The sequence below is a fragment of the Protopterus annectens genome, chromosome 8.part0 (genome assembly GCF_019279795.1).
Source record: "Protopterus annectens isolate FY-2018-M chromosome 8.part0, PAN1.0, whole genome shotgun sequence".
NCBI lineage: Eukaryota > Metazoa > Chordata > Ceratodontiformes > Protopteridae > Protopterus > Protopterus annectens.
Genome location: NC_056741.1, coordinates 1,827,143,578 through 1,827,215,666, shown reverse-complemented (window position 1 = coordinate 1,827,215,666; position 72,089 = coordinate 1,827,143,578).

The following is a 72,089-nucleotide window of genomic DNA, read 5'->3' as shown; positions in this document are numbered from 1 at the left end:
GTTTTAGTACCTCGATTTGTCTTTCTGACATGTTTGTGAGTCGTCGGAGCAGGGATGATCCACTCATGTATATCTTTGCAACTGTAAGTGCCTGCCTCATGGTCTTGAAGAAGTTTTACTCCGGATCCCATTCTGACACCATGTCACTTGTGTATATTCAATAAAACGATGAGACTGGGTGTTCATTTAAGTAGTTTATTACACACAAACATAGGATGGAGAATGGTAACCTTAAACTTAAACGAATGAACTAACTGACTGACTAGTACACTCGTGCATGCTTACACCTTGGCTGCTCACTACAAAATGGCACTCTTGCTTGAACTTGCTCAGTACTCTTTTGCACATGCTCACTGACTGGAATAGCGCTTAAATGAACATACACACTGATCTACGTGGTTATGGAAAGAAAGAAACAAGTAATAGAGATAAGAAAAAAATATGTGAAACTGAATGCAGCATTTTGGAGACAAGCAATGCGGGAAAAGGAGGCAAATTTAAATGAGCAGAGCAAAATGTCAAAGAGAGTACAATAGCAAATATAAAAAGATTTAGTCAGAAAGACTGATGATATTAAAGGTGCCTTCAAGGTAAAAAAAAAATGGGTATGATAAAACAGAAAGATGGGAGTGATGTAGTAAACGTAAATGATGATGATAAGAAATGACAGGCAGAATTACTGTATCTAAAGGACCACAATGTCACTGATGCATATAATTGTATATTATCTGATCTGGATCAGAAGTAATGAAAAGTGAAGCTGAATGGCCACCAGAAAGCCTGGCTAATAACAGTGCTCCAGGAAGTTACAGAATTACAGCAGAATTGTTTAAAAGCCTGCAAAATGATGCTGCCACAGTGTTACTTGGGATGTGACAGCAAATTTGTGAAACACAAAGTGATCATCAGATTGGAAAAGGTAAATTTATATTCCGGCTCCTAAAAAGGGCAATGCTGAAGTGTTCAAATTATTATTGCTCTTATTTCACATTCAAATGGATGCTGTAGAATCCTGTATGATAGATTCTAGCATTATGTTGTCCAAGACCTGTCAGATGTATATTATGACTTTTTAGAAGGGGCAAAGGCAGTAGAGACCAGATTACCAAAGTATGCTAGATAATGGAGAAATCAGGGGAGTTCCAGAAAAATGTGTACTACTGCTTTGTTGGCTACTGTAAAATCTTTGACTTTGTGGATCATAACACAACTGTGACAAGTTCTTAGAGAAGTGAGAATACTGAGTCATCTTTTTTGATTCTTGGTAACTTTTTTGTGTAGAAGCAGCAACAGTTGTAAATGAATATGAAATAATCGGTTGGTTCATAATTGGGAAGGGAATATGACAAGGCTATCATTCTACTTTATTTGCTGAATATATCACATATTGCTAGGAGAAATACTAACAGCCTGAGATATGCAGATGATACCACTCATGGCTGAAAGTGATAGTGTTGAAGAGCCTTTTGAGGAAGGTGAAAACAGAAACCACCAAAATTGGCTTCTTGCTGTAAAAAAATGGAATCAAATTGTAAGCTAGCCCAATTAATTCTTTGCAATAGATGGGGAAGAATTGGAGATGATGACTGATTTTATTTTCATGAGATCAACAGGCTCCGCAAATGGAGATTACACCCATTAAATTAAATGAAAATTGCTATTGTATGGAAAGCTATGGTAAAACTAAAGAAGATTTTAAAGAACAAAGGTATCACATTGTCAGCAAAGGTCCATACAGTCAAAGTTGTGGTTTCCCACTAATAATAAATGTCTGTGAGAGTTGAAGTATAAGTAAGGCTCTGCACTGGAAAGTCAATGTTTTTGAACTGCAGTATTGGAAAAACCTTTGGAGAATTATGTGGACTACAAGATTATCAATTCACTCAATTAAAGAAATACATTCAGATCATCTAGTGGAAGGCCTGACAGTAAAATGGAAACTCCTTTTGCCATATACTGGAAAGGTAGGATTTACTAAAGACATTACTGATGTTGGGCAAAATCAAAGGCAAAATTGAGGGTGACAGAGGTTAAGGTGAATAGACAGCATTAGTGAATTAATGACTGTGTTTACAAGAAATTAGAAACTGTTCTTGACAGAGATATGGCATTCCAAAGTCCTTGAGGTCACAAGGAGTCTGATACAACTAAATGACTAAACAGAAGCAACAAAGCCTTTTCTATGCCTCCCTCCCACTCTCTGGAAAAGCCTTCTACTCTTGAACTTTTTTATTCTGAGGAGAGTAACAAAATGTGTTATGAGTCTGAGAACCTTTTTAGGATTATGGCGTACATGTCACCTTCTCTTTTTGGTATTCCTGAGTTCTGAATTCAGATGACCATCTGAAATGTGTATATTGTTTGGGTGCTGTCCGTCTGGATGAAGACTGTGTTATTTCTACTGCTTTTGGCCAATGAGTCATCATTGAATGGTGCAGTAAACTTGTGTAGAAAGGACTTCTTCCAGCCTCTGTGGGAGAACCATCCAAAGCTATGTCTACTGTACCTGGGGCCTCCCCATCTGCTAAAATGTCATCAGACAGACATAAAGGGGATACATGGTGACAACCTAGGGAAAAGGGCAAGGATTCTAGGAAGCATTCCCTCTAGCTCTTTTCAATAGTGGCTTCTCTGAATCCAACTCCAAAACTGTCTAAAGCATAGAATGACCTGGAAGTGTCAGAACCTATTCTGTGTAGACCTGATAAGTTTATTGTTGCAGACAAAAAAGGGATGTCTAAACAACCACTCGCAAAATACTTCTTTAACGTTTAGAAAATTTATTACAACTCCACACGTTTTCATCAGTCTACTAGAGTAACTTCTTCAGAAACAAACCAACTACAATGTTGCAGTTTATTTAAAAATGGCCGCGCTAGGTTACATGTGATTATGCTGGCCAATTAATAATCTCTAAGTAGTGGAAAACAAGTTCAGGGCTAAAACATAACCTTAGTAAGTTTGTTGAATTATTCAAAAAATCAACTATATAGATCATAACATATTCTAAAAGTAAAATCAGCAGTGTCGAATTATGTCAATACATCATAAAATAAGCTTTGTAAAGGCTAGAAATGTCCATGCATAGAAAGTTTTGCCTACTCACGGACCATGTTATATAGAATGTAATAGACCAAGTTTATTTTTGCACCAAAGGATCACCAGCATTGGAGCAATGGCCCATTGGTGGATGCCATGGTAGTAGTGGCAGCCACCAAAAAAGAACTGGCTGAAGAGAGCTCATTTCTCCCTCCCCCTAATAAAGAGTGTGTGTCATTGGACAGGTTTAGTAGTTTCAGCTACCTTCACTTTGAGAGTGCTGAATTATCTGGCACACAAGACAAGATTTCAGAGAGATTTGATTAAGGAGCTGTCCAAATCTCTATCAGAGTCCGTATTTGTGGAGGACAAGAAAACTGTAGGCTGACAGTTGGCCACCCTGTAGTCCCTGTCAAACACCTGAATGTGTCTGATCTCCAACATGACTGTTTTGAGAGTCAGAGTTACAGACGTTACAATAAGCGGATATACCTAGATGTGCTTGTGTGACTTATGGAGCCTTTCAAGATGTCCTTTGTAAATGCCCTTTTGATGGTTCAACTGACTTCAGAAAACATTTAAGGACACACACTCTAATAGTGAGCAGGACTGAAACTTTTTTCTGCCATAGAGATATGTTTTTTTTTTACCATCAGAGATCCTTCTTTAAAAAAAAATGTAAGGGAGGTAAGAAAATGGTGGACATCATCTAAGGGGCAGAGGAGGCCCATAGAATTGAAACTTCAAGGGTCTCTTCTCCAAGAAGCCTTATCAGTGCTTCTGAATAGTTGCCCAGCTGCCATGCTTGAAGGCAGTTGCGGGGAGCTTGTCTCTGCACCTAGAGTCTGGAACATCCATCACCAATGATGGCTGGGTGCTGAGGATCAAAACCAGAGGCTACTCCATTCCATTACCTTCCTCCTTCACTAAAGAAACTCCCGAATATACCACTTTCCCAAGGAAAAACAGCTGCTATAGAAATAAAAAAAAATCCACTAAGTGAGTGATGATTTTTTTTGGTGCCAAAGAAGAATGGGGGCTTCATACCAGTTTCGGACCTTAGTTATCTCAATCAGTATATCAAACACACAAAGTTCTGGATTGTCACTCTACAGTGTATACTTCCTCCGGAGGTCTTCATTATGAGTACTACTACATTATGATGGACAGGTGATCCAGAATATTTCTCCACTTCTGGCTGGGAACCAATCAGTTTAATTTCAGAGCCCTACCCTTGGGTCTTACTACAGCTCCTGGGTGTTCATCAGTTGTATGGCAGTGGTTGCAGCTCACCTTAGACTGCAAGTGTTCACTTCATAGATGACAGGCTCAATACTGCTACTACCAAGTCTCTTCTCATTTGGGCCAGAGACTATCTGCTCCATATTTGCTCCCAGCTGGGTATCAGAATAAATCTGGACAAATCTCAGTTTTCATGATACAGATTTTGGAATTTGTAGGTGCCTATCTAGATAGTGCAATCCAGATAGCAAGGCTGCTAGAGAATAGATTGCCCACCCTGTGAAACCAGGCACTAATCATTCTGTCCTGTCAATTGCCACCAAGTAGATCGGTTCTCCAGCATCTGAGATCGATGCCAGTCTCCATTACCCTTGTTCCTCTATCCAGATGTTAAATGAGAGTTCTACAGTGAACACTTGCTGTAAAGTGGTCCATCAGGTATCAATCTATGAGTTTTCAGATTTGAGAGAGAAGCATTTGCAGGATGCAGATATGGTGGTGGATTCAGACTCCCAAGGTATCACAAGGTTGTCCATCTGTATTAGACCTCCAAAGCCATAGTGACCATGGACATTTCCCAGCTTGGGTGGGAGGGCATTACATGGGAAAGATGGTCCAAGGTATGTAGTCTTTTTCCAGCCTTCACATCAGTGCTCTAGAGAAGAAGGCAGTTCTCCTAGTGTTGCAGGTCTTCTAGGATGTCCTTCTTCTAGGGATGATTTCTATCCAGTGGAGCCACATGTCAGTAATCTGGTACATTGTCAAACAAGGGGGGGCATATTCCTATCCATTATGTCAAGGAGTGGTGAGTGTGGCAGTAACCAATACTTCTGATTGCTTTATGGTAGCAGTGCATATACCAGGGAAGTTCATTGCTCTGGCATACATGTTTGAGCAGTTCTATTCTTCTGCCTAACAAGTGGTCCTTCAACCTGACATTGGTGGAACTGATTTTTCATAAATGTGGCCAGCTGTGCTAAAATCTTTTTGCCTCTCCCATTAACACCAAGTGCAGTGGGTTCTTTGCACTGATCACCCCAGAGGGGGAGTCAATGAGGGATGTTATGACACATGTTTGCCCCCCATGTTCTTCTCTGTACTTCCCTGATTCCAAAGTTCCCCCAGAATGCATCAGAGAGGAAGATCTAAGTCATTCACATTGTCCCTTTCTGGCCTCGATAAGTGTGGTTTCTCTTTCCCTGGCCTCATTTGGTTCACCCTCCCTGGGTGCAGAATTGCAGCCTAGGCCTACTGTCTTACCCAGACATTCAGGACCTCAAGTTAAACACTTGGTTTCTTCACTTCTAATAATGACTAGTCAATCCAGGCTGTCTTCCTCAGTAATCCGCATTCTTACATCTTCCCAGAGACCATTTGTCAGGAAAATTTACAAAAGTAAGTGGAAAAGATTTTCATTTTTCTATTTGAGCATCCCAAAAAATATGCATCTTTTTTCCTGACCCTGTTCCTGTGGTCTTAGACATTTCTAGCAACTATTTTCCATACTGGGGCTAGCTACTCTACAGTTAAAGTCCAAGTAGTAGCTATTTAAAAATGTCTTGTTAGAGAAAATCAGCATACCTTAGCTTCTCATAGATTGTCCAAAGCTTTCTTGAGGGGCATTTTTCTTCTTACACCCCTCTTATGTCCATTTTGCTTTAAGCTTTAACCAAGCCAATCATTGAACCTGCTGCCAGAGTGGACAACAAATTTTTGTCTTGAAAAACAATTCTTCTAGTGGTAATATCTTCAGCATCGACTATTGGAACTTTAGACCTTGTTCTGCACACCTCCTTTTATCATTTTCCTCAAAGATAGGGTATCCCTGGGAACTGTCCATCCTTTGTCCCTAAGGTAGCTTCTGAGACCCCACTGAACCAATTCATCAATCTGCCAATTTTCCATCCAAATATTTTCCAGCAAAGGATATATATGCTTCACTTGCTGGATATACATCGCCAGCTTCCTTTCTACCTCCATCATTCCAAATCCTTCAGAAAGTCAGATCAGTTATTTGTCAGCTTTTCCAAAGCTAAGATGAGCTAAAGGGTTTTAAAAGTCTCCTTAGCTAGTTGGTTATTCAGTTTGTATTTTTTCATGTTTATAAATAAAAGGGCTTAACCCTGCCTAGACCAGTTAGTCCATTCAGCTAGGTCTGTCTCATCTTCCTCAGCCTTTTTTTCCCAGGGTCTCAACTGATATTTATGCAGCTGCACTTGGTTTAATCTTCACACACTTATTTCTTATTATAAGCTGGATTTACTCTCCATGAATTGGGTGGCTTTGGGTTCAAGATTCCACAATATCCTTCCATTAGACCACCCCAAGGGCTAAGTAGCTGAGGACTCTGTCCCATCCTTTGAGAAATGTAAAGAGGAAACAACATCAGATGCAAAAGTTATGTATTTACTGTAACAATAATTCTGTCTTGTATGCTTTCATCCTTCCTCTATTCCCTGCCCTCCTTTCCCCTTGCATTCTGTGGAATATAATTCCCTTGGTTTCTGGCTTGACAGTATGGTCTATCCCCTAAGCAGTATTCTACACTGTCTTGGCTCCAGAGGACTTCTTTAGAGATCCTTGGTGTATCAGGGTTTGAAATCTATCAGTATGTTTTGCTGTCTCTTGCGGTGCAGGCAAACTTGATCTGTGATAATGTTGCGTATAGTAGGTGATTATGTGCAAGGGGAATTATGGATCCTAAAGTCTACTTTGTTTAATTCTATATTTAATAAATCCTGGTAACTGTATAGCTGCTTTTTGGATTACATTGTAATTTTTTGGCTTGATAATTTGGAACAACTCAATGAATTTTCTTTATTTACATTAATACCTCAGTGTAATTTTTAAAGTTTACTATGGATTTTTAATTTGACAATATAAATTTTTTTCAATGTGTCTGTAACTAAAAATAGAGAGGGTAACAGATTTGAATCCAATATCCTTAGAAAGCCGACCTATTCAAATTCATTGTTACACTTTACTAGTTGGCATCCTGTTTTTGAAAAGAGGGCTTTGGTAAAAGGTCAAGTGATTAGACTGGCAAGGATGGTCTCCCAAGATAGCACTTTTTGATGGATGTGCCAAATTAAGAGTGACGTTGGAGGAAAGAGCGTAACTATCTAAGTTTATTAGGACTATTACTGATGACGATCATTTGAAGAGACAACAAGAGATCTTTTCTCCCCTTTTAGGGAAACATTAGTTTATATTTAACAACAAAGACCATTCCTTTAATAGGTGCAAATTTAGTAAAGCCATGACTCTTGCATACAATTTGGACTTTGCGGATGTTAAAAAGGTGATTAACAAAAATTGGGACTTTTTTACTGTCAATGGGGAACAATTTCAAAGATGTGATTCTTCCACTAGGATTGTATACAAGAAGGATGTTTGTTTAAAGAATATGATAGAAGGTTGTAAGGTGTTTAATGCTTCCCCAAGTATGAGAGTTTGTGGGCCCTGTAAACAGTGCCAGTTTATATTGGAAGGATCAACTTTTTTTAATACTGGGTTTTGGTGAGGTTTGGTTGACACAACATTTTAATTGTCAGAGTTCTAGATTGATGTACATAGCACAATGTAAAATTTATCAACACTTATGACATCAAGAGGATGGACAACAGTAATGCTCTTAACAACCACATTAGATTAATGAATGGTCACAGTTTTTTAAGTTTTATATAGTGGACCATGTGAACCCAGATCTGTGGGGGGGGGGGCCTTGGAAGGAGTGGTTCGAAATGAAAAAACTCGGATGGCAACTAAGATCCAATTTTACCAATAACTATGGGTTGAATGAGACTGTTTCTATCAGTACTTGTCTTAGATTAAAGGCAGCTTTTTTATAATTAAACATCAGTATATGACATGGCTGTTATAATAGTTGTTGGTAGTAGGCAACATGTAGACTTAGATTAAGACTCCATCCCATTTTGTTATTGTCATGAATTTATATATTTCTCATGATTATTCATTATTTGTACATCAGAACTTTTGTACAGATTTTGAGAAACAGTTTTTATGTCAAAATGATGTATTTAACAAAACTTTATACTATGCACTGTTTTTTTTTCTTAATTTAGTAAATGAATCAAATGTATGTATGTTAACATCATTTTATGATGTGCTCATGTGCTCAGGGGAACAATATATATATATATATATATATATATATATATATATATGTTCATAGGTTCAAAGGTAGGTACTAGGTTATTGGCCCAAGGGCCTATGTAAGCCTAGCCAGCAAGGTTCCATGGCTTACGCCACCCAAGAAAGTTATTTTCCTGTGCCACTGTCGAGCAGAGACACAGAAGTGATCCCCGGAGTGTATTTCCTATTTCCCATCCACTTATCAAGATTTTTCTTGAAGAGTGCTAATGAAGAACTTGAGTTGCTTGGCATAGATGGGTAGCTTGTTCCAGAGTATAGGAAGTCTCTGGGACAGGAATCTATCCCTCCAGCATGTCCTGTTTATTGTGGTGACAAGGTTTAGGTCCCTAGAGTGTGTAGCTCAGATGGATTGAGACTTCTTTAGGTGTAGCATGTCCAACAGCTCTGGGTTTGACATAGCTTTATATGTTAGGCAGAGATCACCTCGGAGTACGCAATATGCTACGGAGTAAAGCTGGAGTTTTTTGAGGTGATCCATGTAGGGCATTTGTTTGAGGCCAGTAATCCTCTTTGTGAGGTACTTCTGTGGCCTTTCCAGCTGCTGCAGATGTCTTGTGAGGTACATTCCAAAAGGGGCATTGTACTTTATAATGGGTCTAATGAGTGATGAGTAGAGGGGAACAATGACTTATTTTTTCCTGGATGAGAACCCTTTTATGATGAGGTGTGCCATGTAGAAGGACTTCCTGACTACTGTGGCGATGTGACTATCAAAGGAGAGACTACTGTCCACTTGGGTCACAAGGTCTCTTATCACGCATTCGGTGTTAAGTAGATTGCTGCCTATGTTGTAGTTAATGAGTACAGAGTTTTTACCAAAGGGGATGACACTGCACTTTTTGACATTGAGCTTGAGGCCATGGCTCTGACACCAGGCATCTGTCTCAGTGAGGCCCTTCTGTAGGATGTCCACATCATTTCGGGACTTGACTATGGCTCCTAGTTTGCAGTCATCTGCGAGCTTCATTAGCCAGAGGCCTTCTGTGTTAGCCTGTTCTTCAGAGAAGTAGATACCAAACAGGAGAGGTCCCAGGATGGAACCCTGTGGTACTCCACTTGTCACTGCTTTAAGGTCAGATTTGTAGTCTGCAACTTTTACAGTGTGGGTTCTGTCAGTGAGCCAGTTGGCAACCCATCTTGTGATGTAGGGATTTATACCTAGTTTAGTGAGTTTAGCTATAATTCCAGAATGGGGGATGGTGTCGAAAGCCTTGGCGAGGTCAAGATAGGCTGTGTGAACCACCTTACCCTCATCCACGGCTTTGGTGACTGCCTCAAAGAAGTTGATCAGGTTCAGGAGACATGATCTGCCTTTCACAAACCCGAACTGGGTAGGATCCAGACTTTGGAGGTTACCAATGTCTTTGTTTATGAGTTTCATGATGATACATTCCATGGCCTTGCAGACCAGGCTCGTCAGGCTAATAGGTCGATGTGTGTGTACATTTTTTTTCAGGGCATGGGACTGAACTGTTGGCATTGTCAGTTGTTTAGGTATGTTGCATTTTTATATGCTCAGCATTTTCCTTTGTTTTTTTGCATCATGACTAAGCAATTAACTTGTATACTTTATATTTAAATTCTATTATAACGTGTGTATTTTGTATTTATATTCCATAATGTATGGAATAGAAGAGGGAGCAGTTTGTTGGCTTTTTCAGGTTGTGACCCAGTTAGTGCTCTGATAAAGTCACATTGCATCGGGACATTTACTTTCTATATTTTAGCTTGATTGAATAAACTTTTCATGGTTCAGTTTGCTCCTGGTTGCTATTTTATTGGATTTTTGAGTTAATATAAGTGTTGGCTGATATCTTATGGCCAAGTTTTTAGCATACACTCTATGTGCTCTTTCAGTTAATAAATTGTGCTCTGAAATGCCAGTCCAGTTGCTTATTTTTGCTTTCATAAAATTAATGTTCCCTGCAGTTTCTGGATACAGCAGAAACTTTCAGATTTTATCTACATGCTCTGTAGGGTTACCACCTTTTCAAATGCCCAAAGTGGGACATTTTTGGTACCAACATCAGATTTGCACATGCCAACCCATAGCCGCCAATTACAAAGGACATAACTTCTTTTTTGCCTAAATAAAGCTTCTTGTATTAGTTTAGTTGTCTGTTATAACATTATAAATAACATTAACAGAATAGATACAGAATAACTTAATCACATTGTTACATTATAAAAAATTAATTTAAAATAAATAAACAAAATCCATTCATTTTTTTTTTTTTTTGCATTTTACCTTTTGAGAGGACTGTAGTGGACAAAGGGTAGCTAATGCTCTGTCTTCTATCTCTACTGTTTCTTGAAACATCTCTTTTTGAGAAGCCTCGTACTCGTACAGCATTCTCTTCATTTCAACCTCTGATTTTGCAGTTTTATAGTTCATCTGTATAGCTAGTTAATGCTGCTGCTTCTTTTTTTCCAGCCTTTTGTTATTTCAGTTGATATATCCCTTCGATGTTTTATTTATTTTAATCACCTTGGAATACATTTGAATTATTTTTCCTCTAAATTACTGGAAGCCACCTCTTGAAGCAAAGCTGAATCTTAAACTCCTTTTTGCTGAGTAGCTACAGGATCCTTCCCAGTCAGAGTTTTCGCATCACCTTTTCTGATTCTTTCAGGTTTTCCAAACCTCCTCTTTACTGGCATCCAGGCAGTGTAGTTATTAGCTAGTAACTGAATTTTACCCAAATCACAAATTAAATGGAACTCCTTTTTCTCTTTTTTGTTTTCACAGTGAAATTAAGTTGTTGATCTGTATCCAGCCGTACTATAAATCCTAAAGCAATTAATCTTGAGAGTTGTGAGCACACACTGTGAGAGAAATGCAAGACTTAATGGTATAGTGGCAAGCAGTTCAGTGAAAATAGTCTCAAATTGGAGGAAGTAAATCAGAAATCGTAACCCCTCCAGCAGCCTTAATACTGTAATGCATTTGATAGAATAGTACACAGTTTACCTTTTTTTCCTTAAAGGTAGCCAGTGCACTTTTTTCTTAGGGCTTAAATTTAGTTATCTGAAAGCATCCAAGCAGGTTTTCACATCTGGGGGGTAGAGATAAGAAAGGTACAGACTGCAATCATGCATTTTATCATGGGGTAACCTTAATTTTAGATTAGGCAATACCTTTGGGTGCAGCCATAGATTTGGTGTAGCTGCCTTATTTGGAAAATTAAATTTAATTTTAAAATGTACAGAGTTTTGTGTGTTTGTTCTAACTTAATACAGGATGGAGAGATTGAAATTGTTTAGATTTTTGTTTGAGGGTTTTCATTACAGCAAAACTTCTTGAAAAATTTGACATAAGTTTAAAGGAGATTAAAAAAAACAACTGTATAAAAGAGCAACCTTACAGTGTGTGCATGTAAGACCAAAGCTGGAAATACACATTCCAAAGAAGTGTCAAGTGTGTGCTTCAAACCAGGCCACAAGAAATCAGCCAACACTTATATTAACCAAAAAAAATCAAATAAAATAGCAACCAGGAGCACACCAAAGTGCCAAATGTAAAGGTGAGGGAAGGGGAAGCAACAGCTTTCTATCATAATGGCTACGCTTTCCATATTATCTTGGAATCTGAATGACCCTACAAGTATACACAAAAAGGAAGAGTGTTGGATTACTAATATAGGTATTGAGATTAAGCCAGTTAAGAAATGTAGGGTGCGAATTGCAATATTGCAGGAGATGCACTTCAATATAAATGAGCATATAAATTTTGAAAAGAAGGGAGTTCAGGATATGGACGTTTAACAGAATATCAAAGACAAAGAAAAAGGGGGGTACTAATACAAATTGCTAGAGGGGCTGCACTCGTGATAGAAGAGGGGAAAAAGAGAATAATAAGCTTGTGGTAGTAAGGGGCTATTGGCAAGGGAGGAGGATTACACTGGCATTATTTGTATTCTACTAAAAACTTCTATTATGGAGCTTAAAAAATTTTTGGGAGAAATAATCTACTTTCAGTGGCAAATATTATTTATATGTGGTGACTGGAACTTGATTTGCAATAGTGAAGATGTATCAGGGGGTGCTAGAAGGGAAACTATAACAAAGGAGAGTGTATCAGAGGAACCTAAAAGAGAAAATATAGCAAAATGTGTTAGCTTTCATAAGTAGTTTATGAAAATATTTGGTATGGAAGATGTGGAAATCCTTCTACGTGGCTCATCTCATCACAAAAGGATTCTCATCCAGAAAAAAAGAGGTCATTGTTGCCCTCTACTCATCACTCATTAGACCCATTATAGAGTGCAACGCCCCTTTTGGTATGTACCTCACAAGACATCTACAACAACTGGAAAGACCACAGAAATACCTCACAAAGACGATTACTGGCCTCAAACAGATGCCCTATGCAGACCGTCTCAAAAAGCTACAGCTTTACTCCATCGCATATCGCCTACTCAGGGGCGATCTCTGCCTAACATACAAAGCTATGTCAAACCCCGAGCTGTTGGACATGCTCCACTTAAAGAAATCCCAATCCCGCCGAGCTACATACTCTAGGGACCTTAACCTTGTCACCACAATAAACAGAACATGATGGAGGAATATATTCCTGTCCCAGAGACTTCCCATACTCTGGAACAGACTACCTATCTATGTCAAACAGAGCTCCTCATTAGCACTCTTCAAGAAAAATCTTGATAATTGGATGGGAAATGGGAAATTCACCCCGGGGATCACTTCTGTGGCTCTGCTCAACAGGGGCACAGGAAAATAATTTTCTTGGGTGGCGAAAGCCAGGGTACATTTTTTGGCTAGACTTGTATGGGCCCCCAGGGCTGATAGCCTAGTACCTACCTATGAACCTATGTGAGTTCAGTAGTAGGAACTCATAAATTGCACATTATTCCTCAAGATGTGATAACTGGGTAGACTGGATAGAAGTTGTATTTCACATGAGCATGTTTAATTGAAAGTTTTGACATATCCAATAACTATTCCAGATCATTCTCCAATAAAAACTAAGATAAAAATACTGGATAGTGAAGTAAAAATGAGACAATGGCATTTTCCGATTTATCTGTTAGAAGAAAGGAATTGAAGGAATGGATAGTGGACAATATCTGAGAGTTATTAAGAAAGATAGACATTTTTTTTCAGAAGGGATACCCACTTAGCCAGACAAAAGAAAACCTGAGTTTAAAAATGGGGTAGAAATAAAAGAAAAAGAGATATAGTTAATAAGTAGTAGGAGCTGTTTAGAGAGTTTGGCAAAGGTTAAATATTGCAGAATAATGGGAATCTCTCAGAACAACAACAGGAGCAACTGCAGAGTCCTAAAGGGAAAATAAGGAAGTATTTGAATAGTATGTATGAATTTAGAAAGATTCCTGTTAAGCAACTATGACTTAGGCAACAGAATGTAGAAATGGCTATTTCCAAACAGGGAGCATGTAACAAGAAAAATAATCATAGCTCCTTTAGAGGTATTAGGGATATTTCAGAAATTTTATGAAAATCTGTAAAATGCAGAGGAATGTGGAAACCAACAAAAGGCACAAATGGGAATATTTACAGAAGCCTTAATTATACTAAGGTTAGAGGAAGAGTTAAAATAGGAGGAGAAGAGATAAGAACAGTGGTGTATGATCAGTCTACAGAGATGTCACCGTGAACAGATGACAATCCTTTGGAAGTTAGGAGGAGAGAATTTGATCTGTAAGCTTTGTTTAATAATACTTAAAAAGGAGAGGAAGCACCAGCATCTTTGAAGAAAACTGTGGCTGTATTACCCAAAGAGGGTAAAGACTCATCAGATCCAGCTTCATACAGACCCATTTCAGTAGTATGATTATAAAGTATTTATGTCAGTACTAGATTAGAGAATGACAAAGACGTTGCCAGCATTGATAGATATGGATCAGTGTGGTTTTGTGGAGAGAAGGCAAACATTTAACAACATTAATATAACAGTAATGATCCAGAGGCAAGCAGAATGTAAGAAAATACCACTGCTGTTGTTGGATCTTGATGCAGAAAATGCATTTAGTGAGTAGAGCAGTGGAAACATCTGTATTCACTGATGCAATAATAGGATTAATTAGGAGGTTATATGAAGGATCAGTGGCAAAGATTAAAGTGGGAGCATTCCTCTTGTGATAAGCTGTGTTTGAACAGAGGTACCAGACAGGGTTTCCTCTTTCCCCTTTATTTGCTTTATGTTGAGGCATTGGGAAGGAAAGGCAAGGACTCAGAAATTCAAGAATATATTTGGTACGGTAATCAAAAAAAGTTGGCTTTATATGTATATGTGATAATCCAGAAAAGGACATTTCTGTGTTATGGAACATTATGAGACAGCTTCATGTCTTTTTTGGGATATAAAATTAATGAAGATAAAACAGAGACTGTAGTGGTAAATTATGCACCCACATAATGCCCAAATTTATGGGGACATGAGAAGAAATGAAATATTTACATGTATTAATTAAAAGTGATTATGCTATGGCAACTAAGAATATGTGGCAAGAGGCTAAAAAGATGATACAAAAACTGAGAATCTGGAAGCTCATATTTATGGATATGGATAACAAAATACAAGTAGTGAAAATGTCTTTAGTCCCTTTACTTTTATGTTAAGGTCAGGCACATTTTTATCAACTAGAGGAGAACTTGTGGACACTAATTAAAAACAAGTTGAAGGAATCTATTCAGGAGGGGAAGAGTTCAAGAGTTAAATGGGATAAGTTGATCCTCCCAATAGAACAAAATTGTTTATGATTACATTTTTTATGTGGATGCAGTTAAGGCTCATATACATAACACTTACAGAAGATTATAAGTCATAGTGGAAAGGGATGATGAAGTGGGGGAAGTTATAGAAATAAGGACAGAGTAGGATTTTTGAAGCAGATCCTTAAGGACAGTAACAACAACCATACAGAGTATTATATTCATAAAACTGCAGATTAGTATTCTAGGCACTAAGTCAAGATGGGAATGAAGAAAGGTGATTTTGCCAGTAGAGATCATTGCATGTAGGTTTATAAAAATAGGCACAATGTGGCTTGAATTTACTGGAGAAAACTGGCAAAGGAACCAACATATTGGGAGCAAATAACTAGACAGGAAAAAGTAATACGAGTTGTATGAGGCTAAGCAAAAGATTGCACTGCAGGTTAGAGATTTTCTTCCATGCCAAGGATTGATAGCACAAGACAAACAGGGATAGGGAAGTGTTAAGTCAAAGACCAGTTCTAGTAAAGACTTTAGTCAAGTCTAGAACAGAAGTTGCTGTGAAAAAAGGAATAATTAGTACGGCATATAAAATATTGCATGCTGACTGCAAGAATCAATAAGAGAAGGTTAGAAAACATTGGGAAGAAAGACTGAAAAAGCAATTTCCTAAGGAACAATAGAAGAACATGTATGGCTCCCAAGTATACAACAAAGTCCATGAGGTCTACGATTTTGCTTGGAAGTGTTTGCATAGGCATTTTTATATCCTGAGTAGACATCAAATAAATTTTCTTTTGGTAGATAGCAAATGCTCGAGGTATGATGAGAAAGAGAGGTAGCTGGGAACTTGTTTTTTGGGAGTGTGATGAGTTGGTAGATTTTTAAAACTACACTACAGAATACTCTGTCAGAAATATTGGAGGAGCTAATTGCTGTAACTAAGGAAATGATTCTTCTGAGCTGGGGCACAAGATCTGAACTGCCTAGACACCGTAAGGCCTTATTAATTTAATGCTGTTGGCCACAAAAAGGCAATTAGTAGAAAATAGATATCAAAATCTAAACCAAATGTAATTGAAGTATTGAATATTGTTAATTAGATAAAAGAACAAAGAATTTGTAGGAACAACGTATGCAGAATAACTAAGAGAAGGAATGAGATTTAAGGCAAGGCAGGAACTTATATAGTGCAGCAGTGAATGATTCATAAATACAGAACATATATGTATACTGCATGAAAATATGTTACTATGGATTGTTCTTTTTTTCTGTTAGTGTATCTCTAACTATCTCACTGCTTAAAATAAGGTTTAATAAAGGTGTTAAGAAATCAGTTCCAAGTTGTTTGTAACATTTTCCATATCCAGTCTCAACACTTTTTAGGCTGTTTTGAAACACAGAATGCAGCCTCGTGACTGTTTCTTCCTGACTTCTGTGTCATCGCTACTCCCTCATAACACCCCAGTTTTCACATAAATTCTCCTTTGCCCCAACAATGTTCAATGGGTGACACTTTCCCTCATATTGTATCAAGATTCACATCAGCTTTCACTAATTTAATATTATCTTCAACAGCTTTCTACTTTAACCATTAGGAGAGACTGAGGGAGGCAGTCATCTTCCAACACCATTCACATGTTCCAAGTCAGTTGACTGTAAAGTCTTAATAATGCAGACTGTTTTAGGTCTAGCATGTACAAGACAGCCTAAATATAATTGTGTCTAAATTGTACTAAGCCCTGCCGAATGTTGATTGAGATACTAAGCTGAAATCCAAAAAGTCAAGGTAGCATGCTACTAAAAAAGTACAGCTGTTCTGATTTACAGACCACGCCAAATATATCCATATGGGCATACTCAGCAGTGTAAGAGGAGCAGATGGAACTGCATAGACCATTCCCAAACAACAGCATAGAAAATTGTCCTTGTACTGCCTACAGCTACTACTCCATGGCCTGCACTTCCTCCATAGTAAGCTAATAGGATTTCAGGGAAATACAATTCAGCTGAAGGTCATTTATTCTCATCATCTTAAGAGTCAGAGACTTAGCTAGGTTGGGGTGAAGGGGGCAGCCACCCTGAACACAAAATGTTAGGGAGCACAATCTTGTCAGTAATTCATTTGAATTACCACTTTAAAAGCTGTCTGTATTGTTTAGTTCCTTATTGGCATTTTTTTGGACCTCAAAGTTGGGGGAAATGACCTTGGGCAGCACAAGGGCTTGCTACACCTCTGCTTACAGTGGATCACTCTGCACAGAAAACAGGAGTGTTAGACAGCAGAATATCTGAAGGATATTGGGAGACCATATATAGTGCAAAGGAAAGCTATTACCTTTAAGGGTATGTCATGTTGAGGCAGTTTAACTTCAAAAAGACATACCTTTGACAGATTGTGTCACGTATGACTTCACTGTACACAGTTGTTTATTGCAGTAAATATGGTGGGTCTTTGTGGCCTTCCACAAATGTTTTAGAAAGTCTTTGACAGTTGCGTATGTGCTTATTGTTGCTGCTAGTCTGCTGTACTGCAGCACATTTTAGTTTCTGTTATGATGTAAAGTATTACTTATGTTTACATAAAAAGGTGATCTTTTGCATCTAATGTCATTGAATGTTTGGAAATACAGACATTTAAAGTGTAGTTACACAAGAACAAATGTCTACGAGTTTCTCTTCAGTAATAGTTTGTATGCCAGTAACTGTGATGTCTGCTTTGAAGTGATTCAAATGCATTTTTCTGGAAGGAAATAATTAAGCTTTTGATCAGCTTGCAAAATATGTCCATGTTTTGAACCAGTTAATGAATTTTGTATATATTAATACCATATGTGGTGAGTCAGAGCTGCATCTTCCCCCAGGATGGATGAGCCAGCAACAGCCACTCAAGTGCCATTCATCTCTCTGGCTTCTATAGGTAAAGTAGGTGTTCATCTCATGGAGCTTGAGCCTAGCAAGCCTGTACTGCCATGTACAAGTCAACCATTAAACCTGAGGGTGAACTTATCATGCAGAGGCATCCTTTTGGGGGGCAGGTAGCATATAGTGGAGCTCAGAAGAACTGCTGCAGGAGGGGGGTGCTCCACCAAGAGAGAGGTTAGGCCACCTAGCAAGTTGACATATTCCATACCATCGATTCTTGCAGTGGAACAGATGAGCTATCTGGGGATTCCCAGGCACAAATGAATGGGACTGTAGGGATTCCAATTTCCTGCTACTGCAGAAGAAATGGGCAACTTGGGTGTAGGTGGTGGAGCCATCGGGCTTAATCTTGAGGGAGGGATAAAAATGCACTTTATAAGAAATATGATTGCCAAACATATGAAATCTCCCTTCAGAATGGAGCAGGTAGTTGACACACTTAGATTACATAGATGTGTTAAATATTTTCAGTATTTAGTATTTACTCCACTATCTGTGTACAATTCTAACAGACTACAAAGCACTATATACATCTTAGAGTGTAATGAACTGGGACATATGGTGTCACTTGAGGAGGTCCAGAAATAGTTTGCAAGTTTGTTTACACAGTATTTCCAGATGCAGCTGTCTGCATCAAGCACAATTTCCCTTAAGAGCACACAGGGAACGCACACAGTCTGCGGGACTTGGCCTCATTGGTGGATCACGCATAGATTTATGTATTTTTGGGAGGCATTATAAAATAGGAAGGGTTGGGTATTCAAGAAGAAAATTGTCATATAATTCCTTGACAATAACTCCTTCCATTAACAAATCATGTAGACTAGAATGTATTTTACCAATAATGACATACAGAACATTCATAATATGTAGAAGCATCCTGTAGCATATCATTCATACTTTTAAGATATATAATATTAAATAATGTTTTTGCATTTGATGAAAAGTTCTTTGTTCAAAGGTTAAGCATAGAGATGGGTACTATGTTCCCTAACAGCTACGCAAATATGATTTAAGCCTACTGGAAATCTTTGTATATATTGGATAAAAGTAATTTATTTCTATGATATGTACCCTACTACATGCATTTTGTTGATGACATTCTCTTTATATTGACAGATCCTGTTAACAGTTTGAAGGACTTTGTCAATTATTTCCATCAGACTAGATCTTTTCTTAAGTTCACTTTAAATTATTCTGATGTAAGTGTGGACTTTCTTGATGTCCGACTTAGGATTACACCTATGGGCTTGGACACTGAGCAATATAGAAAACCCTACAAGAGAAATAATGTGCTGCATCGAGGCAGTATGCATCCACACTATGTCCATAGAGATGTCCTGAAAAGGCAATTTTTTTAGATTAGCAAGGTTGAATGCAACTGACATTGATATGTTATGTTCCTTTGGTGAAATGAGTGAAGAATTTTTGGCTAGGGGGTATTCTGAATGTGAGACTGAAGCAGCACGTAGTGAAGTGCTGCAACATAGAGATAATTTAGGAAAACTTTAGTTTTCTAAAAATTCTGATGTTAATATATAGAAATCCAATAAGCAAAGTAGTTTGAGAATGAATATTACTTATTCAAATTATGTGAACTTAATATGGAATGTAATTAAGAGGAAGTGGTCTATATTGACAGCTGCTGATAGATCTAGAAAGCTGTTAGGAGAAATACTGAATTTCAGTTTTAAAAACAATTGCTCTCTAAAGAAATTACTTTGCTATAAGACACACTGCAAAGGCAAGCTAAGATCTGATAGACTGGGAACTTATCCCTAAAGATCCTACAATATGTTTTGTTATATTTTTAGTTATACATCTTACAAACATCCTTTTACTGACTGGGTCTATCTTTGTAATTTTCATGACAACTGTTTAAGTAGAAATTTGGTATATTTAGCAATGTGTGGACCATGTGGAAGCTACTATATAGGTAAAACAAACCGTGCTTTAAAAGATCATATTCATGAGCATGTTTACGATATTAGGAGACAAGATTGTAAAAATGCTTTAGCCAAACATGTTATGGCAACTAATAAAAATCATACATTTAAATTTTTGATTCTAGAGCAGTTCAATACTGGAGGCAGAGACGGGGACCTTAGGACTAAAACTGAATGCATTGAGATTAAGTGCACAAGCATCTGCACAAGTCAGAGCAACAGCCAAATGACACAAAACCATCCACAAAACTCCAGCCAACCACACTGGTACATGCCACATATGTACCACCCCACTCTCCCTGGTACAGATGGCAACATCCCACAGTGTCACATCTCTTCCCTCCTTTGAAGACTCAAGCTAGTTTTTCAAGTGACCCTGGAAAAATATTGCTTGAGACAAATGGGCATGGCTGGGAACACATTAATCTACACCCTGTCTTGAGAGTCCATCTGCATTGGCATTGCTGAAATCTGGACTGGCTAACACAGGGCATCCTCCCAAATCCCCTTTAAGCTTTTGGAATGCCTGCTCACAGGCAGGGATCCACACTACCTTATCTGGCCTGTTTTTCCTTGTCAGGCCTCTGAGGGGAGCAGGTATTGTACTATAATTGGGAAGAAACTTTCTATAGTACTCCTCTGTCCCCAAAAATGGCCTCCCCTGCTTTTTGGTAACGGGGCAGGCCACTCATGAATAGCTTTCACTTTGGCAGGTTCTGGCCTAATCTTACCACTCCCACTCTGTGTCTCTGGTAGGAAACCTCTGCCTTACCCACCTGACACTTACTGGGCTTAATGGTCAACCCTGCCCTTTGCAGTCTGCCCAGGACCTCTCAGACATGCTGAGACTTCATTATGTTACCATAGTACAATATGTGCCCCTGCCCTCCTGCCCAGCAGGTTTACCATATAATTAACATCACTGATCTTCTTTACCACTTATGAGCATCTCTCCCAAGCTGCCTGTAACTTATTGTGTCTGACAGGAATGTCCCACAGCATACTCTCGGGCATGAACGTTCCTGTCATAACAGACCTTTTTTCACTTTTGGGCTTCTGCCAGGTTCTCCTGGGCCAGGCCCATGAGCTCCCTGAGCCTTGTTATGAGGTTTAGGACATATGCCACAACAGACCCCTTGTGGGATTCACACTCACCCTCTCACTCATCAGAAATCACATCTAAAGACCCCCTCACCCTATGCCAATATAGCAACTCAAATGATGAAAAACCTGTGGATTCCTGGGGTACCTGTCTGTATGCAAACAGCAGATGGGGCAAATATTTGTCCCACTCTCTCATAAACTGGTCTGCAAATGCCTGTAGCCTGGTCTTTAGTGTAGAGTTTAACCTTTCCACAAGATCATTAGTGTGGGGAGTGGTAGTGGGTGGTCTTTAGGTGCTTCATGCCAGAGCACTTCCACAGATAATCCAGGAGGTCTGACATGAAATTGTCACCTCCGTCAGTCAGTGTTTCTGTCAGGAATCCTACCCTGCTGAAAATCTCTAACAAAGCATTTGCCATCTTCTCTGCTTAAACAGAGGACAGCACCACCTCCTCAGTGTATTGAGTAGCATAATCTAGTACCATCAAGATCCTTCTTCCCTGTGGAACTTGGGGTACTCAGAGGCCCCACAGTATCCATAGCTACCCTCTAAAATGGCTCATCAATAACAGGCAAAAGCATCAAAGAGCCTTGACCATGTCTCTTGCCTTGTGTACTTTTTGTCACTGTTCACAGGTCCTACAGTACCCTGTTACATCCTTTGCAATCCCAAGCCAATAAAAGTTCTGCATAATATGTCTTTTGGTAAGCTATATGCCCATTTATCCTGCAAAAGGAATGTCATGGTCTATGGCTAGAAGCACCAGATGGTAGGCTCTGGCACTACCAACTGCTGTATTACTTCACACTCTAGCCCTCCCTCAGAGAGCCACTCTCTATACAGTAGCCCTTTGTTCTAGTGTACAGACTCCCCTTTTCCTTGAGCATCAGGTGTCTTCTTAGCTACCTCCCCCAAGTCTCTTATTGTAGGGTCTGAGAGCTGAGCCTGGTTCAGCTCTATCTTTGTGATGCTTTCCAGCTCCCTTTCCACAGGAAGCCTTGTATCCTCTGACAGTGGTGCCTCACTGTCAGCCTGGGTACTCTCATTCACCTCTGCTTTTGCAGTCACTCTGTCTAAGGGAACAGCAGCACTTACCAGCAGCTGTGGCTTACCTTCAGGCTCACTGCTACAGGGTAGCTCCCTCCCTGAAATATCCAACTCACCAGCTCTGGCTTCAGGTGTGGTTTCTGTCTGGGTCACCTCCAGGCTACCAGACCCACATGCCTGTCTCCAAGCCTGACTGCATGTAACTGCATGCACACAAGGTACTGCATTATCAAAATCATTCTCTATCAAACAACTGCAGGGATATCCTCAAACACACCTACTTGCTTGCTTCCTTTTCCACCCTGCCAGTCAAGGTGAACCCTAGCCAAAGCATTTGGAATGGGGTCCCTCCTAAAGCTCTGAGTGGAGTGCACTGCCCAAGCAAGTACTGCTCCTCCTTAACCACTGCAGACTTCACAACGGTTATGTCAAAGGCTGTGTCTCTCTTAGCAGTGGCCTATTTTTCATCCATGAAGATAGGATATATACTGTGGTGATAGTTTGGTACCCCTGTTGTCTCCAGACAAGTTAACACTAGCATACTGTTATTCTCACTTGCTGGCTCCCCCACCTTTTGTTTCCTATCTTGCCTTAGTGGACATTTGTATGCTACATGGCCCCTCCAGTTACATTTAAAACATCCAAACCTTGATCCTGGCCATGTACCTGAACTAGTGGCTTCCCCTGTTACTGGTGGACTCCATTTGGGTGGTTTAGCCTGCCCACTATAGATTCCCTTGTATCCATGTGCAGGACTGGGTATCCCCTTCTTGTGCAGTGATGCTCTGCTCGCTAAGCAGAGATCCCCTTTTTCCCCAGCTCATCTGCAGTGTTGCACTCCAAGTCTGCCAACCAGATTCTCATGTCCTCAGGCAAAGTGCTAAAGGCTTAATCCCTTACCAAAAAGTCTGCCAGCCTTTCAAAAGTGGTGACCTGACGGCCATTCACCCACCTATGAAAACAAGTGCTTAACTCAGCAGTATAATCACATACACTTTTATCAGCCTTGTGTCTATGCTCAGAAAACTTTTTTCTGTAAATTTCAGATGTTAACTTAAAGCATTCTAATAAACATTGTTAAACAATCAGTATCAGACAATTTAGAAACAGCAGTTACAGCTTTATCATGGAGTAAGGGGGTTAGGAATTGTACCTAGAGCTCTTGGTCAGCATTTCACTGTTTACATGCTCTTTCAAATATATCAATAAAACTATCAAAATTATCACCCTCTGTAAACTGTTGAAGAAACTTACTGACCTTTACTGCTTCTGGGGTTCAGTTATTCCCTTCCCCGTTACCTCTATGACCCTGAAGAATAGTCAGCATCTCCCTGTCATGTTGAAGCTGTTTCTCATTTTCTTCAGTCTCCAAGCGACTGTCTCTCTGCTGATTCTATTTCCAAACATTTGGCCTCCAGTTCAAGTCTCTTTAACTCCAGATGGATTTTTAATTCCTCTGAGGAAAAGGTGACCTATCTTGTTTTTGAAAGCTGCAAATCCCTATTACCAGACTGGTTGGCTCCTTGGCTGCTGGTCTGAGCTGCGACTAAGGCTGAAATCAGATGTTCATCATGTTTCACTGTTGCAGTCCTTACAAATGGGTTATCCGGCTCCCGGTAGCCCGCAGTCAGCCAGAATACCAAAGTACAAACCCAAAATACGAATAAAGTGCCAAAAAGTCACAACTAGTAAAAAGAAGGCACCTAGGAAGGAATTCAGAACTCAATGTTAAAGTTTATTCTCTCCAACTGTCAGTGTGTAAAGCAAGCACCAACAAATACCATAAACGATACACTTGTAAGTCTGTTTTCATCATACACTGACTTCATCAGATAGAGACTAATCATTCCTTCTCTATTTAAATATCAGGTGTAATTAATAATTAACCAATAAGAATATAATAATAAATGACTGATTAAATATGTAAAATAAATTATGTATATGTTGATGCAAGTACACAAATGAAAACATCAGTAAAATGTCACCAAAAGGATATTTATACATCGACAGTTGGAGAGAATAAACTTTAACACTGAATTCTGAATTCCTTCCCAGGTGCCTTCTTTTTACCAGAATACCAATGTCCTTGGTATATGACGTTGGCTGCCTCCGGATTAAGCCTGACATCAGGACGTCAGGTAGAAAGGCAGGCAGCCAATGCTATTTCCTCAGTCTTTCTTGCCGTGGAGCCTGAAGCAGAAGCAATTCGCACAAGTGCCGGTCGGCTGATTACCTTCTTTTTGTATTTTGACTTCTAAAGTTGAAGACATCCTCAGATAAGTACCCCGCTAGGGACCCTTTTTCTTGCTTTAACGAATGCCAGAGAAAGTTAATAACTGTCTTGCCTGTGGAAAACAGATTCCGCATTATGATTTTCATTCTTACTGTATCACTTGTTTGTGCATTGAGCACAACATCCCTAATTGTGATCTCTGTGCTTCTTTCAACCTGCTTACCATATGCCATAGAGCTAGAATTTTATATAAGTACTTCAGAGTTTGGCCTAATTCGTCGGTATGGCGCCTTCTGGTCTCCCGACTTCGGATGATCCTAAGAAGCGCAAGGATAAGGACAGCGACAGGCTTAGGGTCAAATTAACCAATGACATCCCTGTTAAGTTGGTTGTCATCCAGTGGTAGCTAGTGAGGTGATTTCTTTGCCCCTGCAGTCCACGGATGTTCAGCAGCAGGCGTCTGCGGAGACCTTTTCTGAGTCCTCCATTCTGCAGGCGTCTACTTTGTCTTCGGACCCTCCACCAGTCACTGCCTCTGATGGATCCGGAGTCGCTAAGCAGGCACCAGCTTCTGAGGCCTCTTTTCTCTGACCAGAGACAAGATCCATACTGACAACCTTGGTTCACTCTTCTGCGGTGGCTAGGCCTCCTGAGTCCCGCCAGCTTTCTAGCAGGCCTTCCAGCCAAAAATCTACTCCTAATCAGGTGCCGGCCTCCCCTCAAATGCCTCAGGCTCAGATGGTTAAGATGGCTAGTGAACTCTTGACTCTTATCAGGGGCTCTCAGCTACCTCCTTCTAAGAGGGCTAGGGAATTGTCCCCAGATGTTTTGTCTACCTCAGACCCAGAGGTTTCCAGCACCTCTGGTGATGAAGGAGGATACTCTCAGCTTTTTTCTGGTTTTGAGGATTTTGATGCAGAAGACTCTATCCCTTCTACCTCCCTTCCAGAAGATTTTTCTTTTGGGGATACTCTGAATACCCTCAGGGAGCATTTTAAATGGGAAAGTCAGAACTACCCTCAGTCTAAGAAGCGGATTAGGGAGTTCTTGGATTTGCCTCAGCATAAGCCTTTGGCTATCCCTCCGGTTTTGGAAGTTGTTGTTGATGTTTTCATGGAGAATTCCTTGACTCCTAATTCTGATGTTCATCGTGTTACCCTGCTGCAGTCATCACACTTGGGTTATCCTGCCGTCAGGCGGTCCCGCAGTCAGCCTGAATTCCAAAGTCTTGGTCCGGCGTCGGTTGCAGTCACTTCTTCCCTGACATCAAAGTGCCAGGGGTATATTAGAGGCATCCAATGCCATTTTCTTCAGTCTTTCTTGCCACGCGGTGCCCGAAGCAGAAGCAGTTCGCAAGTGCCGGTCGGCCGACACCTGAGATTTTTGAATCGAGTTTCAGTCCAAAGTCTTCAAAGCTAAGTACCCCGTTGGGGAACCTTTTCTTGCCTCAGTTTGATGTCAGAAAAAGTTAATAATTGCATTTCTTGTGGGAAGCAAATACCTCATAAGGACTTTCATTCTTTTTGTATACCTTGCCTAGGCCCAGACCATGATGTCACTGGTTGTCAGTTTTGTGCTAGGTTCAATAAGCGAACTATAAAGCGATGCTTTGATTTTGCACGACACTACTTCAGTAGAAAATTTAATTATACCATGCCATTGGAGCAACCGACTACCGGCGTGCATAAAAAATGCAAGGATAAAGACAGGCAGCCTAGATCCAAGCCAGACTCCGAGGCCTCGGCTGGGCTGGTCGCCAGTTCTCCGGTTTTCAGTGAGGCACCTATGCAGCCCCTGGCTACCGCTGAATTGGATCCCCAGACCGCTTCAGATCCCCCAGCAGAGAGTTCTAGGCTGATGCAGACATTTTCTTTAAGCCCTATGGACGACATTGCAGCAGGGGAAGCCGGTGCTGTAGAAACACCTTCGGTTTCTGAAGGTGTCTTCAGACCGACTACTCTCACCGTAAAATCTTATGCTAAGCTTAAGACTCCTCTGAAACCAAAAAAGCCTACATTTCAGTCTCCAGGTCAAGGCCCTATGCCTAAGAAACAGATGCTTAAAATGGCTGAAGATTTGATTTCTTTGATCAGGGGTTCCCAAGGCCCCCCCCCTGACAAAAGGCCTAGACAAGAGGGGGATTATGCCTTCTCTGATCAAGTGTCTGTTTACTCAGGCTCCCCTGAGGAACAGGATTACTCCTTTCCCCCTTATGAAGATTCTGATGCTGAAGACTCCATTCCCTCAGCTTCTCCCCCTGAAGATTATTCCTTTGGGGAAACCTTACATACAATGAGGTAACATTTCCACTGGGTAGGTCAGGACTACTCTGACTCAAAGAAAAGGCTCCGAGAGTTTCTTTTACTCCCCCAGCACAGACCACTTGCTATCCCCCCAGTTTTGGACATTGTGGATGATGTTTTCTTAGAATCTAGTCTAAATCCAGATTCTCTGCCTCCTGCTCCAGCCAAACCAGATAGATACTATAGAGTGCCTGACTCACACAAATTCCTTTACAAAAGCCCTGTTGCTGATCCAGAGACAATCTCCCATGGTCCCAAAGGGGCTAAGGCTTCTATGGCTAAAAATCCTGTACCCTCAGAAAGGGACTCCAGAGCACTAGATAGGTGGGGGAAGAAGGTTTACACCTCAACTACTCTAGCTATGAGAGCACTAAATTGCCAATTTCATATGCTTAAATACCAGCAATTCCTAATGTCTCAAATAAAACAAAAGATGGGCACGCATCCTCAACAGTCTGAATTCAAGGAAATGCAAGATCTGTTACATGCAGCTGAACAGGTGGGTAAACATACTTTACAATGTGGTTTTGATGCCTTGGAAGCTTCCTCTAGAGCAGCTGTTACTGGGTCTGTTATACATAGGCATGCTTGGTTAAAGGAACAATCTCTGCCTGATCATGTTAAAGCAAAGTTACTGGATGCACCCTTACAGCAGGATGTCTTATTTGGGGTTAAAGCAGAGGAGGTTTTAAAGAAAATGGAGGATAAGGCAAAATATATGCAGATGGTCAAAGATTTCTTACAGGTACAGCCCCCATGCTTCAGCAGAAATTGGCCAACAAAAAATTGGTCCTTTCCAGCTTCTGACAGACCACAGAGGGGTAAATACAAGTGCCCAAGGGGCAGAGGACAAGCACAAATCCCTTACAAACTTTGCCAATGGGGCACTGCAACACAGAAGGGAGGAGAAGACAGGTCCCAAACTACTAGAAGGCAAACACAATGACTTAAACCTCAAACTGCCAAGCAAAACTCTCTTGGCAGCTCCCTTGGGAGGAAAATTAGCACTTTTTGCAGACAACTGGCGCATCGTCAAAAAGGACAAATGGGTCCTAGACATTATCTCACATGGATACATATTCCATTTCCACACCTTGCCAAGGATAAAAGGAATGCCAAACCTGCCACAAAATCAATGGTCAGAGGCACAAAACCAAATTACAGCTCTCATGGACATGAGCCATTCAACTGGTACCTACACAGGAGCAAGGCCAAGGATTTTACTCAAGGCTCTTTCTAGTCCCCAGAAAGACAATGCTTGGAGACCCATTCTGGGCCTTTCAATTTTAAACACCTTCTTGCAAGTACCCAAATTCAAGATGCTAACACTACAGCAGCTTCTTCCCATGTTGGGCAAGAAAGCTTGGCTAGTAACGTTGGACCTCAAGGAGGCATACCTGCATGTCCCTATCAGACAAAATTGCAGAAGATACCTCCGTTTCATTGCATGTTCAACCCATTACCAATTCTCTGCACTGCCCTTTGGCTTATCTACTGCGCCCAGGGTCTTCACAAAATGCCTGGCACCAGTAATTGCATACTGCAGACAAAGAGGAATTCAAATATACCCATACCTGGACGACTGTCTCATCCAAGCAGAAAGCAAGGACATTCTCTTACAACACCTGGCTTTTGTAAAACATCTTCTAAGTTGCCTAGGGTACACAGTAAATGAAAAGAAATCAAAACTAGTGCCTTCACAAAATATGATATTCCTGGGTGCCAGCTTGAATACAACGGCCCAGATGGCTTATCTGATGCCAGACAAACAACTACAATTAACTCAATACTTCAGAACAATGGCAACAAAGACCCAACTCTCTGCAAGAAAAATTCTGCAGGCCTTGGGCTTCATGGCATCTTGCATACTACTAATACCATTTGCAAAACTGCATATGAGGAAATTACAATGGTACCTAAAAAGCGTATGGACTCAACACAGCCACAGCTTGGAAACAATGATAACTCTCATTCCCTGCCTTCAACAGGAGTTTCTATGGTGGTCACAGGCATGTCACCTCAACAAGGGTCAGCCTTTCTCCCTACCCCCAGCCAGGCAAACTATGACAACAGATGCATCGGACTATGCCTGGGGGGCACACATGGCAGGACGGTGCCTTCAAGACATATGGACAGCAGATCAAAGGAATCTGCACATCAATCAAAAAGAAATGCTAGCTGTACAAAATGCTCTGACAGCCTTCAAGGACCTCTTACATCCAGGACAGCTTATCATAAGGACAGACAACACCACAGTAATGTGGTACATAAACAAACAAGGGGGTACACACTCCTACCCTCTATGCAGGCAAGCAATGACCTTGTGGAACACAGCACTGGCTTACCAAGTTCAATTAAAAGCTCAATTCCTGCCAGGAAAAAAGAACACATTGGCAGACGACCTAAGCAGAAACATCATGGATCCCCACGAGTGGAAACTGGATCCACAAGTATTCGCAATGATAGCTCAAAAATGGGGCTCCCAGACATAGACCTGTTTGCCAGCCCTCAAAACTATCAGCTAACAAAATTTTGCACAAGGACTTTTCACCATCAAGCTTGGAAAGTGGACGCACTCTCATTCAGTTGGAAAATGCTAACAGTATATGCCTTTCCTCCATTACCCCTACTCACAAAGGTGCTACTGAAAGTCAGGATGGAGAGACCCCGAATGATACTCATTGCCCCAGACTGGCCACGCCAGCACTGGTACCCACTATTAAGGAATATGGCCCAGGGCCCACCATGGATTCTACCACAAATTACCCACCTGCTCTCACAGCAAGACAATCAGATTCTACACAGCCAGCTCAAAACCTTGAACTTGGCTGCATGGCAAATCACCTAAGCAACCAGCCAACTCCTCTCTCACAAGCTGTTATGGATGTTATTCTGGAGGCCAGGAGGCCCAGCACCAGGAAAGCTTACTCAGACAAATGGAAAAGGTTTTGCGCTTGGAACCAAGCTAAAGGCCAAAATACCCTTCAGCCTGACATACCTCAGATTCTGCAATATCTAACTGAGATGTTACACAAAGGGCTTTCTTTTTCATCTATTAAAATCCATGCCTCAGCTATTTCTGCTCACTACAACACAGATCCTCCCTTACTTTCACATCCACTCATAAGGCAGTTTCTCAGAGGGGCCAAAAACATTAGGCCTCCCAGGAGAGCACCAACACCTACTTGGGACCTCAACTTTGTTCTGGAAAAACTCACGCTACCTCCTTTTGAGCCAGCTTTGTCAGCTGACTTAAAGTTTATATCATGGAAGACTGCCCTGCTGCTAGCAATTACTTCAGCTAGAAGAGTTTCAGGGCTTCAGGCACTAATGGCAGTAGAGCCTTTCCTCATTTTTCATCAAGACAGAGTTTCCCTATGAACTAACCCCTCCTTTATGCCTAAGGTGGTATCCAGTGTGGCTATAAATCAAACCATCCATTTACCCACCTTCTTTCCAAATCCACAGAACAAAGGAGAAAGACTCCCGCATTCCTTGGACATTCACAGGCAGCTACGTTACTAGTTGGATAAAACTAAGGTTTTCAGAAAATCTGACCAGCTTTTTGTCTCCTATGCTACAGCATCACAAGGAAAGGCTATCTCAAAACAGACCATTTCCAAATGGATAGGTCATTGCATACGTTTTTGCTACACCCATCATGGAAAACCAGTTCCTGCTACCATAAGGCCCCTCTCTACCAGGGCAGCAGCTACATCTACAGCCTTCCTCAGGGGGGTGCCAACCAAGGATATTCTGGAAGCTGCAACTTAGAGTTCAGTACACACCTTCACCAAACATTACCACTTACCACTTTACTCTAAGTCTAGAGCTGGCTTCGCCACTGCAGTTTTGCAGGGCCTTCTAGCCTCCTCTAACCCTGTTTGACTCCACCTCCCATCCTTAGCTTTGGGATTCTACCCAAGTGTGATGACTGCAGCAGTGTAACACGATGAACATAGTACAGGTTTGTACCTACCATAAATGTAGATGTTCGAGTGTATACCCTGCTGCAGTCCAGGTTACCCTCCCTCCATCCCCTCTGAACTAGCTGAACTTATCTCTAACACTCTATTCTATTCTACCTCTGTGGTGTATTTGTTTGTGCCTAAGGGTTTTGTTTTATTTTTCCATATAGCTATGTGTGTATATATATATATATATATATATATATATATATATATATATATATATATATATATATATATATTATTTTTTTTTTTTACCTACCTATTAGGGGCACCTGACATCTGGGGCAAGGAAAAACTGAAGAAAATGGCGTCGGATGCCTCTGATATACCCCTGGTGCTCTGACGTCAGGGAAGAAGTGACAGCAATTGACGCCGGACCAAGACTTTGGAATTCGGGCTGACTGCGGGACTGCCTGACAGCAGGATAACCCAAGTGTGATGACTGCAGCAGAGTATACACTCGAACATCTACATTTATGGTAGGTACAAAACTGTACTTTCCTCCTGCTCCCAGAAAGCCTGACAGGTATTATAGAGTTCCTGATTCTCATCAGTTCCTTTTCAAGAATCCTACTGCTGATCCAGAGATAATTTCTCAGGGCCCTAAGGGTGTTAAAGTCATGGTTGCTAAAAATCCCATTCCTTTTGACAGGGAATCTAGGGCCTTGGATAGGTGGGGTAAAAAGGTTTATACTTCTTCCACCCTGGCTATTAGGTCTGTTAATTGTCTCTTTCATATGCTTAAGTATCACCAGCATACTTTGGAGGCCATTAAGGCTAAAATCGCTGGTGTTCCTTCCCTGATGGAGAGTAAGGACATGCAAGACTTATTGAATTCTGCCACTCTTGTTATTAAACATTCTCTACATTGTTGTTTTGACACTTTGGAGGCTTCTTGCAGGGTATCGGCCACTGGTTCTGTTATTAGAAGACATGCTTGGCTCAGGGAGAAGCCTCTTTCTGAACCTGTAAAATCTAAATTACTGGATGTGCCCTTGCACAAGGACTACCTCTTTGGAAACAAAGCAGAAGAGGTGTTGAAGAAGTTGGAGGATAAGGTTAAATCTATGCAAACTGTTAAGGATTTTCTGCAAGTACAGCCTCCTCATTTTAGCAGGAATTACCCTTCTAAGAATTGGACTTTTCCTGACCCTAGTAAACAGGGTCATACTAGGTCTAGGGGTTACAGGTCTTCCAGGGGACAGAATTCCACCCCTCAAAAGGCTAAGCACTGGCAAGCTTCATCTTCAAAATCAGGGAGTTCTAAGCAGACTTCCCAAAGCAAGCATTCTTAATGACTCCAGCCTTCCCCCTGCTTGCCTCTGCGGGCCTAGGGTTTCCTTTGGGGGGAAGGTTAGCCATTTTTGCAGATGTCTGGCACACTATCACGGATGACAAATGGGTGCTAAAAATAGTATCCCAAGGCTACAAATTCTCCTTTCACACCTTCCCAGCCCTCCAAGGATACCCAGATATTCCTCCACTTCAAAGGGCAGAGGCAGAAAAACAAGTTTCTTCCTTGCTAAACCTGGGAGCAATAGATACAGTAAGACTTTTCCTGGTCGCCAAAAAAGGGGGCACTTTGTACCCTATTCTAGATTTATCCATTCTAAACACTTTTGTGGTGATTCCCAAGTTCAAAATGCTCACTCTTCAGTAGTTGCTACCAATGCTGGCCAAGGATTCCTGCTGGTGACTTTGGATCTAAAAGAATCTTACTTGCACATCCCAATAAGGGAAAGCTGCAGGCAGTTCCTTCACTTCAGGGTGGGGAACAGGCACTTCCAAATCTCTGCACTGCCCTTTGGCTTATTTACTGCTCCCAGAGTTTTTACAAAATGGCTGGCTCCAGTCATTGCTTTTTGCAGGCAAAGAGACATTAAAATTTACCCTTACTTGGACGATTGTCTTATTCAGGCAAACTCTCCAGAACAACTTCTAAAGAATTTGGACTTTGTAAAGAACATTCTCACCTCTTTGGGCTACACATTCAACAAAAAAAGTCAAAATTGGTACCCACCAGGGAGATTGTATTCCAGGGAGTGAGTCTGAGCACAGCCGCCCAGATGGTATACCTCTCTCAAGAGAAACAGATGGATCTTTTGAATTACTTCAAGAATTTGGCAAGCATGACCCAGCTCTCCGCAAGGCAATTCCTGCAAGCCCTGGGATTCATGGCTTCATGTATTCTGATGACTCCATATGCCAGACTGCATATGAGGAAAATACAATGGTACCTCAAGAACCTTTGGTGTCAACACACTCAGGATTTAGACTTGATTCTTCCTCTGATTCCCTGCCTGCAGACAGAGTTCCTTTGGTGGGTGATGGCCTGTGCACAGAACAAAGGCCTACCTTTTTGTCCACCTCCAGCCAGCCAAACTCTCAACACAGATGCCTTGGACTAGGCTTGGGGAGCACATATAGATGGCAGATGCATTCAAGGGACTTGGAGCTATCAACAAGTTCATTTACACATAAATCTGAAGGAATTGATGGCAGTTCAGCAGGCCTTGATGGCTTTCAAGCATCTTCTCTGTCCTGGTATTCTTCTAGTCAGGACAGACAACACCACAATCATGTGGTACATCAACAAGCAGGGACGGACTCACTCTTAGCCCCTGTGCAGACAAATCATGAGACTTATGGTCCATGGCAGCCTCAATGGGCATTCATCTAATAGCTTAGTTTCTTCCAGGAAGGCTCAACACCTTGGCAGACTGGTTGAGCAGGCAAGTCCTGGATCCTCACAAGTGGCAACTAAACAAGACCATCTTCTATTGCATCATTCTGCATTGGGGCAATCTCCAACCAACCACTTTCTTTAAACCTTTTGCACCAGGGATCATCACAACAAAGCTTGGAAAGTGGATGCTCTGTCCTTTCCCTGGACACAGCTATCAATTTATGCATTCTCTCCTCTGCCTCTTCTTCCCAGAGTGCTGTTAAAGATAAGGGATGAAAAACCAAGGGCCATCATCATAGCTCCAGACTGGCCCAGGCAGCATTGGTATTCACTTCTTCACAGTCTCTCCCAGTGTCAGCCTTGGCATCTTCCCCTGATACTGGATCTCTTGGTTCAGGAGGGGAGAAAAATTCTGCATCTTCTCCTTCAGACTCTGAATTTGGCAGCCTGGCTCATAATTTAAACCTTTCCCAACAGGTAGTTGAGGTCCTTCGTGAGGCCAGGAGGCCTAGTACTAGAAAATCTTATGCAGATAAGTGGAAAAGATTCTCCATTTGGATACAGACTAGATGAGAAGACCCATCTCAACCTTCCTCTAATTCTTGACTATCTGGCAGGCTTGCTTAATGGTGGACTTTCCTTCTCTTCTATCAAGATTCATGCTTCAGCTATTTCTGCTCATTGTTCCTTTGAGCAACCCATTTTCTCTCATCCCTTGATGAAACAGTTCCTCAGGGGAGTTAGCAATTTAAAGCCACACAGAAGGGCACCTACTCCTGCTTGGGATCTTAATTTTGTACTTGAGAAACTTACTCTGTCTCCCTTTGAACCTGCTGCCTCAGCAGATTTGAAGTTTCTCTTCTGGAAAACTGCCTTTCTCTTGGCCATTACTTCAGCTAGAAGAGTATCTGAGCTGCAGACCTTAATGACAGTAGAGCCTTTTATCACTTTCCATGTGGATTGGGTTTCTCTTCGTACTAATCCCTCTTTTATGCCTAAGGTGGTTTCTAGCCTGAATCTTAACCAGTTTGTCCACCTGCCTACCTTCTTTCCTAATCCTCAGAATAGAGGAGAGTTGTTGCTGCATTCCCTGGATGTGCATAGACAACTTAGATTTTACCTGGACAAGATTAAACCTTTTCGAAAGACAGATCAGTTGTTGGTCAGTTTTGCTCCTGGAGCTCAGGGCAAAGCTATTTTTAAACATACTATCTCTAAGTGGATTGCTCATTGTATTCACTTTTGTTACTTACAACATGGCAAGGTTCCTCCACAGGGTATTAGGACCCATTCTACTAGAGCTACATCTACCTCAGCAGCTTTTCTAAATAGTGTACCTGCTAAGGACATCCTGGAAGCTGCTACCTGGACGTCTGTCCACACTTTCACTAAACATTACAATTTGCCCTTGTTTTCTAAGTCTAGGGCTGGTTTTGCCACTGCAGTGTTGCAGGGCATTCTTACCAACCCTTAATCAGTGGTGTTCCTTCTCCCTTTTGTTTCTTTCCTGGGCTTTGGGAATCAACCCATTTGTAAGGACTGCAACAGTGAAACACAATGAACATAGTACAGTTGTGTAGTCCTGGTCCCCCCTTCCATCCCCCCTTTTTCCTAGGGCACAGACTGGATTTTTTCTTTTCCTGGTCTAACCTTTTTGGGGGGCTCCTGAAAGTTAAGGCAAGAAAAACTGAGGAAATGGCATCAGCTGCCTGCCTTTGTACCTGATGTCCTGATGTCAGGTTTAATCCAGAGGCAGCCGATGTCATATACCAAGGACTTTGGTATTCTGGCCGACTGCGGGCTACATGGAGCTGGATAACCCATTTGTAAGGACTGCAACAGCGAATGCACTCAATCATCTACATTTATGATAAGTATACACAACTGTACTTTCCTCTTTGGTCAGGTTGGCATGCACCAGCCCTTTGGCTTTACACACTTTGGCCAACTGATTCTTTGTCAGCTTTCCATAATCCTCTACTGACATCTTTGTCTGTTTTTCCTGACTAAACTAAACTAACAAAAAATAAATAAAACTGTTGTGAAAATGAAACTCTGTTTTACCTTATGGCTGCTGAGAGTACACAAACCTTCGATGACAACTGCCTATGGGCTACAGAAGTTCAATTAATAGCCACATCACTGTTCACCAATATGTGACATCCTCTCCTCTGGGCCAGTAATCAAGGAGCCTGAATCCTCACCACTGACACTGGTGAGGGACGTTCACTTGGAACAAAAATAGGTACACAGTATTTCCAGATGCATCAAGCACAGTTTCCTTTAAGATCACACAGGGAACACAGTCTGTGAGCTGGGTTTCTCTCTCTCAGTCCCCAGTAAGACTCCCCACTGGCACAGCTGTAGAGTTGAGTCCTCAGCCGAGTATCTTGAGTAGCTCCAAGTAGCTGACACACACACACATTTGAGATTTGATTTTCACATATATACACACACACACCTTGGAAAGGCCAGCACAGACTTACTAGCTATGCCCCTCTGTCCAGACAATAGGGTAGTTAATGCCACGAGACACTCCAAAGCCAGCTACTCTAAGACTCTTACAAGGTTACTCAATTATACTGAGTGAAATTAATAGTAATACAAATGGTAGTGTTTGACCAGTGTTGTAAGCCTTTCAGGAGCGGTCATAGTGTCACCAAATAAATATAAGTACTCTCAAAGGTTAAAATATTCTTTAAAAGACCAGCCACAATGAAAAGTTTAAATGTATTTAATAGTAAATAATAACATTTATTATTTTTATTTATTTATTGACATTTGTTGACCGGGAAAGTCCACTGGGTCATTGACCCATTTTCAGTAGAGGCCCAGGGAGAAAAGCTCCATGATAATACATTCAAAAATGTAGAACATTAAGACATTAAAAAAACATTTGCACATTATATACCATTGTGGTAGTACATTCAACATAGAACATTTAAAATGAACATATTTATAATTCCTTATTCAGAAAAAAACATTTTCAGTAGGTTTAGAAGCAAGAAAGAGAGTAAAGTCAAGCAGTAAAGGGCAGAGGTATATAATGAGGTAATTTGTGAGTGTCACGATAGTTTAACATGAGGTAGGGAGAAAGAGAGAAAAGTCAGGCAGTAAAGGGCAGAAGTATATAATGAGGTAAGTTGTGAGTGTCACGTAGGATAGTTTAGCATGAGGTAGGGAGAAAGAGAGAAAAGTCAGGCAGTAAAGGGCAGATGTATGTAATGAGGTAAGCTGTGAGTGTCAGGATAGTTTAGCATGAGGTAGGGAGGGTGTGGGGGTCTGATGGTTGTGCAGTGACAGGATAAGTTTTTTTTTTTGGTAATGTAGCTTGAGTGATGATTTAAAGAGTTTTGAAGATTCCATTAGAATTATATGGGAGGGTAATGTGTTCCAAAGTTTGGCTGCATTACAGGAGTACAGACTTTGTCCAACTCTTTTGTTTGGATTTGTAACCTTTATTAGTTGTTTCTGAGATGATCTAAGCGACCGAGTAGGAGTGTAAGTTTGCCAGACTGAGTGAAATGCTGGGCAGAGGTGGGGTTTGAAAATGAGTTTATGTGCTAGTGTTAGTTGGGTATAAGAAAGATGGCTTGAGAATTCGAGCCAGTTGAGTTCTACAATTGCTTCACAGTGGTGTGTGCGGTTAGGTTTTCCTGAGCAAATTTAGCTATTTTATAATAGCAGGATTGCAGTTTATTACTAAGGGATGAAAGGTTAGTAAAGAAAGCACTTCCATATAGGAGGGCATGGAGGAGTAGGGTATTTGGTAGTTTAGCTTTGGTTTGCTTGTTGAGGTATAATTTGTGCCTATATAATTTACCTAATTTAAAGTCTACTTTTTTTATTATATTATGAATATGTGGCTCAAAGGTATGTTTGTCATCTACTGTCATACCTAGTAATTTAGCCGTTTTAGCTAGATCTATTTCAGTTCCATCTTTAGAAAAAATCTTAAAGTTTATGCTTGGTGGTTTTAAAGTGAATAGGAGTAGTTTTTTTTTTTTTTGGTGTTTAGCAACATTTGAGAATTATTTAGCCAGGTTTCTATAGAAGTAAAAGCTTTTTGGGTTATTTTGAGAAGATCAGAGAGATTGTTGGCGCAAGATATAATTGTTGAATCGTCAGTGTATTGGATCAAGTTTCCTATTTGAGAGATTTTGTTAAGGTCATTAATAAAAATATTGAAGAGTAGTGGCCCTAGAATGGAGCCCTGAGGGACTCCTATGTTGTTTTTTTGATAGGAAGATTGCGCATTTTGCCATTTTACTGATTGTTCTCTGTTATTGAGGTAGGAGGTAAACCATTTGACAGAAGTGGGGGAACATCCTAGTTTTGATATTTGGTGTAGTAGTTTGTTATGTGATACTGTATTAAAAGCCTTTGACAGATCTAGTAGGATTACTGAGGTATAAAAAACAGTGTCAAGGGCTTTGTTAACAGTATCAGTGAAAGAAACCAGGGCTGTAATTGTGCTATGCCCTGGATGGAAGCCATGTTGTGTGGGAGAGAGAAGATCATTGTCTAGGAGGTGTGAGTGTGTACACACTTTTCTAATATTTTTGATAGTGGTGAAAGTATTGAGATAGGGTGGTAAAATAACATGAAAATGCTAAATATCTATTTACAATAGACACCAGAGTTTCAATCACAGGAAATATTAAAAATAACACAGATGGATAGATACACACAGTTACAGAAAAACAGTACTTAACTAATCTCACTATATTTTCCTGACTGATCTAAAGAATTACTGTTTCCTACTTACTTAATATACCAAGGCAAGATGACGTGGTTGAGTGGTCTTGTCAGTTCCAAAAAACAGACTGCTTTGAGATGTTTGTTTCATTTAGTGTTAAAACATCATTTTAGTCCTGGATTACAGAATGACATCACATACATCTGGTCATCTGCCTTCTGGTTCCCAATCAAGCACATATGTGTCAATAATACATACACATACAGAGCTTTGCTAAGATCTGTTGCAGTGTTTGGAAGTCATAAAACAATTTCAAATGTCCACCCTTCCAGAGTAACTATTAGTTCACCCCAAGAACAATACAGAAGGTGTCCTAGTACAGACTTTACTTTTTGTCTCTGGTTGCATTGAGGTCTGTGAGATATGAACTTCCAAGATGGCAGCACATTGAGTAACATGTTATTTCTAGCTCTCCCAGTGTGAAAACAGAAACTCAGCAGAGAAGAAAAGTAGACTTGTGTTTATTGTTAAATTTCAGTAACTGGCTAGTAAGTGCACTGTCTAGATGCCAGGAATAATGAAATGCAGAAGGAATGGAAAAAATCAACTACAAAAATTGAGGAAGAAACACTGACTGGGGAAAGTTCTGCAGCTGTTTAGCAAAAAGCAATCCAACCTTCAGACATGACTTCCAGTAACCTACAGGAAGATATAAGACAACTGCATACAGACCTGCTAAAAAAATAAACAAAACACTGATGGAGTATATCAACACAAACAACAAAAGGCTGGAAACAATGGGAAAAGCTTCAAACAGACATTCAGTTGAGATGATAAAGCTGCAAAAATCAGAGGTCAAAAATAAAGAAAATATAATGGGTCTGTACTCATAGCTGAATATGAGACTGCTCAGGAAGAGATGTTTCAAAAATAATCGAATTAGAGGACAGAGCACATAGTGAAAACCTATGATTTTCAGCTATACCAGAGAAGCTGAAAGGAACAGACTGCATTAACTTTATGAAAGCACAAATAATCAACTGGATTAGTATTCCACAGCTGGAGTTGTTAGTTGAAAGGGCACATTGTGTGTATGCTAAACCTGGCTATAAGAAAGCAACCTAGACCTTTAATAGTAATGATGCAATCCTACCGGCAGAATGACAAAGTACTAAAAGTGGGAGACAGCAGAGTGTTTGTGGAGAATGATTACTCACTGTACACCATACATAAGAGGAGCAAATTTATTTCAATATTCAGGGAATGTCGAGGTGGATTCAAACTGCTGTACCCAGCTGTCTTCAAGGTATTCTTACCTGGAGGGACAAAATCATTTTTGATAAAGTACATGCTAAGGAGGAAATACAAAAGTTTGTCCAACATATCGTGAGCAGTGAAATAGGAGACTCTGCTTCTTGTTCTTCTGGTAATAAAGACTACAGAGAGACTGTACATGTAAAAACTTTTCCACTGTTTCAACAGAAAATGTTGGACAGAAGGAAGGGAGCACGAGATTTGACTAGAAGAATCGAGAGTACATTGGAAATTAAGCAGAGAGAGGATTTCAGAGATGAACAGTAATAAAACCAGTAATGTAATATGGAATTACAATGCAATAATTATAATTGTGAAATATGACAGAACAAGAAAATCTGGAAATAATGAACCTTTTCAGAGTTTGTTGGACTTGTGGGGGATTCTAAAGCATGTGCCCTACTTTGTGTCATTAATGTTTGGAAAAGTGTTTTGGGGAAGGCAAGAGGAGGGAGAAAGTTAACTGTAAATAAGATTTTTTTCTTAAACAGTATCAATTTTGTTGCATGTGGTTTTCTTTACATGATATAAAGTAAAAATTTTCAGTAATTTTTAAGTGTAATGGGGACTGTAAACAGTGCTCCTGTTCTTTTCTTTCTCCCTTCTCTCTGTCTCTTCTTGTCCAGTTTTAAGAAATTTAGGCATTGCAATGTATTACAAAAAGCCTGGTTAAAAAGCATGATAAAAGAGAGATTAATGTTTTTTCTCATTTTTGCATGGGGAAATAACTAAATTAAAGACATTGGACTGATTTATTAAGTTTTAAGAGAGAGCAAGTAAATGAAAAAGAACATTGAATTTTATGAGGGTTTTTTTTCTAGCAAAAACCTGTAAGCTCAGTAACAATTCCGCAGCTGGTCTTCATGTTTCCATGGAAACAACCTGATAAAGAGAAACTGGCTGCCTGGTTCTCATGTCTCCATGGAGACAATCTGACAAAGAGAAATTGGCTACAGTCTGGTGGAGATTGATTGGCTGAGGGAAAAACAAAAGTAAAGGGAAGTTGGCTAAGAGATAATGTTCTCTGAAAGCATTCAGGGTTTTTCCCCAAAATAGATAATGTTGAATTAAAGCATTTAGGGTCTTTCCCAAGGTAGTTAATGCTCTCTGAAAACATTCACCGGTGTTTCCATCTGGGAGAGCTGTAAAGAGAAGACACAACTAATCAATCAGAACTTAGTAGAAGCACAGGCTGCACCATGTGTCTTAGCATAGATGACCTTTCTTTTAGGTTAACTCATGTTTGTGAGTGTGGCTGTCAGTTTGGGACATTTGTTCCTGTTAGGAGGGTATAATTTCAATATGTGTACATAGTTTTTGTGTGTTAGTATTAAGTTAATAGGTTTTAGAGAGGTATAGGGGTGTGTTTGTTTTTTTGTTTGAGGGCTTTCAATAAAACAAAAAGTTTTATAAGATGTGACATAGGCTGAAATGGATACAAGAAACAACTGTATAAAAGTTCAACCTGCGAAGCAGTGCATGCATGTAACACAAAAGGTGGAACTAGACATTTAACAAAAAATGTGTTATACACAAAAGGTGGGAATAATAACTTTTTAATACAATGATGCTTTCTTTAATGTTTTTAAATGTAAATGGCCTCAGAGATAAATACAAACAAGAGTGAGTAGTAAACTATATTAAAAATTGTAGAGTGCAAATAACTATGTTATGACACACTTAGAAAGAACTAAATATGAATTTGATGAAGAAAGGTTTTTCAGGATGGTTACTCAGCAGAGCATCTGGGACAAAGGAAGAGAGGAGTACTTATACTGATTGCAAAATGAGCTCCAATAGTGATAGAAGAAGATAAAAAAAGATAATAATGGCAGATTTGTAGTGCTAAAGGACTACTGGCAAGGGAGGAGGATTAGACTGGCATGTATTTACATTCTACCTAAAACTGCTGTAATGGAGCTTAAGAAGATTCTAGAGAAATAATCAGTTTTCAGCAAAGAATATTCCTTATAAGTGGGGACTGGAACTTGGTTTGCAGCAGTGAGGATGTGTCTGGGGTCCCAGAAAGGAAAATATAACAAAGGAGGGTAGATTTTTTGAAGAAATTTATAAAATAAATTGGCATGGAAGATATGAATTTACTTATTATTCTTGAAGATATAAAAACTGGGCTAGTCTAGACGGAATTTACATTTCACAGGAACGTGAGCATTTAATTGGAGGTCTTGATACTCACTCAATAACTACTTCATCATCTCATGTGCCAATAATAACTAAAATAAAATGCAGGGTAATGAAATAAAAATGAGACATTGGTGCTTTCCCACCTGTCTATTGAAAAGAGAGGAATTTAAGGAATGGGTAGTGGAGATTATTTCTTCTGAAATATTGCCAGGGAGTGGGATAAAATTAAGGTGAAGTTTAAAAATAGGGTGGAAATAAAAGAAAGGGAGCTATGGTTAAGAAGTAACAAGAATTATTCAGAGAGACTAACAAATGTGAAAGTACTGCAGGACGGGGAATCTCACAGAACAAGAAGTGGATCAACTACAGAATGCTAGGCAGAAAATAAGGGATTACCTCAATAATATGCACGACCTTAGAAAGATTGCTGTTAAGCAACTGCTTTTTGATAATAACACTAGAGCACAAAAACTTTTAGCACAACGACTCAGGCAACAGAAAGTAGAAAAGGGCTATCACCAGACTTGGGGAGCCTATAACAAAGAAGGTATCAGAGATCCTGTAGAGGTATTGAAAATATTTCAGAAATTCTATGAGAGTCTGTATAAAGCAGAGAAGTATGAAAATCAAGAAAAGATACAAATGGAAATGTTTATGGAAGAATTAAGTACGCCAAGATTAGAGGTAGATGAAGCTCAGTTACTAACAGGATAGGAGAAGATGAGATAATTATGATGTATAACCAATCTACAGGAAAATCCCCAGGAATAGATGGTAATACCTAACAAGGGTAAGGATCCATCAGATCCTGCTTCATACAGGCCCATTTCAATACTAAACCATGGTTAGAAAGTGTTCTTCTCTATAATAGCTATTAAAATGATGAAAGTAATGGCAAAACTGGTAGATATGGATCAGTGTGGTTTTGTGGAGGGGAGGCAAACATTTGACAACATTAACAGAACATTAATGATCTAGAGGGAAGCAGACTGTAAGAAAATGCCATTGTTGTTGGTGGGTCTTGATGGAGATAAAGCATTTGACAGAGTAAGCTGGGACATTATGAGCAGGGGAATGGAAGAATTTGCATTTCCTGAAAGAATTATAAGGTTGATTAAGAGAATATATGCAGGATTGGAGATGAAAATTAAGGTGGGTGGGGTCCTCTCTGATAATTTCTGCTTGAGCAGAGGAACTAGGCAGGGATGTCCTCTTTCCCATTGTATTTAGAACAACTGACAAAGAAAATAAGGGACTCAGAAATTCAAAGGTATAATCGGTATGGTAGTCAAGAAAAGCTGGCTTTATTTGCAGATGATATTATATTGCACCTGACAAAACCAGAAAAAGACATTGCAGTTTTGTGGAACATTTTGAGACCGTTTCAGATCTTTTCGGAATACAAAATGAATGAAGCTAAAACAAAGGCAATAGTTTTTTTTATTTTATTTTACATTTGTTAACCAGGAAAGTCTGACTGGATACATATCCATTTTCAGTGGAGGCCCAGGGAGAAAAGCTCCACATTGAAATTAATTTATACTAAAAATTGTGGTTACAGAGAAGTATATAAACATTTAACAACATCAGTGACAGGTTGTAGTCAAAATTGTGGTTACAGAAAAGTTTGTAAACATTTAACAACATCAGTGACAGGTAATAGTCAAAGTTACATTTAGATAAAAGTAATCATTTAGATAAAAAAACTATCATTGTTGGTAAATGGATTAGGTTTAGACATGGGCAGAGCCAGTCACTGTTCATGTACATTCTTAGGGATGTTTTGAATTGGGGCAATGAGCATTTGGTGGTTAGTTCAGCTGGAAGTGAGTCCAGCAGAGTTGGAAAACAATGAATCTCCAGCTGAGTTGTTGGCTTTGGTGGTTTGTACTTGCATTTTGTTGGATGAACGGAGGGATGCTAGGTTGCTGTAGGGGTAATGATATTAGTCAGAATGGGGGTACTGGTAGGCTGGTATAGGATTTTATGATTAATAGGTTCATAGGTTCATAGGTTCATACTAGGCTATCTGCCCTAGGGCATTTATAAGCTTAGCCAGAGTGTGTTTGGCTTTCGCCACCCATTTTAAATTAATTTTGCTATGCCTTTTTTTGAGGTTACTATACTGTGCCTCTGTCTAACAGTGACACAGAAGTGATACCAGGGGTAAACCTATGATCTCCCATCCACTCATCAAGATTCCTCTTGAAGAGAGTCAATGTGGGATTCTGCCTAACCTGGACTGGGATTTTATTCCAGAGTGAAGGGAGACTCTGGGTTATGAATCTGTCCCTCCAGCATGTCCTATTTATTTCAGTGCTGAGGTTCACGTCTCTTGAGCACGTAGCTCGATGGGATTTGGATTTTCTGAGGTGCAGCATGTCCATTAATTCTGGATTGGACATGGCTTTATACGTCAGGCACAGATCGCCTCTGAGCAGGTGGTATGCCACTGAGTAGAGCTGGAGTTTCTTTAACCGGGCAGCATATGACATCTGTTTGAGCCCTTTGATCCTCTTGGTGAAGTACTTTTGGGGTCTTTCCAGTTGCTGCAGGTGTCTGGTAAGGTACATCCCAAAAGGGGCATTGTACTCAATTATGGGCCTGATGAGGGATGAGTAAAGAGGCGCGATGACCTCCCCTGATCTAGATGTGAATCCCTTCATGATTAGGTGGGTTATATAAAATGTTTTTCTAACCACTTTGGCCACCTGGTTGTCAAATGAGAGATTGCTATCAACTTGGGTCCCCAGGTCCCTAATGACTTCTTCTGTACTTAATGGATTACCACCTATGTGTTAATTTATGGGCACTTTGTTTTTGCCAAAGGGGATGACTATAGACTTTTTGGCGTTTAGCTTGAGGCCATGGCTCTGGCACCAGTTGTCTGTTCCTATGAGGCCCTTTTGGAGGATGCTTGTGTCGGCTGGAGAGTTGATTATGGTGCCCAGTTTGCAGTCATCTGCGAACTTGGTCAGCCACAGTCCTTCCATGTTGGCCTGTACTGCCGAGAAATATATACCGAACAAGAGAGGTCCCAGGACTGAGCCTTGTGGGACGCCACTTGTAACTGGTTTGGAGTCTGACATGGCTCCAGCAATTCTAACCATGTGGGTTCTGTCCTTCAGCCAGTTTGCAACCCATCTAGTGACATAGGGGTTTATATTTAAGCTGGTGAGCTTATCTATAATGCCCGAGTGGGGTATTGTATCGAAGGCTTTGTGAGGTCCAGGTAGGCTGTGTGGACCACCTTCCCCTCGCCAATGGCCTTGGTGACTGTTTCAAAGAAATCGACCAGGTTTAAGAGGCAGGATCTGCCCTTAACAAAGCCAAACTGGGTAGGATCCAGTGTCTGTAGGTCCCCAATATCTTTATTTATGAGGTCCATGATGATCCTTTCCATAGCTTTGCAGACCAAGCTAGTCAGGCTTATGGGGCGATAGTTTCCAGGATCCGTTGAGGCACCACCTTTGTGGAGAGGGACCACTGTTGCTGTACATCACTCTTTGGGTACATATCCTGCAGTAAAGCTAAGACTGAACAGTAGTTTTATGTTTGGGTTTAGCTCTTCTTGGAGTTCATGTAGGACGCAGCCCGGGACACCATCTGGTCCCATTGATGCTGTGTTTTTTGCTTTGGAGAAGGCGGCTCTTACCTGAGCATCTGAGATGTCAGGGGGGCAGCACTCTGTTAGGATAGATATTTTCCCTTTTGGTGGGGATGGGGGGAGAAGTTTGCACTCTACCTGTCAGCTAGGATGTTGGCAATGTCTGTGGACTCGGTGTATTTTTTGTCATTTTGGACTAATTCTGAGCATATCTGGGAATTCCCACCCAGGTTCCTAACATAACTAAAGAAAGCCTTGTGATTATCCTTAGTGTCCTGTGCAATTTTTCTCTCGAAGCTGGCCTTAGACGATTTTATGAGTGCCCGTAGTTTTTTGCTAATACTGATCAGAGATGCCTTCCCTTTTTGGGATTTTGCTCTATCATGTAGTAGCTTCCTCCTGCTGTTGTATAGTTTGTTTATGGCTGGGATCCACCAGACAGGACGTCTGCCTTTGGAGGATTGGGTCTTGATTTTATTTGGGATTGCATGATCCATGCATTCCTGAAGGTGTTCATAGAATGCGTTTATAAAGGATTCTGCTGTCTGGGCGATTTTCCACAGGCCGGAGCTTTGAAGTATTTCGCCGGTTTTGAGGCGTGTGAAATTTGCTTTAGAAGTTTTTCACTGTGTTTTTGGGCAGGGGTGGGGTTGGGATGTGAATATCCAGTGAGATTAGTTTATGGTCTGATCTTACCAGTGAGGGATACACTTCTGGTCTGGAGCATAGTGTCCCCATGTTGGTGATGATCAGGTCCAGTATGTTTTCCCTCTTGTGGGAGTGGTAACAAGTTGTTCCATAGCATTTGAGTTTATAAATTCTAGGAACCTTTGGGCTAGGGTGTTGGAGCTAGAGTAATGCTCCCAGTCTATGTTTGGGTAGTTGAAGTCGCCCAATATAATGGTGTTTGGAGAGACCTTCATATTTTCCAGTATTCTCAGGAAGGCCAAGTGGGGTTCCTGTGTTTGGGAGGGTGGTCTGTAGCAGGCTATAAACTGAAAGGCAGTTTTACCCACTGTTAGTTGCACATGGATAGTCTCTGATGCTTCGTGCTGTGCCACCAACCTGGAGGTGTGGGTATCTTTGACGAATATTGATACTCCCCCTCCTTTTGTGGTTCGGTCCAAGTTTTGGGTCCGAAAAGCATGGTATGAGGTATAACCTGGTAGTGCTGGGGTGCACTTGGGAGCCTTGAACCAGGTTTCTGTTACTGCACAGATATCGATGTTCTCCATGCTAAGGAGAGTTTCGAGTGAGTGCATCTTGAGGTTTAGACTTCTGGCGTTGAGTAGCATTACTCTTAGTTTCTTATCCCTTGTGATACCTATGGAGGTGGGTTTGTCTTTTGAGCCTTGCCTAAAAAAGGCACTATGGGGGTAGCAAGAGCCTTTGCCAATATCTGAAAGCCCAGGGGTGACAGGTGCAAGCCGTCCCTAGCGAAGCATCGTGGCTTGTCGAGCATGTCATCCCAGGCTGACAGGCATTGGATCCCCTTTGAATGACACCAACACTTAAGCCAATTGTTGAAATTGATCATCTTGTCTTCATATTGTGGCATCATTCCTGGTGAGGGTAAGATGCTACTCAAGGTCAGGGTCATACCGGCCTGGGCTACATGCTCAGAGAGCTGTCTCTAATTATGAGTTGGTTATAATATATCTGATTGGGAAGTTCAAGCCAGTCAGATTGTGAAGATTTTGACAGTGTCGGGTTCTATAGGCTGAGCCTGTGGCAAATCTAGCTATATTGTGATAGCTGCTAGTAATTTTGTTAAGGTTTGTTTTGGTTAGATTTGTGAAGATGAATGAGGCATAGAGAAGGGTTGACAGAAGATGTGTCCGAGCTATGGCGGTTCTGGCAGATGGGGTTAAGAACTGCTTAATCCTATACATGAAGCCTATTTTTTTGTTTACTGTTTTTATGGTTTTGTCTATATAGGTATCGTACTTCAGATTATTATCAATGATTACCCCTAGTAGTTTAGTACAAGGTTCGGGAGTGATTATGGTGCCATTGTTGGAAGAGACTGTAATTAATGGTAATGTTAGCTTACAGGAGGGGGAGAAAAGTAGTAGTATGGTTTTGTTTGGGTTCAGTAGGAGACAACGATTACTGAGCCAGTTTTCTACTTTGTTGAAAGTTATTTGGGATAGGGATTGTAAATCTGTGGGAGTGGAGGCAGAGCAGATAAGTGTAGAGCCATCTGTATACTGTATACAAGTTGATTCTGGGATAACTTTGGGTAGGTCATTAATGAATATGGAGAAAAGGAGGGGACCCAGGATAGAACCTTTGGGTACTCCAAGGGTGACAGGTAGAAGGGGGGATAAGTTGTCTTTCCACAGGACAGCTTGTTGTCTGCTGTGCAGGTAAGAGTGGAACCAGCTGAGTGCTGGGTTATCTAAGGACAGTGATTTTAAAGAGTTTAGGAGTAGGTGGTGATTTACCATATCGAATGCTTTAGATAAATCGAGAAAGAGGGCAGAGGAGAGCATATTCTGATTACGGTTTTGATTTATAGTGTGAGAAAAGGAGAGAAGGGTTGTGGTAGTACTATGGGCTGGTCTGAAGCCATGCTGGGTTGGGGCTAGGAGAGTATTTTGAGTAAAGTGGGTTAGGAGTTTCTGTATGCATTTCTCCATTATTTTGGCTAAAGGAGATAGTATGGCTATGGGTCTGTAATTAGAGAGTTCGGTGGAGTTTCCCCCTTTATGAAGTGGAATAATATGAGAGATTTTCCAGATGGAGGGAATGTAGGATTTGTGGATAGTGCGATTGATTAAGATGGAGATAGGGTAAGCTATAATATTATCGGCCTTTGATAGAAACTCTGCAGGAAGTTGGTCAGCTGCCAGGGTGGCAAGTTTTAGTTTTATAAGTAGGGATTTAATATAGTCTGTGGGGATAAGATCAAATTTGAGGTGGGGATATTATAGTAGAAGAGTTGGGAGATAGATTATTAGCTAGGGACTGGACTGTTTCAGTGAAGAAAGTGTTAAAGGTCTTAGCAACACATTTAGGAGGTAGTTGTAGGGTAGCTGAGGGGGTGGAGGTAGAGGATTTACCTGGGTGGAGCAGTTTATTCAGACCTGGCCAGAAGTTTTGAGGCTGATTCTGGTGCTTTTGCTGTAAACTGAAATAGTAGTTTTGTTTGTCTAACACAATAGACCTTTTTGCTTCATTTCTCATTTGTTTGAATGTAATGTGGGCGTGTGGAGATTTGGTGGCTCTCCAGGAGGTCCATGCTGAGTTTCTAGCAGTAGGTATTTGTCTAGTAGTATTGGTTAGCCATGGAGCAATTTTATTTTTGGTACTGATTGTACGTGTGGGAGCATGCCTGTCTAAGATGGCCAGGAATCTAGTGTTGAATTCGGAGACTGCTTCGTCAAGGAGAAGTGTTTTCAGATTGACTCATTTACATGAGTTAAGAACATCCTGGAAACTAGTTAGGTTAAAGGTCTTTGTATACCTAAGGGTTTTAAAGGTGGTTTGGTGAGACATGTCATCCCTTTTCCTGATTATATAGGTTAGGAGGTGGTCACTCATGTAGGGTGCCTGATTTGTATAACTGTGGTTTGTTATTTATTAAGATCCAGTCTAGGATGCTTTCCTTTTTGTGGGCTTATTGCTTCTGGTGGGGGTGGTAATAGTCTGGGAGAAACCATATAAGTTAATATGGGTGGTGGGGAAGTTTGCTGAACAAGTTATCCAGTCGATGTTAAAGTCCCCGAGAATGATTGTTTCTTGGGGGTGGGTAGTGGATAACCACTGAAGGGTGCTTTCTAAGGTGGCTATGTTGTTGCCTGGGGGAATATAGCTGCATACTATGTTTATAGATTTGTGTTTGTTAAGTTGTACTTTTGAGATGATTATTTCAGAGTTGGTAGTTGTTAGGTGTTGTGGGGTGCTAATTGTGGATATCTTGAGTGGATTTATATAGGATGGCTACTCCGCCTCCTTTTTTACCTTTACGGTCAAGTCTTATTATATTATAGTTGGGGGGTAATATTTCATTATCAGGGATAGTGGGTTTGAGCCAGGTTTCTGTAAGGCAGAGTAGATCAGGGGAGTGCATGTCTAGGAGGGCGTGTAGATAGTGGATTTTCTTATTTATACTGCTGATATTTAGGTGGCAGACTAGGAATGATTTGGGAGCATTATGTGAGCTTCTTAGGTTGGTAGGAGTACTATTTATGGGGTTAGAGGTAGCTGCTGTGTTTGGGCCTGGGTTAGGGTGGATGTCACCGTTAGTTATGAGGTTAGGTAATATACTCCTTATGAGTTTGGTGAACTTAAGTAGGAGTTGGTAATAGTTCTTAGTCCTTGGGTTTAAGTAAGTAGGATGTATGGGATGGAGAGGTTTTGGAGTAGTGCAGTTGGTGAGGAAGTGGGGTAATATTGGTGGCGGGGTGTGTGTTTGGATGCTAGTGGTTGTGATTGATGTAGGATACTGGGACTTAGGTAGGTAGTGGAATTCATATGTGGTAAAGACATAAAGTATTCTAAGCACGGGTATGAGGTAGTTATATGTTTTAGGGTTTTGGGATAAGGTGGGAATAAGTGGATACATTGTGGTTGGGGTAGTAGATGGGTTAGCGAAAAAGGGTGGGGTAATAGTGAAGAGTGAAATTTTATCGAGGTGGGAGTGGGGGTGGGTGTGTGGAAAGGATGAGTTGTGATAGGATGGTTGTAATTAGTGGGAAGGGCTGACTAAGTGGGGGTGTGTGGTTAGGGAAGTATAAGAGTGGTAAATTATGCACCCACACATGAACTGATTCAGAAATGCCCATATTTATGGGGACATGATAAAATGAAATATTTAGGAATACAAAATTAATGAAGCTAAAACAAAGGCAATAGTGGTAAATTATGTACCCACACATGAACTGGTTCAGGAATATTTATGGGGACATGATAAAATGAAATATTTAGGAGTATGGATTGAAAATGATACTACTGCGGCAGCTAAGGATTTGTGGGAAGAGACTAAACAAAGATAATACAAAAACTGAGAAAATGAAAGCTTTGTTGTATGGATATGGATAGTAAGATACAAGCAGTTAAAATGTTTTAGTCCCTTTAGTCTTATACACAGGTCAGGCATATTTTTATCAACCAGAGGAGAAGTTCTGAGTAGCAATTAATAAACAGTTGAAGGACTTTATCTGCATGGTGAAGATGGCAAGAGTCAAGTGGTATAAACTGATTCTTCCAGTAGAACAGGGCATACTGGGATACCCAATTTGAAGGGGTATTTCAGAGCTATACAGTAAAAATTCGTATTTATTTATTTATTTATTTTATTTTACATTTGTTGACCGGGCTAGTCTAGCTGGATATATTTCCATTTTCAGTAGAGGAAAACTCCACATAAAACATAAACAATGAGACATATTGTTAATAAACACATTTAGTACAAATAAGAAAAAAAGTAATAAAAGTAATAATAATAAAACGTGGTGATAAAGTTAAAAAAAATTAAGGCACACATCAAAAAGTTGTGACTAGATTTAGGTCAGTTTCAAAGATTCTAACTTAATTCAAACAGGCTATGCCATAAGGTTCCTACTATAATAAGAAAAAAAGTATAAGTTGATAGAGAAGAAGGAGAGGATATAGGAGAGATAAGAGAAAATGGGTCAGAGCATAGAAGGAATACAAGGGAAAATAAAGGTAATGGTTAGGTCTTTAGCACAAGATAAGGTGAAAAGGTCAGGAGAGGGGGGGGGGGGAAGTCAGCCAGGTGTATTACATGAGCAAAGCCAGTGGTTTTGGAAGTACAGTTTAATTTGTTGTTTGAAGAGAGGTATAAATAGTATACACGTATACATAGCAAAACCAGAAAACTATAATTCATAGTAAAAAGGGATGATGATGAAACATGGGGGAAGCTCAAGAAGTAAGGAGAGACTGGGATTTTGGAGTCAGACCTTTCAGAAGAACAACAATAATCATGCAGAATATTATATCCATGAAGTAGCAAAAAGTAGTCTAAGAACTAAACCAACACGGGAATGGAGAAAGGAGATTCTGCCAATAAGGATAACTGCAATTAGGGATAAAGACAACAGGCAAGAGGGAGGCTGGAATTTATTGAAGAAAACTGGCAAAAGAACCAAGGTATTGGGAGTAAATAACTAGAGAGGGAAAGGTGATAGACTGGGAATGGGATGCCAAGAATTTATTTGGACTGCAAGTTAGAGATTGTCTTCCCTATCAGGGATTGATATCAGAGTATAGGCAAAGAGAAAAATAGGGGGGTCCTAAACAAAAGACCAGCACTGGTAGAGTTTTTAATAGAATCTAGCACAGAAGCTGCCATTAAAAAGCATATAAAATATTGCACAATGACTATAAGAGTCAAGCAGAGGACGTTAGAACGGATTGAGAAGGGAGATTGGATAAGCAATTCACAAAGAAGCAAGTATGCAACAAAATCTAGAAGATTTAAGATTTTTGCCAGGAAATGTTTACATAGATATTTTTATACCCCATGCCTTACCATGTTTAGGCAAGTCCAGATAATTTTTCCTTAGGTAGACAGTAAATGTTGGAGATGTGAAGAGTAAGAAAGAGATAATTGGGAATATATTTTCTGGGAATGTGGTGAGTTGGCAGACTGTAAGAATTCCCTGTGAGATGCACTGTCGGAGATGCTGGGTGGGCAGATTGGTCTGACAAGGGAGATGATTTTTCTGAGCTATGACATAGAATTGGAATTGCCTAGACATGGTAAGGCCTTGCTGTGTCTAACAGTGGTGGTTGCCAAAAAAGCAATTACTAGAAAATGGAAATTAAAATCTAAATCAACTATACTGGAAGTAGTGAATATAATAACAGAGATAAAACAACTGGAACCAAGATCTTTAGAAAAGGGTAGAAGCAAACTACACAGAAAAAAAGGAAATTGTTGGCACAATACATGCAAGGGAGGAATGAGGCCTAAAAGGTAGCAGGACTTAAATGACCTATGTAATGTTTAACTGAGAAAGATTGGGTAGATTATAAGTGATGTATAAAGTTTTGCAACTGGGAGTGTGTCAGTATGATTTGTGATATAAAGTTATTGCGACTAGGATTGTGTTGGTGTGGTTTGTTTTTCATTTATATAAATGTATGATTGCCTATGTAGTAAGTGATGGTTTAATTAAGATATTTCTTGTTTAAAAAAGTAGGAACTGAATAATTTATACAATACTGCTTAGGTTATATGATCTGTAGCAATACATGTGAAATATAATGTTTGTTATGTTAATATAGTTTGATTACTTTTGCATGAATATGAATATAAATTTGTCTGTGTCACAAGTGATAATTCAGTAAAGGTATTTGGAAAACAAAATGAGTATGTTGATGCCTATAGTGCAGAGGGTGCTATTTGGTTGAAGGAATTTATAGTGATAAAGTCCAGTAAACACAGCATATTTCTTTGCTGAAGTGCAGATGAGTAAGTTATTTGCCATAGTTGGATCAATGGAAAGGGAGCCCAGATTATTAACATATGCTTCATGAATTCCAGGTGTCATGAATGGGTTGCAGTAGTTGTCCAGGATGTGACATGAGGTCTTATTTGCAGATAGTAGGAGACAAAGGAATTGATGGTTATTGTCCTGTTTCATTACCCTACAGGTAATGGCACTTTGGATAAAGACAGACATGACACCACCAGCACTACTGCTATTACTTGTATGCTTAAATGAGTGACAGACTGTAAACCAGATAAGGAGGGAATGTTGTCACTGCACTGGAACCAGGTTTCAGTGACAATACAATTATCCATGTTTTCTAGAATCAGGAGGGCCACAAGAGAAATCAATTTCTTATTTTGGCTCCTACACTGATATTTGCCAGATTTGAATGTGGATTTACTAGGCTGGTAACCGAAGTAGACTCATCATTTTCTTTCGGCTGTTCCCGTTAAGGGTCGCCACAGTGGATCATCTGTTTCCATTTCTTCCTGTCCTCTGCATTTCTTCCTGTCCTCTGCATCATGCTCTTTCACACCAACCGCCTGCATGTCCTCTCTCTCCACATCCATAAACCTCATCTTAGGCCTTCCTCTTTTCCTTTTACCTGGCAGCTCCATCCTTAGCATCCTTTTCCCAATATACCCAGCATCCCTCCTCAGCACATGTCCAAACCAACGCAATCTTGCCTCTCTTGCTTTGTCTCCAAACTGTCCAACCTGAGCTGACCCTCTAATATACTGATTCCTAATCCTGTCCATCCTAGTCACACCCAGTGCAAATCTTAACATCTTTAACTCTGCCACATCCAGCTCTGACTCCTGCCTTTTCAACAGTGCTACCGTCTCCAACCCATATAACATAGCTGGTCTCACTACCCTCTTGTAGACCTTCCCTTTCACTCTTATTGGTACCCGTCTGTCACAAATCACTCCTGACACTCTTCTCCACCCATTCCACCCTGCCTGTACTCTCATCTTCACCTCTCTTCCACACTCACCATTACTCTGAACTGTTGATCCCAAGTACTTAAACTCATCCACCTTTACCAGCTCTACTCCCTGCATCCTCACCATTCCTCTACCCTCCTTCTCATTTACACACATATATTCTGTTTTAGCCCTGCTGACCTTCATTCCTCTCCTCCCTAAAGCATATCTCCACCTCTCCAGGGTCTCCTCAACCTGGTCCCTACTCTCACTACATATCACAACGTCATCTGCAAACATCATAGTCCATGGGGCCTCATGTCTAATCTCATCTGTCAACCTGTCCATCATCACTGCAAATAAGAAAGGGCTCAGAGCTGATCCTTGATGTAATTCCACCTCCACCTTAAATGTATCTGTCACTCCCACCGCAGTCCTCACCAATGTCACACTACCCTTGTACATATCCTGTCCCACTCTTACATACTTCTCTGCCACTCCCAACTTCCTCATACAATACCACAACTCCTCTCTAGGCACCCTGTCATATGCTTTCTCTAAGTCCACAAAGACAAAATGCAACTCCTTCTGACCTTCTCTGTATTTCTCCAACAACACTCTCAGAGCAAATATTGCATCTTTAGTGCTCTTTCCTGGCATGAAACCATACTGCTGATCACTAATCATCACCTCCCTTCTTAACCTAGCTTCCACTACTCTTTCCCATAACTTCAAGCTGTGACTGATCAATGTTATCCCTCTGTAGTTACTGCAGCTCTGCACATCACCCTTATTCTTAAAGATAGGTACCAAAACACTTTTTCTTCACTCCTCAGGCATCCTCTGACTTTCTAAAATTTCATTAAACAATCTGGTTAAAAATTCCACTGTCATTTCTCCTAAGCACCTCCATGCTTCCACTGGTATGTCATCTGAGTCAACAGCCTTTCCATTCTTCATCCTCTTCATAGCTGTCCTTACTTCCTCCTTGCTAATCTGCTTCACTTTCTGATTCACTATCCCCACATCATCCAACCTTCTCTCTCTCTCATTCTCTTCATTCATCAGCCCTTCAAAGTACTCTTTCCATTTACTCAACACACTCTCCTCACTTGTGAGTACGTTTCCCTCACTGTCCTTTATCACCATTGCATAAAAAGGGCACTATGGTCATGTAGAATGTCTTAGCCAGTATGTGAAATCCCTGGGTTGGTGGTTGCAGTATACCATTGGTGAAATAGGTAATATTGTATTCCATGTATTGTATTCCATGTGTCTTTAGCTTGATATTCATTGGATTCCCTTAGAATGACACTAATAACAAATGTAATTATTGAAGTTAGTCACCTTTTGCTAATACTGTGGCATTTTCTCAGTGACAGTAAGTATACTGCTCAAGATTATTTCCTTCTAATCATAAACATTTACTCTTTAGTTTTTTTTTTAAGGTCAGAAAGTTAGCCCTAACTAAATGTCGTCCTGTGGGTGAGGTAATGTGTACCTGACTAATCAGTTCATAGCATTCTGGTCCTTGCTGTCTTCTGATCTGCTGGACTTGTGGAACAGAAAGGAAGCAGATAGTTATGCTCTGAATGAGAACAGCAGCAGGTAGTAAGAGCATGAGATAAGTTTTTTTCCTAAATCTTGGCAGACAACCAGATATGGGCAATGGATGGAATTTAAGGGAAGACAGAGTATCTTACAACAGTCTCTGATTTTGCAGACTGTTCCTGAGTTGTTCTCATATTTTTGGTTCGTTCCTTGTTAAAATTGTGGGTTTGTTTTAAGTTATTGAGGGTTGCACTTACTAAATAATGACAGGCATTTGAACATCAGACTTCATAGCCTTCAGAAAATGCATGCTGTGCAAACTATGTTGTCAACGTAGGATCACAACTAATTCAAAAGATAAACATAAGGCCTTCCTCAGCTGTATTGAGAAGATTAGAAGTTACATACAATTCTGTACTGAGTTTATCTCAGATGGCACCTTCATCTCTGACAACATGGACATTGCTAATATTCTTGCGAAGAAATTCTTTTTCAACTTCACTCCACCTATCCTCCCCTCTCTCCCCTTCATTCTACATCACATTCCCCCTCCTGAGATTAATTTAGATCAAGGTATTTTAACACTTTCTTCTAAACACTGCTGCTATAAGTCTAACAAATATCACTGGATGCCTGCTGAGAAGTGTAAAGTCCCACTTAGCAAAAGCCTACAAATCAACTTTTCAAGTCTGAGTGCCTCCTCTGGTTATGTCTCAGAGGAGTAGAGAATTTTAGTTGTGGTGCCCTTGCATAAATGTGGCCCTTCTACTGACTCTTGGAAGTGCAAACCTATTAGTTTTACTAGTATTATTTGCAAGGCTTTGGAATGTATTACAGCTGAACAAATAAATAATGATATAGATGACCCTGTATCCCTGGATATAGATTAGTTCAGCTTTGTAAAAGGCAAATTGCTCCTGATCATCTAGGCTGAGTTCTTTGAAAAGGTTACTGAGGCCATGGCCAAACCTTTGACACTATCCCGCATGCTGGAATTATTGACAAACTATACCAATGTAACACCAATGCATATAAAGTTCACTGGATTGGTAACTGACTGACTGGCCATTAAGGCCAGGAGTATGTCTAGACATAAAATGCTACTGATGGTGTCCCACTAGGCTCTATCCTCAACATGGATATATGTTTTGTGATATAAAACCTAATGACCTCTCCTCACTTACTTCCTTATCACTCTTCAAAAACAGACGTAAACTTTACCTCAAATCATACTGGCTATGCTCCTGTACCAAACCAGACTAGTCATCTATCTCTTTAAACTTGACTTTGCCTATCCTGTGCTTACTACCCACTGTTACATCTTCCTTCTTATTATATTTTTCTCATGTCTCCCCATTTTACACCATTTCGCTCCTCTTTACATACCTTTTTTCAAGTTAATTCTTAGTAACATCACTACACAACTAACTTCCTTTCTCTACTATTGACTTTATCTGTACGATGTCCCTGTACCTTTCAATTTGCACTGTTTATGACTCTTGTCCTCTTTACACACTCTGTGCTAACCTCTATGCTTTACAACACGTTACCATTGCTTGATTATTTTTATTATATTTTTATTGTATTTGCTATTTTTTATTACAGATTTTGCTTTTTGTTGTTTGTAATTGTATTTGTATTTTATCATGTCTTGGAGCTTATCTCCCCGGGCCTCTACTAAAAATGGACATATATCCAATTAGACTAGCCTGGTCAACAAATGTAAAATAAAATAAATAATATCAAAGGAGTTTGGCTGACCACAGTTACTGATGATTGCAAACTGGAAGTGGCTGTCAGATCCTGTTTTGATACTCAAATTCTCCAGCAAGGGCTGGACCAAACAAATACTTGTTGCATTGATTACGTTCTTGCCCTGAACATCAAGCATTGCAGTATAGTTTCCTTTGGTAAATCTGGCATCATTACCGCTTAACACACATACCTGTTCTACTTAAATTTGACACAATCATCAGGGACTTGGGTAAATATATTGATAACAGACTTCCCCATTAACCACCATGCCTATGTGGTGGTTAGAAAATCCTTATACCTTGGATAGCTTATCCTTATTAGCATCTCCTTGAGTTCCAAATAAATTATAATCCCAGTTTATTCAGCCCTTCTTAAACCCATCGCTGAATATAATGCACCCTTCAGCATGTACCTCACCAAGCACCTAAACCAGCTTGAGTAACGTTATTTCCTCACCAAAAGATAGATTAAAAGCCGTGTCACCCTATTCATGCAGACCTCTGAGGGGGATCTGTGCTTCACATTCCATGCTATGAATGGCCCAGCAATCTTTAAACTCTTTGTTTTACTTTTTGTTCTGTTTAGGTGAAACACCCATTCCAGAGACCTAAACCTACACTATCACATCTACAAAAACAGATGGCATGACAGATACTGAACCTAATGTAAACCCTGTTTTTGGAATAGTCTGTTCTTAGCTATCAAACAGTATATTTCCATAGTAACCTTTAAAATCAGTCTGGATGTCTGACTGCAAAATTTCACCAGTAGTATCTGGAGAAAGTCTACTGAATGGGGGTTGCACTGCTAGTTTCCACCAGTACTGGGTGATGTGCTTGAGCATTGAAATGTTCTCTTTTGGCTGTAAACTTAGTAAGAATTTATGTCTGTGTTTATTTTAACAACACTCTCAGTATGTAAGCACAATAGTTAAAATATGTCCCTGATTTTGATACTTGGTTTCCCTAATATTTTTGGCATTGTCCCTGATTCTTGAGCTAACAATCTGAGTGATTTTTTATTTTATTTGTTTATTTATTTATAAGAGTTGTCATCCGTGATGCATGCAAAAACATTAACCATAACTACTGGGGCTGTCTGTGGAGAAAAATGATTAACTGCTATTGTTTGCTCATTATTACAGCTTTGCAGGATTGTTGTGATCTACAGGAAGCAAAGTAGAAAACTTTAAAGTGTAGCTTCTGTGAGTGTTGCACAAAGGTGAAATTCATCAGTAGCTATACTTTTTATCACAATCAGACAACTGAAGAACACACAGAAATGGCTATAAGTGCTGAGTGGGGTGGGAACTTTCTGTGGATGAAAGTAGTTGACTGACCTTCTTGTTTTTGCTCATTTTAAACAGTCGTTACTCTGGCATTGCAAAATGAGTATGCATTTGTGAGAACTAAGAGGAAATAGTGTATAATTGTCAATTTTTTATCATTTTTTTACTGCAATCTGTGGCTATAATTGATGCATACGGAGGCCATCTGTGGATACAAATGTCTTACCCCAGCTGTTTGATCACTATTAAGCACTCGCTGATCTGGAGCAGCAGGATTGGTATCAAACAATGTATTATATTGTACTGTTTTCGCTGAAATCAATTGAAAACTAGTAATGCTATCGCTTATCCTTGTGTGTGTGTGTGTGTGTGGGGGGGGGTGGTTGCAGTGTATTTAAGAGAAACACTTTGTCTGTAATCTCTTTCATTTTCCATCACATGTATTAGCATTGTATGTAAGTGGCTATCTTTGAAGGTCTTGCAGGATCATGATGTGTGTATAAAAGTAACTGATTATTGGTTCAGTGGTGTAGTGAGTAGTGCTGTTGTCTCAGAGCTCTTAGCTCTGGTTGCGTTCTGATGAAATACCAAATGAGCATTTCAAACATCTGTCCCTTCCCATAGGTGAATCAAAACTAAACAGTTTGTGGCCAGCCCCATGGTGAAGAAGGATGAAACCTTGAGTGTGACCTAGCTGAACAGTGTTTGTTTAATGGCATATGTGCTGGAGGGGTCAGGCAGAGAAGATGGGACTAGTGGGGTTGGCTGGGAAGTCCACAAGATCCTACAGATTGGCTTGCTCCCTGACTTTTATCTTTCTGCCTCTCTGTCCAGAGGACAAATGGACTGATTAGGCCCTCTGGTCTGTAATGAATAGGCTTCAGGACTGTAGCCCAGAGTGGAGATGCCTGGCCCTCACTCTAAAAGAAAGGGATAAATATATCAGTAAGAGAGTGGTAGGTTAGTCCTTGAAGAAGGATCCCATGGCAGTTAAAAAAAAGAAAAAACAAACTTTCCTCATCAAGCATTTGCCAAAAGTATTCAATAGATGTAATGTTGGAGTGTATGACAGTTGTTATTAAAGAAAGAAAACATTCATTGTATAATGCATGAAAAAATGTTAAGGTTTTTATTTTTTATGTAACTGTATGTGTGACTATTAATCACACTTGTTTTCTCCTTCAGGTTCAACACCAATTTAGGTCTACTCCACAAAGCTACAGGAGTTTTCCTCTGTGTGCGCACTACTAGTAGCACTGTAGAATCTGTCTTAATGCAATAAAGTGACAAAATCAGTAAACAAATCTTGATACTATCTAAGCAAATCATCAAACCAACCATTTTCTAATCCACAGTTAACTGTCCAGTCACTTTAATGAATTAAGTGCTTTCGTCAGGCATTCGCCACTAGACTTCATCAGAATCAATTTAAACATAAATTAATTAGTTAAATACACTTCCACTTGTGTCACCTGTTAAAAATATGACCAAACATCGGTTAAAACCTTTTCACCAAATTTGACATAAAAAATTTGCTAGTCAAGAAAGTTTAAGTTAGGCTTGCTAAATGTTACAGCAGAAATTGATATACAGAAGTAGTTAATATGAAAATTATGACAAAATATTGCCCTCAAAAAACATGATTTTAGAAGAAATTTTGTTTTTAAAAAGACTTTGTTGAAACATTTACTGCACAATCACACCCCACTAATTTCACTAATTAAACAACCATCAGTACCTACATAAATATAAAGGATATCAAACCCACCACATGTAAAACTAGAAAATATGAAACTCAGATTTTAATGTCAAATAACTAGAAATTGACAGTGTATCATTCAAGCCAAAATTGTTAGTGGCATTACATCTCAATTGCCAGAGCAATTCTTTAAATTCTAATACCAGGTCTACTGGTCCACCCCTAATACTGTCGACCTGAATTTGCTCTAAACCTGAGAATTTAAAGAAATATTGTGTTTTTTCCTTAATGTGTTTCGCAAGTGCATTGTTGATATTACCCTTTCTAATGTCATATAGGTGCTGGTATATACGCTTATATAATGTATTAATCGTCTTGCCAATATAAAATTTACCACAGGCTTGACATATTGCAATATATACTAAGCACTTACTCTGACAATTTAACTTCTTTTCAATTTGCACTTTACCATACCCCTTGATATTAATAATAGAGGTCTCATATATAAAGGGGCATTGTGCACAGTGACCACATTTACGCATCTGGCCCACCTTTTGATGTGCACGATTACTTTCCAATAAATTCTTGATACATCTGTCCCTTTTGTACACCACACATGGTTTGACACCAAGCCTAGATTTACAGGTCTCATCTGAAATAAAAACTATCCAATTGTTGTATAAAACTTGTTTGAAGTAAAAAAATAAAGAATTAAACGTGAGAATCATAGCATCAGTATAGGGGCTATTTATTATAGCCTGTTTATCAGACTTAGGACTACCCTCAACGTCCAAGATAGAAGCATTTCCTGAAGTACCTTAGAGGGAGCAAAATTGTCCATTGTTCCTTTTCATAACAACTTCATTCAAAATAGGATCAATAAATGAACCTGGGTATCCCCACCGAATAAGCATACTCCTTAATTCTCCCATCTCTTGCATAAAGTCGCTGACCATTCTGGAAATTCTAGCACCCTGACCTTTGACCAAAGATTTCTTTTGATATGTTGGATGACAACTGTCAAAGTGCAAAAGGGTGTTAGAATAAGTAGGTTTTCTATAAAGTGTGGACAAGAATTTCTTATTCTGGGTATCCTTCACTGTGGTGATATCTAGATAATTAATAGATGTAAAGTTGCTCACCATTGTCAACTTGAGGTACCCTGTGTTTGTATTAAGAAAATCGTAAAATTCCAGGAGTGGTTCCATTGTCCCTTCCCAAAAAATTAAAAGATCATCAAGGAACCTCCCATAAAATTTACAATATTTGTACAAAGCGTGTTTAAAAACAAGGTTAAGCTCCCATTGGGTAAGGACAAAATTAGCAAATAGGGGGGCACACGCCACCTCCATTGCTACCCCAACTTTTTGTTTGAAAAGTTGATTTTCAAATAAAATGAAATTGTTTTGTAAAACTAATTCCATCAATATTCTATACATTTGAATTCAAGAATGCCGTTCCACAGAAAAGGCATATAAATGGGCATAAAACATATCAAGCCCTTGATTGTGGGGGATGGCTGTAAACAAATCCTTGATATCCATAGTGACCAGTATTAACTGGTCTGCATATAATTAATTCTGTATCTTTTTAAGGCAATCCCAGGAATCTTTGAGCACGTGTGTGCTGTAATAACAAGTGTTTCAGGTTGTGATCTATAAATTTAGCCAAATTGAATGTCTTGGACTCTTTCGCATCCACAGTAGGTTTGGGGGGGGGGTTGTCCATACATTTGTGGAGTTTAGGGATGCCGAAAATGGTGGGGGTACGAGGATATTTTTGCATAAGAAAGTTGTGCTCACTGATAGAGATTTGCTCGTTCAGTAGTAAGTCATTTAAAATAATGTCAATATTTCTGTAAGAAATATTTAACTCATTTTTAAAAATCTCATCATAGGACTCAGAAAACAAATGCAATAGCATTTTCTCCACATATCTGTGTTGGTCCATACTAATCAAACCCCCACCCTTGGGTTTCATAACCCTGATAGCACTATTGTCCATAATCTCTTTCAGTAGTTCCATCTCTGATACGGAAAGATTATAACAAACATCCCTATTTCTAAAATGATGTACTCTTCTAATTTGCACATAAACTTTCGAAGACATGCAGAGTCGGATGCGGGGGGGTTGAATGTACTGATTTTTCTACATTCAGACGTGTTACTAAGTGGAATGTTTTTATCAAAATACATCTTCAAATTCAGTTTTCTGATAAACACTTTCAAATCAAGTAATGCACCCTCAACCCTAGGCTTCCTCGTAGGGACAAAATTTAGTCCCTTTTGGAGTAAGTTAGCCCAGGCTGGAGTGATATTCAAATCGTTATAATTATAAATTTTGAAATCACCAGCCTCATTCAATATAATGTTGTAGATTTGTTCAAACTCACACCCTACCATCTGTTCGTCAACCCTCTCCCCCTGTGTATTCTGCCCTTTTGGGGGTAAAAATTCTGGTAGTTGCACTGACCTGTCCCTCCTTGGTGATGTTGTACCTGATTCTGATTCTGGAGATGTTTCGACCTCCTGGGTGGTACATCTAAAGGGATGATATTTTCCTGGATGTCACTAGTGTTGTCATCCTAACTCCCAACCACCCCCACAGGATTGGCGTCAGTTTCGCCACTCTGTCCACTGCTAATATCACTATGAACTAAAGGATAGGCTCTCCCTTGCTCATATTCGGGCCTATTTCTATCTAATTTTTTCACCTTTTTGTTTTTGATGGTGGTAATAACATTATCAACGTTGACAAAAACTGCATTGTAGTCATTTACCTTAGACTGAAATAATAAATCATTATGCAAGCCTTCATTTATACCGTCAATTTTCGTTTTTAAACATTCCATTTTTTTTGTCATTATCAGGAATTAAAACATCCAACAATTCACATCCATGTCTATTAAACATTGCAGTCAATTCAATGCATAAGTCAGACCCTGCAACAGTACCTGTGGGATATTTCCATGTCCTAAGTCCTTTATGTACCTGTTGCCTACGAATGCATAACAGTTCTCCACTTGAAGTTTGTGAAATTTTAAAACTTCTCTCTCTAAATCTTTCAACTGCTGATCGACAGTTCCTCTTACTGGTTGGGTGTTGTCCCTACCAAAATCACATTGAAAACCATCATAAATCCATTCAGAAAATGGACGAACAGTACCGCCATTAAGCCCTGAGTTTGCAGCGTTGTTGTTTGCACTTCCTGTAGCTACGGGACCAATCACTGAGCCACTAGTTCGTGGTGACACAAGAATAGGGCTGCCCTGCCCTGGTGGAATGGACCCACTTAAAGGTACACTGGTGGCCTGCGTGGAAATAACTGAATGATCAAACGTAGTCTGTACGGTCGATAAATTCCTCCCAAGGCCAACAATCTGTGCTGTCAGCACCTCGATAAGTGCCGACAAGTTCCCAATCGATGTGTTAAGCTGTTGTATGGGAATGTGTTCAGTGGCATCTATACCGGCTCCCTCTTCCATCAAACTCACAACACAATCCAAAACTGATAAAATTAAACGGAGTCATTTTATGTGGTTTCTTAACGACTCAGTTTAATTTTATCAGTTTTGGATTGTGTTGTTGTCCAGTCACTTTGTGAATTAATTTCACCATGTGAAGCCACTGCCAAGTCAAGTAGTTACAAACTGATGATACATTCAATGTATGAATTATCTGGAAATAACTCTTATATTTCTTGTCATGTCCACTGTCTGACTGCTTTTACATAATCAAAATAAGCAAGCAATTTAGATGACAGTGACTTAATATTGCTCTCCTTCAGATCTGTTGCTTCAATCAGTTGCCAAGACAACCCAGTACACTCCAAGAAAGAAGTTATGTACTTAACATAATGTTCCATCTGTGTTGTCCATTTTCATTCCCCCTCAACTGATGGGTTTGAATCAAATCTTTGGATCTGACTTGGCCATTACTAAAGCTCGTGAGAACCAAAAAAACTCTCCACCCTCTTCATCACCCATAATGCACCAACCTTAAGTTATCTCTGATCTTGTTTGCTGATTTTACTAGAAGAAATATATATCAATATGTGTAAAGAAAGGATACATAAAGATGTATATGTGTCCTAAAGAGAAAAACTATGTCAGGAGCTCATTCAAAAGGACTGTGAGTCAATCATCTAGAGGTTTGTAGACATAATGGGTGGAGGTTGGGGGATAGGAAGTTGAGGAAGAATGAAAATGGACAACATATATGGAATGTTATTCTTTATCTGATGTTGCTAATTTTCATTCTATCCTCAGCTGATGGGACAGAACCTCCAGCTACCTGTAAGCCTGGGTGGACTCTAAGGAAGGATATTCCTGAGCACAGTTGAACCATATGATGCTCTACCCTCAGAGACTAGAGACCATACTGGTTGTGGTAAGGTAACACCCAATTTGTTAAAGATAAATGGAATACAGTCAGTTAGCCTTCTAGCTAAAGTCACTTTTGCAAGTGATTTACCCAATTTCAGTTCATCAAATGAAACAAACAATTGGTCCATTTTTCTGATTTCTTTTGTTCTACGTAGGTAAAAAACATAATTGTCTGTGAACATCCAGTAAATGCAACATGCATTCACCCTTGTTTGCAAAAATTAGGAAAGAATACTGGGAAATTAATGGATTGATTGATATTAGATTCTGACTCCATCTTGTGAAGAACAGGGGCATTTGTTTGCAGCGTTACACTATCCTTGTGAAAGATCAAGTACGGAGGTTTTGAAGACAAGGCTTGAATCTCTGATTCTCGTCTAGCAGAGGCAATGGCTACCATAAAAAATAGTTTTCCAGGTAAGATACTCAGTCACATTTAGCTGCTGGTTCAAAGGGACAATGTATAAGTTCCTGCAGTACCAGATTGAGATCCCATAGGTGAGTAGAATCTCTAAATGGAGGTCTCAAAAGAAGAGTGACTCACAAGAAAGCTCTGCACAGTTTATGAGAGCTTCTGAAGAACATTCAAATCCAATGTGAAAATTTGATATTGCTGCTAACTGAAGTTTAATGGTTGAGGAAATAACCCCTTCTTAAAAAGTTAAAGCTAAACACTCAAGATCGGTGTGTATCAGGGCTTAAAATTGGCTCTACATAATTTTGTTGTGCCAGTAATCAAATCTTTTATTTATTTATTTTATTTTACATTTGTTTACTGGGAAAGTCCAATTGGACACAGATCGGGGGCCAGGGAAAAAAGCTTCAGATAACAATGCATGTGATTACATAAAAAAAAATCATTAAATGTGAAGAGTACATACAATAAACAATATGAAATCAGCAAACACTTTGTGGATAAGTTATAACATAGTAAATGTCATACAATACATAGTAATAAAGACAATAAAGTTTAGGACATAGTTCCATATAGTACATAGTAAGAAAATAATCTAGATTTTTTATATAATGTTGCGATAATATAGAAACAATACAAGACAGATCATCACTTTTTACATAATTGTGGTCTAGGTGGTATGTTACTCTCCTATTGGTGGTTTGGATGTAGGAGTCAGTCAGGAAAAAGTAAGTAAGAGGGGTGAGAGAATATTATAGTTGAGATGATGTGGCTAGTTTAGTTGTTACTAAGAAGCAGCATCACTGAATACTTGAGTAAGAGTGAATGAATTGGAGAAGTAAGACAGAGTTGATTAGTAAACATAATGTTTAGAGGGAAAGATTAAGCCAGGGTTTCTGGTTGGTTAGATGTGTAGAGAATTTGGATTAGTGGATCTATGTATCAAAACATGTAGATTAGTACTGAGGATAGTGAAGGAAATAGTAGGCATATAAGAGTTAAGATGGGAACAAGTTGTTAAGTGATAGTTCATCCTGGGGAGTTGCAGCCAGGTATTCATAAAGTGTGCTTTGAGGAGCTTTTTGAATTGTGTAGTGGAGGTATTGCAGGCTAGGTGGGTAGGGTATTCCAGGTCATTTGGGTAGGGTATTCCATGTTTTTGAAATAGAATAGCTGAAGAAAGATTTCCCAGCTTCATTATTATGTTTGATGATATCTAGATGGTTCTGCATACTAGATCTTAAGGTTCTTGTCATAGAATAAGGTGTAATTAGGTTCTGGAGTGTTAGGGTTTTAGTTGGGTAGTAGTATAGTTTGTGTGCCATGGTTAATTGGTTGAGTTTCAGTAGATGAGGCAGCTCTAGCCAATTTAGTTGTTTGAGTGCTAAACAGTGATGGGTTATATATGGGATTTCAGTACCAAATCTAGCAATCTTGTAACAAGATTCTAGTTTGTTTAGGTTGGTTTTGCAGAGGTTGGTCAGTATTGGGGTAGCGTAGAGGAGGGTTGACAACAGATGTGTCTTGGCTGGTGGTTTTAGTTTGTCTAGTGAGAAATGGTTTGTTCTGCTAGAGGAGTCTGAGTTTTTTGTGAACCTTCTTGATAGTTTGGGCTATATGAATATTAGATCTGAGGTTATTGTCTATTTCTACACCTAAGAGTTTGATGTGGAAGGTGGGGGTGATCTTGGTTTTGTTCATGGGCATTATGGTAAAGCTGTCACATGTGGGGGTCCACAAGGTCCGAAGATAAGTTTTATTTTGATTGGGTTTAGGATAAGCTGGGAATTAGTGAACCAGGTCTCGTGAGAAGCAGTTTTGGGTTAGGGAGTGAAGGTCATGTAATGTGTGGGCTGCACATATGAGGGTGGTGTCATCAGCATATTGCTCTACTGAGGCATTGGGTGTGGAGGTAGAGAGCTGGTTGGTAAATAGAGAGAAGAGTAGTGGGCCAAGGATAGAGCCCTGAGGGACTCCTAAGGATACTAGTAAGAGAGAGGATAGTTGGTTCTGCCATTTTACTGCTTGTTGGCACCCTGATAGGTAGTTTTTAAACCATGAGATAGAGGGGGTGCTGATGTTTAGGTTGGATAGTGTATTAAGGAGTTTATTATGGTTGACCATATCGAAAGCTTTAGACAGGTCTAGTGGTAGTTGATTGTGCTGGTAAAGGACATTAGAGCTGTGGTGGTGCTGTGGAAGGGACTAAAACCATGCTGATATTTGGATAGCAGATTGTTTTTTAGAACGTAGTTCATTAGCTGTGTATGAACAACTCTTTCAAGTATTTTTGATAAGGGAGATAAAATAGCAATAGGTCGATAGTTATTTAATTCTGAGGAGTTGCCTCCCTTGTGCAGTGGTATTATGTGGGAGATTTTCCATATAGTAGGTACCTTACACTCTGATATTGACCTATTTATGAGAATAGCAACAGGATAGGCTATAGTTTCTGCAGCTGGCTGTAGGGATTCAGCTGGTAAGCAGTCTGTGGCCAGGGTGGTTGGTTTAATCTTGTAGAGGAGCTTTAAAATGGATTTGATTAGCACTGGGTATAGGCAAAAGTGGGAGTTGTTATCATGTGTGTTTGTGTTGTCTTGGGTGGAGGGTAAGTCACTGCAGCTACTTTTAGTTTGGGTTTCTGCAAGGGTCTAAACTGTTTCTGTGAAATATTTGTTAAACTGAGTTGGGATATTATCCAGGTTAATAACTGCAGCTGGTGTAGGAGTTGCAGATTTCCCTGTTAGAAGTATAGGGCTTATAGTGGACTGGAATTTTTGAAGATTGTGAATGTATTTATCTTGGAGGTTTTGGTAGTAGTTGATATTTGTCTAGTTTAATGTGTTTTTGGCTTTATTGTGGAGTTCTGAGTAGTTTTGTATTGTGGAGTGGGTTCTGTTTTTGTGAAACTGTATCAATGCTTTGTCTCTTTGAGAATGGATTTAGTTGCCTTAGTTAGCCAGCGAGTGTACTTTGATTTAATTCTAATGGTTCTAGTGGGTACATGGTGGTTTAATATTTGTAAGAAGGATGTGTTAAAGTAGTGTAATGCATCTTATAGAGATAGTTGTGATAGTAACTTCCAGTTGTAATGTTTTAGGGCATTTATAAAGTCATCTTGTTTAAAGTTATTTTTGTTTCTGACTACTCTAAAGGTTGTCTGGTTAATATGGTGAGTTCTTCTAAGAAGGAAGGTAGGCTGATGGTCACTTAGGCTGTCTGACAGACAGCCTACATGGGATGCGAGTGAAGGACTAGATATAAGAATCCAGTCCAGAATGGAGTGATGCTTGGATTTTTTATCAAATCTAGTAGGGGACGAGATAAGCTGGGTAAACCCATGAAGGCTGATATAGGTAGATGGATTATGGCTGGTGCAATTTTGCCAGTCTATATTAAAATATCCTAGCAAGATGTTTTCCTGTGGTAAGGAGTTTGAGATCTATTATAGTAGTTTTTTCCATACTGGAAATGTTGTTACCTGGTGGGCAATAGCAGCCTATAATATTTATATGTTAGTGGGATTCAGTTTCAATCTTCTAAGGATGATTACTTCATTGTCTATGTGTGGAATATTTTCATCTGGTTGTTCTAAGTTGAGATGGTTTTGGTATAGCAGTGCTACCCCCACCCCTTTTGCCTTTTCTGTCTCTGCATATGATATTATAACCTGGTGCTGTTATTTCATTGCTGTTGATTTCTGTTTTAGCCAGGTTTCTGTCAGTAATACAATTTCAGGTTTATATAGAGCTAATAGGGCATCAAGCTCATGAAGTTTATTTAAGATACTTCTAACGTTAAGGTTAAGAAAGAGAAGAGAGGCTTTGTGTCTAGGGATAAGAGGAGTGATGTGATTAGGGTCTGGGTTGGATATGGTGTTAGGCCCATGGTTGGGGTGTATGTCACCACTACATGTTAGTTTATATAGAATATGTAGGTGGAGTTTGTTAAATTTATAGATTATCATATGGTGTTGTAGGGAGGTTTGGATTCTGTATTTAATAGACTGTATTTTTTGTGGATAGTAGTCAGTGTGGGAGGGTCTAAAGAGGCTTGGAGCTATGTGAATGTTTGGGGGTACATTGTGATAGCCAAGGCTGAAGTTTGCCTTGGAGAAGAGGTGCCATTTTGCATTGAGTGTGGTAGGTGGTGAGGGCTGAGAGTTGCAGTACAATGGTAGTTGTGAATGATAAGTACAGGGTTGGTAGTATGCGAGTATGTGGGCTATGGAACATTGCTCCTAGTATGAGGGTGTGTGGATGTTGTGAGTGGAGTATTGCAGTGAGTGTATATGATTGGATTAGCTAGAGTGGGGGTGTGGTGAGTGGATTGCTGTGGTGTAGTTGAAGTTGTACTGCTGTTTGATGGGATAATTAGGATGGTGGGAGGTACTGAGTGGTAAATGAAGGGTGTGGTCTGTAAATATAAGTTAAAGTGATGTGGGGGTGGGTGGGAATGGGAGTAGGGTAGAATAGGGGAGCAGAGTGAACCCGAGTGCAGTGAGGGTGAATGGAGTGGTTTAGACCACTGGAAGAAGCGTGAAAATTTGAATAAAAAAATCAGTTTGACTACACTATGGAAGGTATTCCTTAGGTAAGCATGCACTGCACAATAGGGTTTAGCAGGCTTTGAGGTGAAATGTTAAAGGAGAGATTAGGATAGCTTAATGTCCTGCTTATTTGTAATCAGCGGTATCTCATATTGTTGGGAATATTCGTGACAGTCTGCTGGTTGTAATAGGGTATGGTAAGAGAGCCGAGGAGAACTTCCCCCATGCTTAACAAACCATGTATTTCCAGCTCTATACTGCCATCTAGTGGTCTAAGAGAGGAGGAAGCTAAAGTTCTAGAGGGGAGAAGTGATATGTAGCAGGAGATATAAGAAAAAGACAAAGGACATTCTCCGGGGAGATCCTGCGAGTGTGCGAGCCACTATATTTAGTAAGTTATAGTACAGTTCAGTTACAGCCATAGGCTAACACATAGATTGCTTGTAGAAGGGATGTCTGTTCCTGTTTGCTGCAGAATGGCTTCTTTAAATGCAGGGGAGCACTCCAATAACAAAAGGGGGGTTGTAGCAGCAAGAAAGAGGAGAGAGAATGCCTGCATTGCTTAGTGGAATGAGAAGCTGTAAAAGAACAAAAATTATTTTAATAAAGACTGTAGTGGGACTGTGGCTGTGAAAAGGTATAAGAACATAGAGGGCTAGATTATGACCTATAACGGTAAGTAGGAGCACAGGATACACAATGGTAACTCATGTAACCTGCAGTTAAAACAACATGTTCTGAGGGACAATGGAAGATGTGCACTCGAGGAGAGATATTGAAACAGTGGGTCAGTGGGAGGGGATGAAAGGCAGTAGAGAGATAGCACAGATATGAGTAGTAAACATCAAGGAGGGATAGACCACAAGGCTATATTGGTCAAATAGGGAGGGATAAGTACTAATATATAGAACAAACAACCATACAGTATTTGATAAACGAACAATATCTTCTATATTCGGTACATCATAATAGTAGACAAACATAAACATATGCTCAGGTACAGCAATGATATGCTGAAGAGAAAGGGTAGATTGCTCAGAGTGGGTTCAATTCCTTATAGCATAACTTACAGTAAAAGTGCAACAACTGATGAAAATACGTTATTCTACTACAACTTATGTCTAGGCATCTAAATCTTAGTAGAGACACTTGTATCTAACAGCAACAGATGCAGTATTAACCCACAGATTATTTTAAGCAACTACATTAGCTTTGTGATCTAGTATATACCACAACAGTTGATATGAGGAATGGTTCCGATAGTAAGGTACATGATCTTAAAAAAAGCAAAGCTTACTGGCCAGCACACGTCGCACCAGTCGGGAGAAGCATCTAGGGGAGTCTAGGATATCTAAAAATGCGCAACAGGTACGGCCCTCTAGTTATAGATTTCTGGTGGGGAGGGATGGGAGTAGGGATTAGAACAGGTGTTAGGTGAGAGGCAGGGAAGAGTATATTCACAGTTAAGCTCAGCCCAGCAGGATGAGCTGCAAAAATTTGAAAAAAAAAAACAATCAGTTTGACTGCACTATGAAAGGTATACCTCAGGTAAGTGTACACTACACAGTAGGATTTAGCAGGCTTTGAGGTGAAATGTTAAGGGAGAGATTAGGATAACTTAATGTCTTGCTTATTTGTAATCAGCTATATCTCCAGTTGTTGGGAATATTCCTGATAGTCCGCTGGTTGTTATAAGGTATGGTGAGAGAGCCAAAGAGAACTTCCCCGTGCTTAACAAACCATGTATTTCCAGCCTATACTGCCATCTAGTGGCCTAAGAGAGGAGGAAGTTAAAGATCTAGAAGGGAGAAGCAATACATAGCAGGGAATATAAGGAAAATACAAAGGATGTTCTCTGGGAAAACACTGCAAGTGTGCGAGCCACTATATTTACTAAATTACAGTACAGTTCAGTTACAGCCATAGAATAACTCCTACATTGCTTGTAGAAGGGATGCCCTTCCCTGTTTGCTGCAGAACAGTTTCTTTAAATTCAGGGGAGCACTCCAATAACAAATGGGGGTTTGTAGCAGCAAGAAGGAGGAGAGAGAATGCCTGCGTTGCTCGGGTGGAATAAGAAGATTGATTGTAGAAGGGGTGTCTGTCTCTGTTTGTTGCAGAACAGCTTCTTTAAATTGAGGGGAGCACTCCAATAACAAATGGGGATTTGTAGCAGCAAGAAGGAGGAGAGAGAATGCCTGCGTTGCTTGTGTGGAATGAGAAGATTGCTTGTGGAAGGGATGTCCATCCCTGTTTGCTGCAGAACGGCTTCTTTAAATTCAGGGGAGCACTCCAGTAACAAACAGGGGTTTGTAGCAGCAAGAGGGAGGAGAGAGCATGCCCGAGTTGCTCGGGTGGAATGAGAAGATTGCTTGTAGAAGGGCTGTCTGTCCCTGTTTGCTGCAGAATGGCTTCTTTAAATTCAGAGGAGCACTCCAATAACAAACAGGGGTTTGTAGCAGCAAAAAGGAGGAAAGAGCATGCCTGTGTTGCTCGGGTGGAATGAGAAGTGGCCAGCACTCATTGCAGCAGTCGGGAGAAGTGTCTAGGGGAGACTAGGATATTTACTTGCATTGAGATATTGTGTTGAAGGTTTGTGGGAAGATAATAATATGTATGACAGACGGGAAGAGAGCATTGGTCGTCTGGCCATTAACGGAACTGGAGAAACCAGGCCATAAGCTTGAGGTTTGAGATTGTGGGAAGGATCATGCCCATCAGGTGAAACAGAAGATCTGGAGTCGGATCCAAAGTCCAAGGTTGGTGAAATAAGTGAGTCCAAAAGAAGGGAAACCAAATCTGTCAGGGTCAGTAAGGTGCAATGAGGATGACTTTGCTCTTCAACATGGCAGCTTTCTGTAGAGATTTTGGTATTAATGGGATTGGCGGGTAGGCATAAAGTAGACCGGGGGGGCAGTC